We start from the raw sequence: 71,910 nt of genomic DNA, 5'->3' as shown, positions 1-71,910 counted from the left end.
TCCAAATCAAAACCTCAATGAGATACCACCTCACACCAGTCAGAATGGCTAAAATTAACAAGTCAGGAAACGACAGATGTTGGCGGGGATGCAGAGAAAGGGGAACCCTCCTACACTGTTGGTGGGAATGCAAGCTGGTGCAGCCACTCTGGAAAACAGTATGGAGGTTCCTCAAAAAGTTGAAAATGGAGCTATCCTACGACCCTGCAATTGCAATACTGGGTATTTACCCCAAAGATACAAATGTAGTGATCCGAAGGGGTACATGCACCCCAATGTTTATAGCAGCAATGTCCACAATAGCCAAACTATGGAAAGAGCCAAGATGTCCATCAACAGATGAATGGATAAAGAAGATGTGGTATATATATACAATGGAATGTTATGCAGCCATCAAAAGGAACGAAATCTTGCCATTTGCAATGACGTGGATGGAACTGGAGAGTATTATGCTGAGTGAAATAAGTCAATCAGAGAAAGACAAGTATCATATGATCTCACTGATATGAGGAATTCTTAATCTCAGGAAACAAACTGAGGGTTGCTGGAGTGGTGGGGGGTGGGAGGGATGGGGTGGCTAGGTGATAGACACTGAGGAGGGTATGTGCTATGGTGAGCGCTGTGAATTGTGTAAGCAGACCTGTACCTCTGAAACAAATAATACATTATATGTTAAACAAAAAAAAAGAAGAAGAAGAAGAAAAAGAAGATAGTAGGAAGGGAAAAATGAAGGGGGGAAATCAGAGGGGGAGACGAACCATGAGAGACTATGGACTCTGAGAAACAAACTGAGGGTTGTAGAGGGGAGGGGGGTGGGGGGATGGGTTAGCCTGGGGATGGGTATTAAGGAGGGCACGTATTGAATGGAGCACTGGGTGTTATACGCAAACAATGAATCGTGGAACACTACATCAAAAACTAATGATATAATGTTTGGTGACTAACATAACATAATAAAATAAAAATAAATAAATAAATAAAACAGTTATTTCCCAGCATAAGAAGAACTAAATCAATTCTTTGCTATGTCAGTTTATATAGATTTTTTTAGGAGAGGCCTAGTCAATACAAAATATTATGTCATGACTGGAAATAAAAAAGTCTTGATACATTTCTAAAAAAAAAAAAGTGAAAACAGGGGGCGCCTGGGTGGCTCAGTCATTAAGCATCTACCTTCGGCTCAGGTCATGGTCCCAGGGTCCTGGGATCCAGCCCCGCATCGGGCTCCCTGCTCCGCGGGAAGCCTGCTTCTCCCTCTCTCACCCGCCCTGCTTGTGTTCCCTCTCTCACTGTGTCTCTCTGTCAAGTAAATAAATAAAATCTTTAAAAAAAAAAAAAAGTGAAAACAGGAAAAATATTCGCACTACATATATCTGACAAAAAGTAAAAGCATACAATCTAATTTTTATTTTTTTAAGATTTTATTTATTTATTTGACAAGGAGAGAACACAAGCAGGGGGAGCAGCAGGCAGAGGGAGAGGGAGATGTAGGCTCCCCGCTGAGCAGAAAGCCCACGGGGTTCGATCCCAGGACCCCGGGATCATGACCTGAGCCGAAGGAAGACACTTTTTTTTTTTAAAGATTTTATTTATTTATTTGAGAGCGAGAACGAGAGAGAGAGAATGAGAGAGAGAACACGAGAGGGGGTAAGGTCAGAGGGAGAAGCAGACTCCCTGCTGAGCAGGGAGCCTGATGCGGGACTCGATCCTGGGACTCCAGGATCATGACCTGAGCCGAAGGCAGTCGCTTAACCAACTGAGCCACCCAGGCGCCCCGAAGGCAGACACTTAACTGACTGAGCCACCCAGGCATCCCCAATCTAATTTTTAAAAGTGGACAAAAATTTAAAAAAATAAAACAAGATATAATCAGAAAGGGAGACAAACCACAAGAGACTCTTAACCATAGGAAACAAACTGAGGGTTGCTAGAGGGGAGAGGGGTGGGGAATGGGGTAACTGGGTGATGGGCATTAAGGAGGGCATGTGATGTAATGATCACTGGGTATTATATACAACTGATGAATCACTGAACTCTACCTCTGAAACGAATAATATACTATATGTTAATTAATTGAATTTAAATTTTTAAAAAGTGGACAAAATTTGAGCAGACACTTTAAAAAGAAGATATTCAAATGGCCAATACCACGTGTGAAAGACGCTCAACATCATTACTTATCAGGGAAATGTAAGTTAAAGTCACAATGTGATACCACTGAACACTCAATAGATTGACTACAATTAAGAAGATATTACAAAATTTTTGTAGGATTTGGAGCAACTGAAACTCTCAAATATTGATGTGGGAATGCAAAATTATATAATCACTTTGGAAAACAGTTTGACAATTCTTAATAAAATTAAACATAAACAACCATATGTCTATAAAAAAAATCTTGTGCAAAATATTCATAGCAGCTTCATTCGTAATAGAATAAACTAAAAACAACTCCAGTGTTCATCAACAGGAATTAGACAAATCATCAGTAAAAGGCTACACACTTAGATTTGCATTATTTTTCTATACGTAAACTATACTTCAATTTTATTTTTTTCTCTTTTAATTTTATTATGTTATGTTAGTCACCATACAATACGTCATTGGTTTTTGATGTGGTGATCCACAATCCATTGTTTTCGTATAACACCCAGTGCTCCATGCAGTACGTGCCCTCCTTAATACCCATCACAGGGCTAACCAATCCCCCCTCCCCCCTCCCCTCTAAAACCCTGTTTGTTTCTCAGAGTCCATAGTCTCTCATGGTTCAACTATACTTCAATTTTAAAAGAAGTTGGATGACCTAGAGATAATGAGCAGAGACTTTGGGACTATCAGCACTGGTGCACAGTATAGATTAATACCAGGCAAATGTGTGCTTCATCTGAAATTAAGGGACAGTATAAGAAGAGTATCTTTGGAAATTTGGGGAGGTGCAGAGGTGGGAATGAGAGGGACAGGGATGATGCTACCTATCACCTCACAAAAATTATCTCCACCTTACAAAATGTCTGTGTCTTGTGAATCCAACTGACGTGAGTCCAAGACAACATCTGCATGTCCAGACAGAAGGAGACATTGCTGCTCAGAATTCTACTTACATTCGTCTAAATTTGACTGTGTGTATTCCTAAAGGAAAAATGGGCTGAATAGTGACTTCACTTAGTGGCGCTAAATTAAGACTGACATAGGTGATGACTTCCTCTTTCCTGGTAGAGATTGGCCCATCATCCTTTGCCATTCTACTCCTTCCTAGAAATGAACAAAAGCGGCAACTCCGGAGAGCCTAATCCTGCCACATGCCTCTAGAGGGCAGTATAGCTGAGCCAGTGAAGCCCAGTCTGGGGTAAAACAGGCAGTAACTGGAAAAATCGGGAGAACTGTGGCAGTTGAAAAGAGGTCATGTAATGGGAAATAATGGCAGGAAAGGGAGTTATCATTCTTTCCTTAAAAACCACCTCAGCACATGAGAGTAATAGTCTTAGCTGTTCCTCTCATATGTGGTGTTGAGTCCTCTCATATGTGGTGTTGAGTCATGGCCAATACAAGATACCCTTGGACTCATTTTCCCTTAAGAAGGACAACTGGATCAAAGCCATGCTACAACAGTTTACTGAGACCTTATATATACAATCTGAAGAGAAGACATCACTCAGAGTTCCTTGATGAAATACCTAGATCATCATAGATTGGAATTAGCATTTTAGTCACATGTTACATTTATCATTTTGATTCCTGCCTTTGAACCTCACTGGGCATATTGTGACTGTCAGCTAACAACTGCTACATTATGTTTCTGTAAACCAGGATGACACCCTGGTTAAAGCAAGTACCTGGGTGTGAGACACCAGATATGAATATGGATGGAAAACTATACCAACAGGCACTCAAGGAATTACAATGATGGCCAAGAAGGGAAGGTTTTTTTAAAAGATTTTATTTATTTATTTTTAATTTTCTTTTTTTTATTAGTTTCAGAGGTAGAATTTAGTGATTCACCAGTTGCATATAACACCCAGTTTACATAAAGTAATGCCCATCCTTAATGCCCATCACCCAATTATCCCTTCCCCCCAAACCCTCAGTTTGTTTCCTAGAGTTCAGTGTCTCTTATGGTTTGCCTCCCTCTCTATTTTCATCTTATTTTATTTTTCCTTCCTTTCCCCTATGTTCATCTGTTTTGTTTCTTAAATTCCACATATGAGTGAAATTATGTAGTATTTGTCTTTCTCTGACTGACTTATTTTGCTTAGCATAATATCCTCTAGTTCCATCCACATTGTTGCAAATGGCAAGATTTCATTCTTTTTGATGGCTGAGCAATATTCCATTATATATATATACACACACACACCACCTCTTCTTTATCCATTCATCTGTCGATGGACATCAGGCTCTTTCCATATATTGTCTCTTGTGGACATTGCTGCTATAAACATTGGGGTGCATTGTACCCCTTTGAATCACTATGTTTGTATTCTTTGGATAAATACCTAGTAGTGCAATTGCTGGGTCGTAGGGTAGCTCTATTTTTAACTTTTTGAGGACGCTCCATACTGTTTTCCAGAGTGGCAGCACCAGTTTGCATTCCCACCAACAGTGTAAGAGGGTTCCCCTTTGTCTGCATCCTTGCCAACATCTGTTGTTTCCTGGGTGGTTCATTTTAGCCATTCTGACCAGTGTGAAGTGGTATCTCATTGGTTTTGATTTGTATTTCCCTGATGCAGAGTAGTGTTGAGCATTTTTTCATGTGTCTGTTGGCCATTTATATGTCTTCTTTGGAGAAGTGTCTGTTCATGTCTTCTGCCTATTTCTCTCTCTCTTTTTTTATTTATTTACTTGAGAGAGAGAGAGAAAACACAAGTGGGCGAGGGGCAGAGGGAGAGAGAGAAGCAGGCTCAGCAACTCGGGGCTTGATCTCAGGACCCTGGGATCATGAGATGCTTAACTGACTGAGCCATCCAGGTGCCCCTCCTGCTCATTTCTTGACTGGACTTTTTGTTTTTTGGGTGTTGAGTTTGATAAGTCCTTTATAGATTTTGGATACTAGTCCTTTATCTGATAAGACATTTGGAAATATCTTCTCCCCTTCCGTAAGTTGCTTTTTAGTTTTGTTGACTGTTCCCTTTGCTGTGCAAAAGTTTTTATCTTGATAAAGGTCCCAATGTTCATTTTTGCTTTTGTTTCCCTTGCCTCTGAGATGTGTCTAGCAAGAAGTTGCTGTGGCTGAGGTCAAAGAGGTTGCTGCCTGTGTTCTCCACTAGGAATGTTGTTTAAAATATTTTAATCCCAGGGGCTCCTGGGTGACTCAGTCATTAAGCGTCTGCCTTTGGCTCAGGTCATGATCCCAGGGTCCTAGGATCGAGCCCTACACCGGGCTCCCTGCTCCATGGGAAGCCTCCTTCTCCCTCTCCCACTCCCCCTGCTTGTGTTCCCTCTCTCGCTGTGTCATTCTCTGTCAAATAAACAAATAAAATCTTTTTAAAAAATATTTTAATCCCATATTAAGGCTAAGTTTTAAGGATATGAAAAAGAATGGAAGGAAGAACAAGGAAAGAAGAGACCTAAGAACAAGAGGGGAATGTTGACATGGCAGAGTTGTCACATATCAATGATGATTTCACTCTGGAACTTCCAAAAAAATGAAAAAAGGATTGTGAAAAGGCTTTGGATATTTGAACTGAACTGCACCTGCTGCATGAATACGATCACCTGGCAATCCCTTGAGGAACACAACACTTTTTGGTGAACGTGTACTTGAATTAGTCTTGTGCCACAAATACTCATGGCCACAACACTGGCTCTGAGAACTAAGAGGGAGTTAAGGAGCCAGGAGCTCGGTTCAGTGTGTGGACTCAAGGAAATTACTGTTCTCAAGACTCACCATTACAGTCTAAATGGTCACTAGAGGGGAGTCTTCTTCTAGGAAACTGGCTGAACTTGACATTTGGCCCAGAAATATGATGAAGCAATATTTAAATGGATTATGCATTTACTAAACTGACTCAGCATCTTGCTTATTGATAACTATGGGAAAGAACACATACCCTCCTCATCCAGGAAGGAACAATTGCCATGTTGACAGTAATACCATCTGATATTAACAGCAGTGGCCAGGCTCAGACGAGAAGAGGTTCATTTGTGGGAACAGTATGGCCAGCCTAAACCATGGCAAGATTTAACTCCTTAGCATGGTGTTTACTGACCCTCCTAAAAAGGAACTTTGGCTTTCTGTGATACAGTTGGTAATGTTAAACAGGTGAAGGATCAATCTTGGATCATCCCCACGGGAGACAAATGTGTGGTGCTCCACAATGATACATAAGTCCTAAGTCAATATAAAACTTGTTTTTTGGTGAATGAAGTATATTTATGCCCAGACCAGATAGAACCTAGAGTTTGCTTAGCAATTATCTTTAGTAATTATACCAGTTACAGAACATGTATGGGATATGAGAACATGGTATTTTTTCTGGAAAGGTTAGGAAAGTGGCATTGTTACAGTAACTAATGAGGTCATATTAAGCATTATTTAATCTCTCTACCACAGCTATATAGCTTTATATAGTAAAGAACTGTTAGATCAAGTTATAAAAATAAATGGAAATGGAATACAGGTATAAAATGTTTGCCAGAATTAAAAGCTCTTTTAGGAAGCCACACCAAAATTTCCAATTGATGCAATACCCATGAAGACTTACTGGCCAGAAAAAAAAAAGTGCATTTACCTCTACAAAAGTGATTTATGTAACTGAATGCCTCTGTTGAAGCCTATAAAAAATATAAGTTATTGTTGGGGGGGGAGGGAAAGAAATAATCCAGCTGAAAAAGGTATATCAGAAATCATGTGAAAAAAAAAAAAAAAGAAATCGTGTGAAGTAATATAGTCATGGTTTGATGTGATTACTGGGAAGGAATACCACCTCTTCATTGAATAATACAAGTCCTAGTGCTGTAGAGTTTTAAAACATCTATTTTTATACATCAAATATATGGAAATTACTGTATTAAGAATTTTTTAATACCTAGGAAATATATAGCAAGAAAGTATTGATAATTGTCAGAGGTTAATTGGAAGGAAAGAATTAACAGGTAGACTATACCATTTCTTCATCCTCCGGAAAACCTGAGGATTTGGTTCTTATTTCCACATCTTACAGCAATAATTCAAAGAATGTGTAAGAATATACCAGCTCTAAGATAAATTAAGATCCTGCTATGTAGTAAACCAGTATGCTGTGCCTCTTTGTCAAGATTGCCTATTGGGTAGCCAGTAATGGACAAGAGGCAGCTACACAGAAAAATAGGAGCTAGAAACACATCCCACCTTTTGCCTCATTTCATCTGAGAGAGCAAGATGGGTCTCCAACAACTCTCCAGGAGCCATCAGAGAAAATCTGGCCAGGGTTCTTGTTCTCGCTGCATCTGCTCAAACCAACATGGACTGATCCAGATATATGGCCTCGATATGTGCCACCAGTGTTTCCATCAGTACAGGATGGATATAGGCTTCATTATGTTGGATTAAGTGAACTTCCTTGAATGGGTCATCCAAGATACCCAGCTTAACAGCAGATATCTAAGATACCTACTTTAATGCCAACTCATTGTACATAAAATAAAAATACTTCAATTAAAAAAAGACAGAAACACATCCCAGAGAGGACTACATGATCATCAAGATATAAAAGCCAAAGAGACCCCAGATCTGGTGCAATTCTTAATCTGAGGTGGTCTGGCTCATCTCTTATGACCATTCACATTCTAGTGTGAAATTATTGTGGACATAGAGAGATGCACAAAGGATAAACAGGACTTCTACGGTGCTGTTGCAGTGCATGATGTATTGCCCATCATTTATCCTATTGTAAAGCTATGTCAGTTTGATGCTGGGTGAAGCTTGTTGTGGTTCACAAATTTGATTGTCAGTCCCTACCCAAGACCCAGCCTTAGTAATCATGCAGAATAGACACTGCAATACTTAAAAGGTTGTTACAAGAAAAGAAAAATTAGAGCCCAATATCACTTCTGAACATCCTAAACAAAACATTTAGTAAAAGAAATGCAATATACTGTATAAAAATTAAAATGACATATCTGACAAAGGGTTAGTATCCAAAATCTATAAAGAACTTACCAAACTCAACAGCCAAAAAACAAACAAACAAAAAAACAGTGAAGTAATGGGCAGAAGACATGAATAGACATTTTTCCAAAGAAGACATACAGATGACTAACAGACACATGAACAGATGCTCAACATCAGTCATCATCAGGGAAATACAAATCAAAACCACAATGAGATACCACCTCACACCTATCAGAATGGCAAAAATTAACAACACAGGAAACAACAGGTGTTGGCGAGGATGTGGAGAAAGGGGAACCCTCTTGCACTACTGGTGGGAATGGAAACTGGTGAAGCCACTCTGGAAAACAGTATGGAGTTTCCTCAAAAAGTTAAAAATAGAACTGCCCTATGACCCAGCAATTGCACTACTAGGTATTTACCCAGAGGATACAAAAATACAGATTTGAAGGGGTACATGCACCTCGATGTTTATAGTAGCATTATCAACAATAGCCAAATTATGGAGAGAGCCCAAATGTCCAACAACTGATGAATGGATTAAAAAAAAGGCAAGATATATAGTTATATAGATATATAGATATATCTATATAGATATATATAATGGAATATTGCTCAGCCATCAAAAAGAATGAAATCTTGCCATTTGCACAATGTGGTTGGAGCTAGAGGGTATTATGCTAAGCGAAATAAGTCAGTCAGAGAAAGACAAATACCATATGATTTCACTCATATGTGGAATTTAAGAAACAAAACAGATGAAGATAGGGGAAGGGAAAAAAAGAGAGAGGGAAGCAACCCCTAAGAGACTCTTAACAATAGAGAACAAACTGAGGGTTGATGAAGGGAGGTGGGCAGGGGGTGAGCTAAGTGGGTGATGGGTATTAAGGAAGGCACTTGTAATAATGAGCGCTGGGTGTTATATGTAAGTGATGAATCCCTAAATTCTATACCTGAAATCAATTTTACCATATATTTAACTAACTAGAATTTCAATAAAAATTTGAAATAAAAAAATTGATTGTATTTCTATAAAGCTACAAAAATGAATGAGTTTATTTAAATAAGCATTAAAAATCAAATACACAGAGATAAATCAAATGATGATGTGGAGGACCTCCACGCCGAAAATTATAAAGCATGATTGGGTAAAATTTAATAAGACATAAGTGAATGGCAAGACATACACAAGTTCACAGATTAGAACACAGACTATTTCAATGATGCCATTCTCTCCAAATTAAACAATAGATTCAGTAAAATCCCATTCAAAACCCAAGCAGGGGGGCACCTAGGTGGCTCAGTCGGTTAAGTGTCCGACTCTTGATTTTGGCACAGGTCATGATCTCAGGGTCCTCAGATGGAGCCCCCCGCCTGGCTCCATGCTCAGAGGAGTCTGCTTCCCTATCTCTCTCTCCCTCTCTCCCTCTGCCCCTCCCCATTTGTGCTCTCTCTCTCTCTCAAGTAAAAAAAATAAATCTTAAAAAAAACCAAAAAACCCAAACAGGTATTTTTGATAGGCTGATTTGTAAACTTATATGGAAGGGCAAGAAGCCAAGATTAGCTACAAATGACCTTGAAAAAGAGTAACAAGGTGGAAAATGTATTCCACAAGATATCAAGACTTATAAAATGACAATCATTAAATTAGAGCGACATTGGCTCAAAGGTAGTCAAGTAGACCAAAAGATAAAATAGAGACACCCAAAACAGACCCTCACATTTATGGTTGGTCATGACAGAGGTGGCCCTGCAAAGCAATTGTAAGAAGCTATCTTTCCAAGAAACAGTTCCGGGTTACTTGCGTATACATGTAGTAGGGGAAACCCCTATCTCACACCATATAATATAATTAATTCACACATGTAAACTTAAGTGTGAAAGATAAAACAACAAATTTTATAGAAAATACCACAAAAGAGTGTCTTTATGACTTTGGAATAGGGAATTTTTTTCTTAAGATAGAAAATGAAATAACCACAAAGGGGGAAAAATGATAAATTACATTAAAATTGAGAATTTCAATTCATCAAAAGAAATCACTGAGAAAATGAAAAAGCAAGCCACTGGCTGGAAGAAATTATTTGCATTACCTATAACTACATGGATATATCTTATCCATAATACATTTTTTAAATGCCTTGAATTAGTAAAAATAATAATAATAATAATAATAATAATAACAGGCCACCCAGTAGGAGGGTGAACAATAGACTTGAGCAGGCGCTTTACAAGAGGATTTGCATTGGCCAGGAAACAAATGAAACAGGGCTCAATCTCATTAGTCCTCAGAAAAGTAGAAAATGAAACCACACATGTTGGTGGAGAGAGAGCACTAGAACACATACAGTACTGTTGGGAGGTAAGTTGCAACAAGCACACTGGAAAAATGATTTAGCAGTATCTATTATAATTGAATATATGCATATCCTATTATCCTGGTATATGCCCGACAGAAAGATGTGTAAATGTGTTCCAAATCTTTACAAGAATATTTATAGCAACAAATATTCTATGCTTATGGTCAGAAGAACCAAGAACCCAAAGCAACCCAAATGTCCATTAACAGCAAAATTATGAATTAAATTGAAATATAACAATACAAAAGAATAATATAAAACAATGAAAATGAGCTAGCTACAGCTACACCAAACAAAAATCTCTGGGGAAAAAAAAAAAACTCTGCTTTTAAAAATCTCTGAAACATAATCTTGAACAAAAGAGGCCAGGCACAAAAGAATACATATGATATGATTCCATTTGTATAAAAGTCAAAAATAGGAAAACCTGATCTATAGTGCTAGAAGTCAAGAGAGGGGTTATCTTTGGGAGGAGGAAAGAGGGAAGGATAGTGATAAGCAGGGGGCATGGGAAAAAGGAGCTTCTGGGGTGCTGATAAGAGTTCAGTAGCAGTTAAGTGGGTGTTTTCATTTCATGATAAATCTCTTATGACTTGCATAATTTTTGGTATGTGTATCACACTTCCATAAAATATTTTTCAATCAATTCATAAAATACTTTTAAATCAACAAGTTACTTGGAAATTATTAAAATAATTTGACAAACTATTTGCCCTTCAGCTTGCAATGATCTCTTAAGCAATGCTATAATATTTATCAGGATTCAGCGAACTTTTCTGTAAAAGGCCAGATAGTAAATACTTTGCAAGTTACACAGTCTCTGTCACAACTATTCAACACCACCACTGTAGTGTGAAAGCAGTCACAGACAATATGTGTAGCAAATGACTGTGCTGTGTTCCAATAAAACTTTATTACAAACACAGGTGGTAGACATAATCTGGCCAGTAGGCCATAATTCAGGGACCCTTGATGTATACAGTTCGGTTGAGTTAGACACTAAATGGAATATATTTTTTATATTTATAAATTAATTTATATCAGTGGTCTAGTTGTTAGATATCTTTAATATCAATGCTGTTTATAGGAACTGATAGAATATTCCATGGGGGGAAGAAGTTGCAGAACAATACAAATAGCAAGGCTTTGTGTGTATATACGTGTTTGTGTATAAAAGGAAGAGCTCGATTGGGATTGGAAGGGGAGACTCTTCACTTTCACTAACTAAACTTCTAAATTATTTGAGTATTTTACAGTGAGCGCAAACTACTTCTGAAATTTAAAAACAGAGCTACAAAAGGAAAGTTCCAGCCTAAAACTATGGTGCTCTTGGCACAAAAATGTGGTGACCGTGATCATTGTGTTAGAGCAGATTCCAGAATCCTCTTTACGGGAGGCTTGGATTTACCAGGGGAACTTGCCGGGCTCACATCCAAGCAGAGGTGAGTTAACCTCCTAAACAGATGGGGTGTACTGTCCTGCTCCGCAGGATGCCAGTCACATTTGCTAGAATGTGCAAAGGCCCCTGTCCTCATTAGGCTTCTTAACCTCAGCAAGCGCATCTCAGTCCTAGCCCAGCATGGCTGACAGTGAAAGCTGATTTCTTGGCCCTCACCAGACACTCAGAGGAGTGACCCTCTGGGTACCTGCTAATCCAGAGCTCATCACCACTAACGCAACTATCAAAACCTAATGGAGGTAAACGACGTTCATGGAGGACTTCCTAAGCACCAGTCCTCTGCATAGAAGGCTCAATCTATTTTAGGTCAAGGATCCATGTGAGAATCTAATGATAACAGTGTAAATCATCCCCAGAAAGGAAAAAAACCCCACATTTCTACATACATAGGAAACATACACACCATGTTAGATGGTGCACGGTCTCTTGTAGCCCATCTAACAACGCTCTGGGAGAGTCAGGCATGTCTCTACATTAAGAACCACCACCCTTAAGTAAAGACTAACATTGAAGCAAGCCAGACCATCAGGGAGCTGCATACCTGCCTACAGTACGGGTTCCCTGAGGATCACTTTGCCTAGATTGGATCTTGGCAGGATGCCCCCTAAGCCTCCACTGAGGCTTCTTAGAAGAATTCGCTGTTTCCTCTAACGGTGTTGTGGAGGTTTTCTTTGCAGTACACAGTAATCTCTTCATGAAAAGCCACAAGAGATACTTCTCTCAGATTAGAGCCAGAATTGGTAATGTGTCTCCTATATAACTGATCTGTTTTTATCTCTTGGATACTGAAAGTCATATAAATGACCTTCTCACCCTCTCCACTTTGGTCATCAGCAGGCTCAGAGCCAAATGAGCTTCCAGAAAGGATATCAGTGCTTGCTGCTGATTTTGTGTTGTCCCTCACACTACCATCTTCTACACCTTACTTTTTTGCTTCTTGTCCCTTGGCTATTTTTTATTTATTTTCTAATTAAATATTTAGTTATTAAATATATTTATTTTCTTTATGTTTATTGTATCTATCTTTCTAAACAACCCCATCCTTTTCAGGAGAGGATGAAGTAGGAAAATAAAAAAGAAAGTGAAGGAAAGGAGAGAGCAAGCAAGGAAGGGAGGCAAGCACTTGGCTAGTTTTTTTTTTTTTTTCATGTGACTCTCGAGTACTGCAGAGGGTAACTTTCAGGAACCCCAACATATAGATTAACGGAAAATCTAGTCTCTCTCCTGAACATGTCCCCACCTCCTCTGATCTGTACAGAAATTCTTGAGGATGTTTCTCATCATCCAAAGAGCCATGCCTGCACACTCTTCCTTAACCCAAGAGCCAGAGGTGCTCCCAGGAATACAGGTGACTCCAATCAGCTGGTATGACTCCAGCTGAAACTGGAACAAATCTAAGAGCTTTTGCAATGGACAAACCATGTCAAATGTTACTCTGACTCCATACTGGAAATCCAACACTTAGGAGCCCCTGACATCTTCAACACCCCCTGAAACCAAAGAACCTGATATTACCTTATAAACCAACATCAGACTTTAATCTATTTTCATCACTTGTCCTTTGATGAGCACAAGCACACACACACACGTGCTCACGTGCACACATACACACACCTTTCCATTGTCTGAAAACTGTTGGCCCCCCTAACTATCTATACGATGCCCCCCCAAAATAAAAATACCAAGTCACCTCCATTGATATCCCCATCTTCCAAAATACCCATCATTGCTCCTCAACCCTTAGTCACCTACAAACAGGGAAGCTGAGTCACACCTATGAGACCTGACTATGACTCTGAGTAGGCTCTGGGAATAATCTCAACACCAAGTAGGAGGCCCCAGACATTCTCCATCCCCTTGGGCTGTGCTTTGCTTTCTAAACTTGGAGAAGGCACAGAGCAGACTTGCCCGAGGGAATAGCAGGCAGAGAGAATACCCTGTTTCCTCAGAGCACCAGGGGCCCCAAGGAGGCCTGGTGAGGGGAGGCCAAACCATTACAGGCTGGGAGAGGTCTCTGGACACATGAGTCCTCAGCTCGGTGACTCTGGGTAACGGTCTTCTGAAGTGAGAAGTCAGGCTGGGGCTGGGGATAAGAGGTGGGGATGAGAAAGAAATTTGAAACCATGTTGGGGAAACCTGCTGACCATGTGTGCTGCCCCTCTTTGTTCTCCTTGGTTTCCTATAGCAGAGGTGAAGGGAGAGTGTAAGGAGGCTGGGAGCTTGAACTGAAGTGCGGATTCTAAATAAATTTGCAGACATGGCACAGAAATGTCATCTGCATCTGGAGAGGTTGCAGTGGAGAGAAAACATTTGAATGTAGCAAACAGCCAAGTTCACAGTCTACACTTACCAGGCATGCCTTCCTCGTTGCCCGCCATCTGAGAATGGTGAGTTCCAAAGTGTCTCTGTCAAAATCACTGTGAGTGCTTTGATAAGATATCAGTGAATCAGGAAAGGGTTATCCATGTGTTTTTGTCAAAATGAGCCCAACCAAATCGAGCGCTATCTGTGTGTGCACAAAGGAGCGGGTAGTCCCCATGACTAAAGCCTCTGGCTTTCGCATGTTTGGTTAACCTAAGTGCAGAATAGGCAGCCTTCCAGAATTTGACCATGCCTGGTTATTTTCTTTATCAAAATATTTACCCCTGTCTTGGAGTCTAAATTGGTAACTCTGGGGGCAGAGCTGCTGCCCTCTGCTGGGCACTGTGCTTTTACGTGTTCACTGAGCCAACAATGCTGTGAGACAGGTTTTCCTATTAGCCCCACTTCACAGATGGAGAAACTGTCACAGAGAGGTTAAGTAACTTGCCCTAGACCGCTTACCTGACAAGGACAAGACCCCGTACCTAGAAAGTGGGCCTGAGCCCACACGTGCAGCGTGACCCCTGCCACAGGCGAGGCATTTTCTCTCCTCAGGGAAAAGCCAGGGAGCCTGCATCCTACTCTTGGTTCTAGCAATTCAAATATCATGATGATAAAGGTCCTTCCTCCCAGCAGGCCTCAATTTCCCTCTTCCTTAAAATGGGGGGGTCAGACTACATGATCTCTAAGAGTTTCTCTGGCGCAGATTCCCTACGAGTCTGTTTCAAAGTTGAAGCAATAAGACACCAAGGAGCACCTTCCAGGAGAGAAGGTTCCTCTCATTCCTGTCCAGTATCGGCCCCACCGGCCATGAATTACACAGAGTGCTGTTCTCTAGACAGCCAAGTGAGGGCCACTGCATTTCTTCCTTCCATCTGTTCAGAATCCAAAATGACCTTCCAGGCATTCTTTCATTCCACAAATATTTATCAAGGGACTATTATGTTCCAGGCACCATGCCAGGTGGTGGCGGGGGGGGGGTGGGGGATGTAACAAACAACCAGACATGGGCTTCATACTTGGGCAGCTTGCAGTCTAGAGGGGGAGACAGTGTTGTAAATACTAAGATTCCGTTCCAGTCCATAGTGTGTGGGCAGGAGGGACACCAGGGTCTGAAAGAACATACTATTGGAGGCTGGAGGCTGGAGGCTGGAGGGTGAGGACCTACCACCGGGGGGTAACAGACAGGGATAATGGGAGATTCAGGCGGGTGGAAGAGTAAGTCCATAAGGCAAGAAGAAGCAAAAACTGCCTTAAAACTGGAGCGTAAAATTCGAGAGGGCAGGGAGGGAGGCAGGAGATGAGCCACAGAGCCTGCAGAAGCCACCTCACCGGAAGCTCAGTAAGCCACAGGAAGGAGTTGGCCCTCAGTCTGTGGGTAACGGGGAGGGTTATGCAACAAGAAAAGTGCCTGTTATGGGTTGGGTCCCTCAAAAAAGATACACTGGAGTCCTAATCTCCAATACCTCAGAATGTGACCTTATTTGGAGATAGGGTCTTTCCAGAGGTAATCAGGTTAAAATGAAGTCATTAGAATGGATCTTAATCCAACATGACTGATGTCCTCATGACAAGGGGAAGTTTGGACACAGAAACACACATGCATCAGGGAAGACAATGTGAAGAGACCAAGAGAGAAGACCAGCATCTACAAGCCAAGGAGAGAGGCACGGGACAGACCCCTCACAGCCCCCAGAAGGAACCAACCCTGCCAACTCCTCTAGACTTGAAAGAAAATACATTTCTATTGTTGTAAGCCACCTGGTGTGTGGTACTTTGTTACGGCAGCCTAGGACACCAACCCAGACTTTAATCTGATGAGTTAGGTGATCACGTTTTTACTGTTAAAAGAACGCTGTGGCTTCGGTGCAGAGAATGGATGGTAGAGAGGGTGTCCAGAGGGGCTACGGGAACCAAATACATCACTGGGACAATACTGCAATAATCTAGGTGGGAATGATGGCTTTCACCAGAGTGCCAGTGGGGAGATGAAAAGGTCTACAAGATTCAATAGATGTTTAGGAGGTAAAAACAGGGAGATCCCTGGAGAACCAAAGTCCATGTTGATGGGCACTAGACAGAAGAAATGGGAAAATGACTCTGATCCTGGCAACACCAGCCCCCTGCATGCTTCTAGCTGAGCCCCCTCTGCTCTCAAAGCCAGAAGCCTGGCCCCCTGCCCCTGCGTTTGGTCCAGCCTTGCCTCCCCTTCCCGGCCGCCAGCTTCTTCTTTATCAGACATTCCCCAGTTACCCCCAGAATGTATATTGTGCTTGTGGCTTACAAACTGCTTCCACATACATGTTCCTCACGTTTCTCTGGAGAGCAGGCTTTATTTCATCTTATGTATGAGGAAAGCGAAGCCCTAAGGAAGGGATTTTGCCAAAGACACATTGTGAGTAGCGGAGCCAGGATTCGAACCCACAGCTTCTGTCTCCGCAGCCCAAGTGTTTTCCTGTGCCCTGCAACAGCTCACAGCCCCCAGTCAACACAGGGCTTGAGAGAGGTCCTATCTCTAGCAATTACAGCAAAGGAGTCCATACAACATTGATTTTGAAAGCTTGTCAGTTACTGGAATAAGGATGTTAAGGTAGAAGATTTCCACAGTGAAAAGTAACACTCCTGCACATTTGTTTCTGGCACAAACTTGTTGAAGCTTTACTAAAGTGTGAGGAGGTACTGTTTTGTGTTTAAGACCATCCTAGCTGGTACCCAGGCACTGAACCTTGTGGGCTGCATGATCTTGAGAAAAGTATTCAGCATTTTTAACCTCAATTTTCTTTTTTCTTTTTTTCATTAATTTAAATTCAATTAGCCAACATACAGTACATCATCAGTTTCTGATATAATGTTCAATGATTATCAGTTGTGTATAACACCCAGTGCTCATCACATCACATGCCCTCCTTAATGCCCATTCCCTAGTTACCCCATCCCCCCCCACCTCCCCTTTTGCAACCCTCATTTTGTTTCCCAGAGTTAAATGCCTCTCATGGTTTGTCTTCCTCTCTGATTTCTTCCCATTCAGTTTTCCCTCCCTTCCCCTATGATCCTCTGCACTATTTCTTATATTCCACCTATGAATGGAGCCATATGATAATTGTCTTTCTCTGATTGACTTATTTCACTTAGCATAATACCTTCCAGTTCCATCCACATCAATATAAATGGTAGGTTTTCATCCTTTCTGCTGGTTGAGTAATATTCCACTGTATATATGAACCACATCTTCTTTATCCATTCGTCTGGTTTTTTTTTGTTTTTTGTTTTTTTTTTTAAAGATTTTATTTATTTATTTGACAGAGAGAGAGACAGCGAGAGGGGGAACACAAGCAGGGGGAGTGGGAGAGGGAGAAGCAGGCTTCCCGCCGAGCAGGGAGCCCGATGTGGGGCTCGATCCCAGGACCCTGGGATCATGACCTGAGCCGAAGGCAGACGCTTAACGACTGAGCCACCCAGGCGCCCCAATCCATTCGTCTGTTGAAGGACATCTCCGTTCCTTCCACAGTTTGGCTATTGTGGACATTGCTGCTATGAACATTGGGGTGCATGTGGCCCTTCTTTTCACTACATCTGTATCTTTGGAGTAAATACCCGGTAGTGCAATTGCTGGGTCATAGGGTAGCTCTATTTTTAACTTCTTGAGGAACCTCCATACTGTTTTCCAGAGTGGCTGCACCAGCTTGCATTCCCACCAACAGTGTAAGAGGGTTCCCCTTTCTCCACATCCTCACCAACATTTGTTGTTTCCTGTCTTGTTAATTTTAGCCATTTTAACTGGTGTAAGGTGGTATGTCAATTTTCTTATCTTTTAAAAGGGAATGCTGTTCAGAGCCAGATCAGAGTTGTTTGGAGTAATATACATTAAGTATTTAGCTCAGTGCCTGATACATAGTAAGGACTCAATATGTCTTAGGTATAACTGTTATTATCTACCTTAATTTCATACTCATTTCCAAATCCTGAAAGCACACAAAAATACTTCTTTCTCAAAGTCTCACAAATTTAGGTGCAGGGTGGTCAAACAATGAAAAATCTAAAGGCTATGAGATTTTGCAAAGAAATACAGAATAATTGCTTTCAAGAGCATCCCAGAACGACGGAGAAGAGGATTTGGGCAGGAAGGTGAGGAAGAAATAAAGCAAGTGGTAAAGAAGAAGTAGAGGTGGAGTGAGAAAGTATTTACTATTCCCATGTCATAGAGGAGAACACCATGAATCAAAGATACTAGGTAATCGGTCCAAGACCACACAGCCAGAAAATGAAAGAGTTGATTTCAAAATGTGTGCTCTTAGCAAAGACATCACACTAAGCTCTTTGCTTTCCAGGGCATCTCTCACTACACCTGTAGCATTTCATTGTGCTTATTTGTTTAAAAATTTCTTCCCCACTAGACTCTAACCACCTTAAGAACAGGAATCAAGTGCGCCTGGGTGGCTCAGTCGTTAAGCATCTGTCTTCGGCTCAGGTCATGATCCCAGGGTCCTGGGATCGAGCCCCACATCGGGCTCCCTGCTCTGCGGGAAGCCTGCTTCTCCCTCTCCCACTCCCCCTGCTTGTGTTCCTGCTCTCGCTATGTCTCTCTCTGTCAAATAAATAAATAAAATCTTTAAAAAAAAAAAAAAAAGAACAGGAATCAAGAATGACTCATCTTCCTAATCTCAGTGTTGGGTTCCCAATGAGCATTTAATTCAACAGTGTTGAATAATTGTGAAGGCACAAATCCCCGATGTCTAAGAGTGTTTGAATAAATAGGTTCATATATAATAGAGGTTTTTTGCCAGCTTTTAATGAAATGTTGGCTCTGAAAGGGTGACTATAAAAACTGTGCGCCTAGTTGGCACTCATCTTACTTACCTGATTCACTTAGGTGTTCAGTTTTTTTGTTTATTTGCTTTGTTTGCAAGGATAGTAGAGAGATGAGCCTCAACCTGACATACCTGAATAAATATTTATGGGGACCTAGAGACATATGCACTTTTGTATTGTTCAACTTCTTGTGGACTGCGGAAGGGAAGACAGAATCGTGGACGATTTATAGGAATCCTAGGAGAGATAGGAATAAATTGAAACTTGTTGAATTGAAAATTCTAGGATTTTCCATATTCATTGGCACATGCAGGATTACGGAGAGGGTCAACCAAACCAGCAGTGTCTCCGAGTTCATCCTCCTGGGACTGTCCTCCCAGCCAGAGGACCAGAAGCCACTCTTTGCCCTGTTCTTCATCATGTACATGGTCACACTGGTGGGAAACCTGCTCATCATCCTGGCCATCTGCTCTGACACTCAGCTCCAGACACCTATGTATTTTTTCCTCAGCATCTTATTCTCCATTGATGTTTGCTACACAACAACCATCGTTCCCAAGATGCTGGTGAGCTTCCTGTCAGAGAAGAAGTCCATCTCCTATGCTGAGTGTATGACCCAGATGTATTTCTTCTTGGCTTTTGCCAACACAGAAAGCTACCTCCTGGCGGCCATGGCCATTGACCATTTTGTGTCCATCTGTGACCCCTTCCACTATGTCACCATCATGAGCCACCGCCACTGTGTCTTGCTGCTGGTCTTCTCCTGCTCCATCTCTGACCTCCATTCCCTCTTACTAGTTCTCCTGATAAATCGTCTCACCTTCTGTGACTCCAATGTTATCCCCCACTTCCTCTGTGACATGAACCCTCTGCTGAAATTGTCCTGTTCCTCCACACTCATCAGTGATGTTGTAATTAACATAGAAGGATTGATAACCCTGGTGACCCCCTTTATGTGCGTTATCATCTCTTACTTCCGGATCCTCATTGCTGTTCTTAAGATCCCCTCAGCTGCTGGGAAACATAAAGCTTTCTCTACCTGTGGCTCCCACCTCACCATGGTGACCCTCTTTTATGGAAATAATATTTACGTTTATTTCCGACCCCTGTCCAGCTACACCATCAAGGACAGGGTGGCAACAGTCATCTACAAGATTCTGTCCTCCATGCTGAACCCTTTTATCTACAGCCTGAGGAACAAAGACATGAAGCAGGGCGTGAGGAAGCTGATGGGCAGGAGGAGGTCCCAGGCAGCACCTTCGTGAGCACACTCAGGAGTGAGTCTTCTCCTTTGAACCCTCATTTCTGCTGATTCCTGGTAAACATATCAAGCTACTAGGGGTTAGCATACCTAAGCCAAGCGTTCATGGGAAATTGTGTAAGTGACCAGACTAGAATATTGTGCCCATTCTTATATATTCATAATATCTTATATTTATCTTATAGTGTAATAAATATATATACATACATATAAATGTGTGTGTGTGTGTGTGTGTGTGTGTGTGTATGTATCCACCAATCAAAGCCACCTCATCAGGGCCCATTTCTTTACACCCATTTCTCATTCCCACTCCCATTTCCTTTTCCTATTCACTCCTTTCAAATGTAGCTGAAAACTTATTAATTTTTCTTGACCAAATTTCTCCCTGTTCAATAACTCTGAGTTCCCAGTATCCTTATGTAATTTAAGAAACATCTTCAATTAGATGTGGTACATATATGAAATGGAATGTTACTCAGCCATCAAAAAGAATGAAATCTTGCCATTTGCACAATGTGGATGGAGCTAGAGAGTATTATGCTAAGCAAAATAAGTCAGAGAAAGACAAATACCATATGATTTCACTCATATGTGGAATTGAAGAAACAAAATGAACAAGCAAAGAGAAATAGAGAGAGGCAAACCAAGAAACAGACTCTTAACTATGGAGAACAAACTGACGGTTACCAGAGGGGAGGTGGGGGGGGGGATGGGGGAAATAGGTGATAGGGATTAAGGAGGGCACTTGTGATGAGCACTAGGTGTCGTAGGGAAGTGTTGAATCACTACGTTGTACACCTGAAACTAATGTTACACTTGATTTTAACTGGAATTTAAATAAAAACTTTTAAAAAAGAAACATCTTCAATTAGTTATTCAATTTGCAGCAATTTCAATGTCCCTGAAATTACTTAAAGTAGTTTTGTGTGTGTGTGTGTGTGTGTGTGTGTGTGTGTGTGTAGGTACATGCACATGTTGTCTTCCCCATAAGATTAGGACCTCCCCAACAGCAGAGACCGTTTTTGCACACCAGACAGAGAATAGATGATGTCTCCTCCATTTTGGGAATCTCTCTCAGCACAATATCCTAGGTCCTGAACACAGTGTAGAATCAAGAGTTGGCCCTAAGGAGCTGGTTGACTTAGCAACTTAGGTCCAGCAGTCCAGGTGACCTGGTCTAATTCTGTGTGTCTTCCCTGGCATTTTTCCCTTTGTCTTCTGACAGCTTTTGGTCCATCCCCTCTTCCTGAGCATCTTTTTGGTGTCATTCACCCTGGAAGTGTCTGTATTTTTGACATCATCACTAACCATCGGTCTATTTTCTAAGGTGAGAAGACCATTTCTCTGTAATGAGGTTTATTGTGAGTGGCTTTTGAAGATAGAACTAGACCCAATATTTTTAAGAATTGGGAAAGTAATTCCCGACACAGTATAGGGAAGAAATTCAAAAGTCAGAGTTATTGAAAAGTGACATCCACCCTCACTGGAGAAGGGTCTTGCAAAGACAGCTCATATATCAGACTGGAGTTGAGCTAGATGATATTCAAGGTCACTTCCAATTCAGAGAAATTATTTAATATTAAAGAGTTTCAGATTCCTCATTTTCAAAACCGACAGCAGTAGTATTTTATAATAAGGTGTCTGTCCAAGTAAAACTGACTCTAGAAAATGTCCTAGCTTCAGATATTTTGTTATAATTTTATTAGGCCATAGGGCTTAAAAGAAATGTTACACTCTCGGTTATCTTGGGAAGATATTATTCCAGTGCCAACAAATGAACATTTGAATGGGTTAGAAAATTTGATATTATAAGTGACCATCTAAGAGTAGAAAGGTTAAGCATCATTGCCTGAGTCAACACTTCTTTCCTAATCTCAATCTTTTCTTCCACGTAAAGAGAGTTTAGTTAATGTACCACCTCACTTTTTTTTTCACCCTATTTCTCTTTCTGTCCCAGGGAAGTTGAGTGTCTTATCTGACTGGTAAATGTGAGAAGCTTATGTTTGGCATGTATCAAAGCAAAAATGGCACCAGGCAAAGTCAAACAGGGAAGGAAGACTTTATTCAAGGCTCTCACAGTAGGAGGAGAGAGCAGAACTCAGTCTGAAAGGAAAGGTGGCAGGTTTGTAAGCTCTGGGCTGAGGTAGAGGAAAAGTACTAGAGGCCGTTAGGGGAGTCATACACCATCTGTGTTTGCTAACTGGCTTTATCCAAAGGGAAAATAAACTTCCCGTTTCTTGGCGACAGAAGGCAGTTTTGCAACTTGGCACGAGGCACCAAGACATTGGGAGATGGGGTACTATCTTCTTTCATGATTACATTTCAGAGGGATGGCTCCAGGTCCTTGAGAGATAATCCTGGGTTGCAAAACTGGCAAGAGGCTTTTAAAAAGATTTATTACCTCATAGAGTCAGAGAAAGAATTTACAGCTACAAATTTTCTATGAAAAGGAAGGTCAGGGCCCCAGAGTCAGGAAGAAGGCTACCATTGAGTCAAGCTGAGACCATCTTGGTCACCTGCTTGGCTCAGTCCTCACCTGCAGGGGGAAGAAATTCCGTGCTTCTCTGAGCCTGTGGATGAGACAACCTCATTTTCCCTCTCTTCCCTCCTGACCTTTGTCAGTATAAAGGTGGCCTCTGCCTGCCACCTCCTCATCCTATGTCTCAGGCCTCCTCAGAGAACCCCACAATCACATCCAGTTTCGGAGAGCTTCTTGCAGATTGTTCCTTGAGACAGAAACAGTTTCCCAAGCCTGTCTGTTTGGTGCTGGTCTCAGCCAATCAATAGCAATGCTATCAACTAGAAATATCTGTGACACTCACCTGGGCCCCAGTGAGCTTCCCATAGACATCCCCCCGTTTCCAAACCAGTGTTATGACTGGACCAACCCTTGTGGTCCTTACTATGATTGCAAGACACCTTGCAGCAACAATCATCAGGAAACACTGAAAAAATAAAGGCTTATTACTTACAAGACCTGGAAATCACACAGCACGCCTGGGGCCCACAGCAAGGCAGCAGGCAGAGAGTGAAAGACAAAGAGAAACACAGGGCTGGGGTTCTGCTTTCACTGGGGCAGGGGGGGGGGCCTAGGACTTCAGTGGGCTCACTCTTGGTTGGTGAATTTAAAACATAAGAGCAGGAATTTAAAGCAAGGGAAGAGAAAAGACAAGTGGCCCAAATGGCCCGTTTATCGAAATCAACCAAGACATCTAAAACGAAGGAGCCTCTGCCGGGGGAGGTGCCCTGTCTCTTTATCTGGTCCTGTGGCTGGCAGTATGTTTATCTGAGGTGGATGTTTCTTTGAAATGGGTGCCAGGGTGATCCAATCTTAAGTCACGCACTTGCTCCAAAAACAGAAAAAAAAAAAAAAAAAAAAACCCCATCAGGGCTTACGTTACACTCCCTCAAGGGGCTTCTCAAAGCCCAGCTACCCAGGCAATGAACTTTCTCAGTTGTTTACTAGAACCCTATTTCAATTCTAGAATATGCATTTTGGCCTGAGGTTCTGATAATTTATTAAATTTCTAGTCATGTGTTCAGATACATTTTTAAAAATTCTAATGATGCCTTTTGAAACTCTTAGTTGTTCATGATCTGTGCGTTGCAGGCTCTCTGGAGAGTTACCTCTATTAGCCACTCATCCTTTCTTCTGAATTGTAAAAACTGATTATAGATGGCTGAGCACACGGGGGCTGTGGGACAAGACACACGTGAGGGGAACACCTTGTCCTTCTAGGGGTCTTCACAGCCATTTCAGCTCTGACCCCGAGGCATGACAAGGCCTCTGTCTCAGGGATGTGGGGCGTGAAATGTTTTTGTCCCAGTTGAGACAGGAAGCCCCTGTCCTGATGAGAGTTCCTAGGGGAATTTGGACCTTACTTGTAAGGTCGTCTCTGTGGTGTCATTCTCTTTCAGCTTTCTTGAACCATCAGTAAAATGTCATGCACAGGTGTAGCCTTTTCTTTACTGTGCTCTGGCCACCTAGGAAAGCTTCCATACCCATGGAGATGGAGCAGGATACAGCCGGGTTTCCTTCCTTCTGGCCAGACGGGAGGTAGCAGCAAAAGTCTCGGGTCAGATGCCTCCGTGCTGCAAACCCACAAGGGGCAGCCTCATGACTTGGAGGCCTGAGCACAAGAGCACGTCCCTATTTGATGAGGCAGTTCCTGGGGAAACTCTCAGAAAGATCTAGAAAACAGAGAAATGCAGCCTTCGGGGTCGCATCCCCGACCAGCTGACCCAGACTAGAATCTCCAGAAAGAGGCCCAGGGATTTTAACAGACTTCTCAGGTGATCTGAGGCAACAGACTCTGTACTATGTTGTGCAACAGCATTTAGGAATGACCCCTCCATGCCAGGATGTGTCCAGCTACATGCGCCAGGGGAGAGACTCTGTAAGAGACAGGAAATAGAATGTGCCAGAGTTGAGCAGCTTTAACTCCACACTAATTGCCCCAACAGGCCCCTGATTGCTGTTACCATATATCATCAGTAGACTTGGGGACAAGTATCAGCACCCTGGTGACATTTCCAGCTCCTTCTCCCACTTCCCTTCCCAAACCTACTGACCACATTGTGATTCCTTCTCCTCGGATTTGCTCTTTACCTCTACCCACTTCCCACTGGGCCTATTCGTTTGTAGCGCGAAATGCCCAAAGACCACACTCTATTATACCCCAAAGAAAGATGGGTCTTTATAAAGGCCATGACCCATCATTAAAGTCAAATTATATTTAACATCTGCTCTTTTAGAAGGAAGAAAAATGTATAAATCATTTTAGAAAGATCGTTTACAAAAAGACGGTTTATGCTCACCCTCAGGTCAGGAATAATTAGGAAAACACATATCAAAACCACAGTGAGATGATATTTCACACGCAACAGATTGGCAAGGAAAAAAAAAATATGTCTGGCAATCCTGAGTGTGGGTCAGTATAGGGAACAATGAATGACTTTGACAGTGCCCATAGGAGAATAATTTAGCTTACTTTGGGGAACAATTTGGCATGTTTCCTCCATACTAAAACTGAATGTGTACATACCAGGGAAGCACCAATTGGCTCAGGGTACAGAATAGTTTCACTGCCCTAAAAATGCTCTGTATTTCCCCTATTCATCTCCTCCCTTCACCAAACAAACAAAACCTGCAACCACTGATCTTTGTAAGTTTCTCTATAGTTTTGCTTTTTCCAGGAAAGTCATATAGTTATAATCATAGAGTATGTGGCCTTTTCAGACTGGCTTCTTTCCCTTAGCAATATGTATCTAAGGTTCCTCTTTCTCTTTTCATGACTTGATAATTCATTTCTTTTTGTTACTCAATAATAGTCCATTGTATGGATGTACCGAAGTTTGTTTATCCACTCAACTACTGGTAGTTTCCATTTGGGGCAATTATGAATAAACATTCACGTGTAAGAAGTTTTTGTTTTAAATTGTCAAAAACTGGAAACAGCTCAACTGTCCATCAGCAGACAAATGGATATAAAAATTGTGGTATATCTATTTATAGGAAATATTCAGGATCTTATCTTACTATGATTGTGAATGGGATCATTTCTTCCACTTAAATCCATACCCATTGTACAATGTGAGGCACTGTTTCAAGCCCTTACATAGCAAGTAGCCTGAAACTTACTGAAAGCAAGCTGGCCTTGCTTTATAAAGCTGGAGGTGAGCCACCTAGGGATTAGCTGAGATCTGGCCTCTGTGAATTCATGCACCAAGTTCATGTCTCAGATAATGTAGTGACTGAACGCTTACGTCCTCCCAAAATTCATATGTTGAAATCCGATAGGATTTCATTGGGGTACCCCAATGTGATGGTATTTGGAGGTGGAGCCTTGGGAGGTGATTAGGTCATGAGGGTGAAACCCTCTTTTTTTTTTTTTTTTTTAGATTTTATTTATTTATTTGAGAGAGAATGAGAGACAGAGGGAGCATGAGAGGGGGGAGGGTGAAAGGGAGAAGCAGACTCCCCACTGAGCAGGGATCCTGATGCGGGACTCGATTCTGGGACTCCAGGATCATGACCTGAGCCGAAGGCAGTTGCTTAACCAACTGAGCCACCCAGGCGCCCAAGGGTGAAACCCTCTTGAATGAGATTAGTGCCCTTATGAAAGAGCCCAGAGAGTTCCCTTGCCCCTTCTACCATGTGGGGATACAACAAAGAGACAGCCATCTGTGAACCAGGAAACCAGCCTTTGATCTTGGACTTCCCAGCCTCCAGAGCTATGAGAAATAAATGTTTGTTGTTTAAGCCATCCAGGCTATGGTACTTTTGTTATAGCAGCCCAGATGAACTAAGACAGGTAATTATCTCTACAATATATTCAAGTACAATATTTCTGTCGAGGCTGAAAAGAGACTGAAAAGCTGAGAGAGACCCCCCCACACACTGGAGAACCATGAAAGCTTCATCATGGACCAACACTGGTCTGCAAGCTAATATCTGAGAAGCACTGGTGTGGAATACACTGGAACCTGGGAGGTAGTTTAAAATTTAAGTAGTCCTGGGCACCTGGGTGGCTCAGATGGTTCAGCGTCTGCCTTCAGCTCAGGTCATGATCCCAGGGTCCTGGGATTGAGTCCCGCATCGGGCTCCCTGCCCTGCTTCTCCCTCTGCCTCTCTGTCTGTCTCTGTCTCTTATGAATAAATAAATAAAATCTTTTTTAAAAAATGAAATTTGGGGCACCTGGGTGGCTCAGTCGTTAAGCGTCTGCCTTCGGCTCAGGTCATGATCCCGGGGTCCTGGGATCGAGGCCTGCATCGGGCTCCCTGCTCCGAGGGAAGCCTGCTTCTCCCTCTCACACTCCCCCTGCTTGTGTTCCCTCTCTTGCTGTGTCTCTCTCTGTCAAATAAATAAATAAAATCTTTTAAAAAAAAATTTAAAAATTTAAAAAAAATGAAAAAATGAAATTTAAGTAGTCCAAGGTTGAGATTTACTTGGGTCCTAGATTATATCTGGTGGGTGCTACCTCAGCTCACCTGGAAGCAGAGGTCTGATAGCATTCTTTTGTAAGCACAAGTCCTTGTTATGTCCCTCAGCTAAAAAAAGGGATAATAATAATAACTATCATTTATTGAACACTTACTCTGTACTAGTTATTGTGTTAAATACTTTACATGTATTATCTTATTTAGTTTCCACAAGAACCCAAAAAGGTAGATACTACTATTATCCCCTGACACTTGGTCCACTGTTTTATAACTTGTTTATGGCCACACGGTTACTATAGTTAGGGAGTTGGGCTTTGGAACATCTGTCTGACCCCAAGCCCAGGTCTCGGTACTACAATGTGTTACTTGATCGCCAACTCTGAATAGGACTCACCAATACTCAAGTTATTATTAAACACCAGCCATAGCTCAGGCACCAACCAGGGGATACTATTGAGAGCTCACTGACACTTAGTGTCATTTTTAAATTTTAAAGGAAAAATCATTCAGGGAAGATTGCTCAGAGGATACGCAGCCCATCCAGACTTCCCTCCAAATCTAAAATTAGACTCTTGCCAGCCTGGATCACTGGAGACCTGAATATCTAGACAGTATTATTTTTGCCTCCAAATTATTGCCTATGTGAATTTTTATGCACCAATGTAACTTGCCAAAAGCCGATTCTGAGGCTGATTAAAAGAAAGCCCATGCAATGTGTCTGTTCTTAGAATACAGATGTTAGTATTTCACGTAAGCAACTGGCTTATTTTTATCTTTGGTCACTGTGAACTCGGTGACTGACCAGAAGCTTGGAGCCAAAAGTGAGGCCTTCCCCTGACAAGAGTCATTGCAATCTGTGTTTTCACAGTCATCCCTGGCCCAGTTTTATGTCCCCACCCTTGTTTATTCCTTCTTTGATTGCATCTCACATCATTTTCAGTTTATCCTGTCTTGTATTTTATATATTCTTCAAACCTGCCTTACGCTCTTCAGAAAGAAGACTTGGTATAAATAATAAATAAGTTTAAATCAGAGAAGGAAATCCACCAAAATGTAGAAACAATGGTTATCTCTGGGTAGCGGAAGTATAGATTTTTAAAATTTGCTTCTTCATAAAAGGTCCCGATTCTGACCATAAACATTATTTCTTTTATAAATACAAATATATATTTTTACATATACACTATAAATTACATGTAAATTATAGATTGTATATATACAATTTTACAAAATGTAAAATTCTATTTATTTTTTGTTTTTAATAGCGGTAACAGTATTGTCCATTAATAGAGGTTGAAGGTGAAGATGGGGACATTTGAGAGGAAGGGAACTATGATAGTTAATTTTTTGTGTTAACTTGGCTGAGCCCCGGTACCCAGATATTTGATCTAACATTGTTCTGGATGTTTCTGTGAAGGCATTTTTTGGATGAGATTAACATTTAGATCAGTGGACTTCGGGTAAAGCAGATTATCCTCCATAGTGTGGGTGGGTCTCACCCAATCAGTTGAGGATATTAATAAAACAAAGACTGACCTCCCCAGAGCAAGAAGTCTGTCTACAGACTGCCTTTGGACTTGAACTACAACTCTTCCCTCAGTCTCCAGCCTTAGCCAATTCCTTTTAAACAAACGAATAAATAAATCATACAGATGGCAAATAAGCACATGAAAAGACGTTCAGCATTATTAGTCATTCAGGAAATGCAAATTAAAACCACAAGGAGATATCAATACACATCCATTAAAGCGGCTAAAATTGAAAACACTATCAATACCAAGTTCTGGTAAGGGGATAATCTGGAAATCTTATCCATTGCAAAATGGAACAGCCACTTTCTATTTTGGCAGCTACTTAAATGGTTTCACAGTTTAAAACATTTAACATACACCTACTATACAACCTGGTAATCCCATTCCTAGGTATTTCCCCAAGAGCAATGAAACATGTTTACACAAGGAACCGGAGCAGCCTTACAGTAGCCAAAAATTGGAGACATTCTAGTGAGTGATGAATAGATAAACAAGTGGTACCTCTATTCATGGAATATTATGAATATTACTCAGCAGTACAAAGGAATGACCTACTGATACGGGCAACAACTTGGATGAATCTCAAAGCAGTATGCAAAGTGAAAAAAGCTAAACAAACAAAAAGGCTACATATTGTGTAATTTTGTTTATCTGACATTCAGGAAAAGGAAACAGAAAATGAGATCAGTGTTTGCCTAGAACCAGGAGTGGGAGAAGAGTAATCACTACAGAAGGGCAGGAGAGAAACTTACAGGGTGATGGAAATGTTCTGTGTCTTGGTTGTAATTATCACATAACTAGCATACATTTGTCAAAACTCATCCAACAGAATACTAACATGGATACATTTTATTATGCATAAATTGTATTTTATGTATCATAAAACCTGACTTTAAAAAACACAACACTTTGTAGAAAATAAAGGTAGTTATATTTTAGACCTTGGGCTAGGGGGATGTTTCTTAAATAAGATCAAAATGCGTTGACAACAAAATATTGATAAAACTGGCTCATCATTAAAACCAAAACCTTTGCAATGATCTACAAGGTCCTATGTGAACTGGCCCTCTGACTTCTCTGGCCTCATTTCCTTCCTCTCTGTGCTCGTTCAGTCCAGTCCACTGCCCTTTTATTATTCCTTAAACACATCAGGCACATTTCTGCCTCAGGGCTTTCATCAATCCCGTCTGGCAATCATACGCCTCCTTCAATGCAGACGCCTCCTTCAATGCAAAGGAAATTACAAGGGATGACTGTGGCCACGCGAGGCCCACCTTCCAACCTGATGTCTCAATTCCAAGTGTAATTCCAGACCAGACCCAGTTAGTTATGCCCTGCTTGTCTGACTGGGAGGGGGGCAGATGAGGCTGAGAAAGAGCCTCTGTTCCTGCCACTTTGAGTCAGTAATAGCCAAAGGCTATGTTTCCAGTAAAAAGACTGATCCACTGAAAGACCAAGCTTAATTCCTAATCACAGCTCACTTAGAAGCCAAACTTTTAACCACAGATGTCAATTAAACCACAAAGAACTTCTCTAAGTGGCTAATTAGTGCCAAAGCCAGGTAGCCAGCAGATTCTCAAATGGAGTTTCTCTGGGGCTTTAGTTAACAAGTTTATAGAATAGACCAGGTCCCACAGAGGCAGCTCCAAGAGCACTGAAATTTTTCTGATATTTCATTACCAAAGCCTCATGGACTCCCCAAGGGGTTACAGTCACTGATGCCATCATCAAAACAGGGTCCCAGCCCGGGTCTGGCCTAACTCCCCAGCCTCTTTTCTCTTCATGACCTATAATCACCCCATTCCCAGAATAACAGGGAGGTTTCATCTCTTATGCCACCACTATTTAATTAAGAGTAGCTGCCTGGAGTGCTAATTTGAGAATGATTCAAAACCTCTGCTCAATCCCAGTGAGAAACAATGCTCTGTGATAGATTGGCAATGTCTGCCATGGATATGGAAGGGGGAGATTGTAGCATGTAAGCTGTGTGTTCACCATGCAGGCCCTCTACTAAACTCTGAACCATGCTGCACCACCAAACACTTAATGCTTTTTCACACCTCCATGTTTCCATGATTATAATATCTTTACTTCCATTCTCCACTTAGTTAATGCCTAGTTGCCATCCTTTGAGACCTGAGTTCTCCCTGATAGCTTTCCCTAAGCACTCTTCTTCTCCTTGGGTCCAAATGGGATTAATAATTCTCTTTGCTATATTCTCAACATCAGCTTATTGTTGCAAGTATTGCACTGATGTAGGTAATTGGGGTGCTGTGCAAGAATAACTTGCAGAGAGAAGTTCTTGGTTGATGGGCTGAGAAGACTGGCCACCAAGGAAAGTGGTAGTGACTTCCTGGTGGGAAGAGGAAAACAAAAAGAGTAGAGATCTTTGTAGGGGGGGAAAGGAAGACATAAAATAGAACCTATAAGAAAAACCAAAATAAACAATTGAGAGATATTCCCAGGTAAAGATACCAGTGAGGGGCTAGTCAGAGAACAGCCAGGATATTGAAAGCAGAGTGAGTAATCAGGGAAGAGAGGAGCATGACCATATGCTTCTGGAAGTCCCGCAATAAAGGGAGAGGAAAATGATCCCAGATGGAAGTACAAAATGCCAAGAAGAAATAAAATGAGGTGGGAAGGGTAAAAATAGGAATACATTCAAATGAATTTCACCTGTTTAAATCAATAAGAAAAGTGTCTTATGAGGTTTAAAATACATGTAGAATTAAAATACTATATGGTAGTTAACTGAACATACTATAATAAATAAATAAATAACACATTACAATTATAACTCAAAAGTCAAGAAGGAGGAGCGCCTGGATGGTTCAGTCAATTAAGCGTTCAACTATTGGTTTCCACTCAGGTCATGCATTGAGCCCAGCATAGGACTCTATGCTCAGCATGGAGTCTGCTTGGGATTCTCTCTCTCCCTCTCCTTCTGCCCCTCACCCCTGCTCACTCTCTGTCTCTCAAATAAATAAATAAATAATCTAAAAAAGTCAAGCGGGAAGGACATAGAGTTCAAGTGTTTACACTTAAATGTAAACATTTACATTTACATAAAAAATGTTAATACATATTGGACTTTAAGGGACGTATATTGTAATGTTTAAGGTAAACACTAAGAGAATAGTTTAAAATCTATAACTAACAAATGGGGTACCTGGCTGGCTCAGTTGGCAGAGCATGAGACTCTTGATCTCAGGGTTGTGAGTTTGAGCCCCACATTGGGCATAGAGATACTTAAAAAAATAAAATCTATAACTAACAAGCTAATTGAAGGACAAATATTAAATAATAAAAAATAATCCAAAGAAGACAAGAAGAGAGGAGGGAAAGGAAGAAAAAACATGAAGAACAAATAGAAAATAAATAGCAAGATGGTGGAGTTCTGATTTGCCATTATTGGCAATCATTATTGGCTTGTCTCAGACTGACCCTCCCATATTAATAATTTTAAATTATTGGGAAGAAAGCTCTAGGGGAAGATATTTGTGTGAAGGCTTTAGAGTGTAAGCAAAAGCAGGTAGAAAATGGAAATTAACCTTGCAATAAAGGACCACACTGGGCGAGATTCATGTCACGTGAGCTTTTCTCCTGAGAGCACTCTCCCAATTGCACAAGGCAGGGTGGCTAAAGCTCAAACAAAAAGCCAATATGTCAATATCCAGAATGACAGAAGGAACATTACTACATGTACTACAGACATTAGAAGCATAATGAAGGAATATTATGAACAACTTTATGCTGATAAATTCAACAACCCATGGACAAATTCCTTGAAAGACACAAATTAGGAAAACAAACTCAAGGAAAAAAAAGAAAATCGAAATAATTCAAGATATCTCTTAAAAATTAAATTCATAATTTAAAACTTCCCCCAAAACAAAACTTCCAAGACCAAATGGCTTCATTGGTGACTTCTATCAAAAATTTAAAGAATAAATAATACCAACTTTATGAAAGCTCTCTCAAAAAATAGAGGTTTAACCACTTCCCAATCTACTCTATGAGACCAGCATTACCCTGAATCAAAAACCAAAGATATTAACAAGAAGAGAAATCTGCAGACCAAGAACGCTCATGAACATAGACACAAAAATCCATTTTAAATATTATCAAATTGAATCCAACACTATATAAAAAAAGATAAGGCTTCATGACCAAAGGTGGCTTCTCCCAGGAATGCAAAGTTGGTTCAGCATTTAAAAATCAACCGGGGCACCTGGGTGGCTCAGTCATTAAGCGTCTGCCTTCGGCTCAGGTCATGATCTCAGGGTCCTAGAATCGAGCCCCACATTGGGCTCCCTGCTCTGCGGGAAGCCTGCTTCTCCCTCTCCCACTCCCTCTGCTTGTGTTCCCTCCCTCGCTGTGTCTCTCTCTGTCAAATAAAATTTAATTAATTAATTAATTAATTAATTAATTTAAAAAATAAAAAATAAAAATCAATCAATGTTGGGAATGCAAACTGATGTTGCCACTCTGGAAAATAGCGTAGAGGTTCCTCAGAAAGTTAAAAATAGAATTACCATACAATACAGCAATTGCACTACTAGGTATTTACCCGAAGGATACAAAAATACAGATTCGAAGGGGTACATGCACCCCAAAGTTTCTAGCAGCATTATGAACAATAGCCAAACTATGGAGAGAGCCCAAATGTCCAACAACGGATGAATGGATAAAGATGTGGTATAGGGGTGCCTGGGTGGCTCAGTTGGTTAAGCCTCCAACTCTTGGTTTTGGCTCAGGTCATGATCTCAGGGTCATGAGACTGAGTCCCACATTAGGTTCTGCACTCAGTGAAGAATCTGCTTGAGACTCTCTGCCTCTCCTTCTGCCCCTCCCCACTGCTCACTCTCTCTCTCTCTCAAATAAGTAAATAAAATCTTTAAAAAAGAGAGATGTGGTATAAACACACACACACACACACACACACTAGAATATTACTCAGCCATCAAAAAGAATGAAACTTTGCCATTTGCAATGACATGGATGGAGCTAGAGTGTATTATGCTATGTGAAATAAGTCAGTCAGAGAAAGACAAATACCATATGGTTTCATATGCAGAATTTAAGAAACAAAACATGAACATAGGGGAAGGGAAGGAAAAATAATATAAAATGAAAATAGGGAGTCAAACCATAAGAAACTCTTAACTGTAGGAAACAAACTGAGGGTTGCTGGAGGGGCAGTGGATGGGGGGATGGGGTAATTGGGTGATGGGCATTAAGGAGGGCACTTGATGTAATGACCACTGGGTGTTTTATGCAGCTGATGAATCACTAAATTTTACCCCTGAAACTAATAATACAGTATGTGCTACCTAAATTGAATTTAAATTTTTTTTAAAAAGCGTCCAAAATCGATTGTATTTCTTTATATCTACTAGCAAAAAAAAAAAAAAAAAAATCAAGCCATGCTTTTTTATTCTCCTAATGGTATTATATGATGGCAGAAATTCTTAATTTTGGGGCGCCTGGGTGGCTCAGTTGGTTAAGCGTCTGCCTTCGGCTCAGGTCATGATCCTGGAGTCCCGAGATCAATCCCCACATTGGGCTCCCTGCTCAGTGGGGAGTCTGCTTCTCCCTCTCCCTCTGCTCCTCCCCCTGCCCCCCGCTCCTGCTCTCTCTCTTGCTCACTCTCTCAAATAAATAAATAAAATCTTAAAAAAAAAAAGAAAATCTTAATTTTAATGCAGCCCAATTCACCAATCTTTGTCTTGTGGTTAATGCTTTTGATATTCTGGTTAAGATATTCTTATTCAAAGCTGTATTGATTTACCTTTCCTTTTTATCTATTTATTTATTTATTTATTTAATTATGTTAATCACCATACATTACATCATTAGTTTTTGATGTAGTGTTCCATGATTCATTGTTTGCGTATAACACCCAGTGCTCCATTCAATATGTGCCCTCTTTAATACCCATCACCAGGCTAACCCATCCCCCCACCCCCTCCCCTCTAGAACTCTCAGTTTGTTTCTCAGAGTCCATAGTCTCTTATGGTTTGTCTCCCTCTCCGATTCCCCCCCTTCATTTTTCCCTTCCTACTATCTTCTCTTTTTTTTTTTTTTTAACATGTAATGTATTATTTATTTCAGAGTTACCTTTCCTTTTTAGATCTGCAGTCTACCTGGATTTTGTTTGGTGTGAGGGAGGGAAATTTTTTTATTTTTTCCATATGAATATTCAGTTGTATATTAGGCCCAATATCATTTATCAAAAATACTGCCTTATTACCACTACTGTATAGAACTATCTTTGTCATGAATAAAACATACATGCATGGGGGAAAAGATCCAAGCAAATTAAATTTAAAAACAATTCCATTTACAATATCATCAAAAACCTGAAATACTTCCTGGTTGAATTTAACAAAATCATAACAATGCTGAGAGAAATTAAAGAAGATCTAAATAAATGAAGAGATACATCATGCTTCTGAGTTGAAGGCTCTTAATAGATGTCAGTTCTTCTCAATTTGATCTCTAGATTCAACATGGTCCCTATCAAGAATCACAGCAGGTTTTTTAATAGAAATTGAGAAGATGATTCCAAGATTTGTATGGAAATATCAAGAACCTAGGAAAGCAAAAATAATCTTAGGAAGAAAAACAAAGGGGGAGGACTTGCACTAAACAATTTCAAGGCTTAATAAAAAGCTACATACTATAGGGGCGCCTGGGTGGCTCAGTTGGTTAAGCGACTGCCTTCGGCTCAGGTCATGATCCTGGAGTCCAGGGATCGAGTCCCACATCGGGCTCCCTGCTCAGTGGGGGGTTGGCTTCTCCCTCTGACCCTCTTCCCTCTCGTGCTCTCTCTCTCTCATTCTCTCTCTCTCAAATAAATAAATAAAATCTTTTTTTAAAAAAAAAAAAAGCTACATACTATAAAGCTACACCCGGGTATGGTAGTGTGCTAAGGATAAGTAGATCAGTGAAACATGACAGAGAGTCCAGAAATAGAGCCACATACATGCAGTCACTTAATTCTTTACAAAGATGCCAGTGCAATTCATTAGAAGAAAGAATGGTCTATTCCACAAATGATGCTAGAGCAACTAGATGTCTAAATGTATGAAGTAAACCTTGATCCTATCTCACATGTTTCCCCAAAATTAAGTTAAAATGGATTTTAGACCTAAAATGTATAAAGCTTCTAGCAAAAAATAAGTCTTAATGACTTTGCAGTAAGTAAACTTTCTTGGATCCAAAAACAACAAAACAAAACAAAGGAAACCCCACTAATCATTAGGGAAAATTAAAAAAAAAATTTTTTTAAACCACTAATCATGAGGGCTTTATCAAAATGCTTAAATTATGTTCTTCAAAATTATATTAAGAAAATGAAAGGGCAAGCCACAGAATAGGGGAAAATATTTGCAACACCTGTAACAATGGTAATAAGAAGACAAACAACACAATTAAAAGTGGCCAAAATATCTGAACAGGCACATCATAAAAGAAGATCTGCAAATGACCAGTGATCCTCAACATCATTAGGTGTCAGGGAAATGAAAATTAAAAGTACAGTAAGATACCACTTAATACCCACCAGGAGAGTGTCTGAAATTAAAAAAACAATTTGTAATAGCCAAGTATTGCAGAGGTTGCAAAACAACTGGAATCCTCATACATTGCTGATGAGAGCACGACATGGTACAACCACTTCAAAAAACTATTTAGCAGTTTCCTATAAAGCTAAATATACACTCACCATATGATCCAGAAATTCTTCTCCAGATATCTATCCAAAAAACCCAAAGATGTACATCCACAAATGACTTGTACCAAATGTTCATAGTAGTTGTATTCATAATAGCCCGAACTAGAAACAATCCAAACGTCCATCAACAAGTCAAAGGATAAACAAATTGCTGTATATTTACACAATGGAATGGTATCCAGAATTAACAAAGAACAAACTATGATAAACACAGAAACATGGTTAATCCTACAAGACATTCCACTGAGAAAAGGAAGCAAGAAACAAGAGTACATACATATGATACCATTCATATGAAGTTCAAGAATAATAGTTCAGGGCGCCTGGGTGGCTCAGTTGGTTAAGCGACTGCCTTCGGCTCAGGTCATGATCCTGGAGTCCCGGGATCGAGTCCCACATCGGGCTCCCTGCTCAGCGGGGGGGTCTGCTTCTCCCTCTGACCCTCTTCCCTCTCATGCTCTCTGTGTCTCATTCTCTCTCTCTCAAATAAATAAATAAAATCTTAAAAAAAAAAAAAAAAGAATAATAGTTCATAAGAAAAGTTACCTCAAGATTAAAAAAAGAGTTCAAGCTATACACTTAAGATTTGTGGATTTAAATGTAGGTATACACAACTAATGAATTGTCGAACACTACATCAAAAACTAATCATGTACTACATGCTGGCTAACTGAACATAATAAAAAAAGAAAAAAATAAGCAGAAAAAATAAATGTGCCTCAATTATGTACTATAAAATAATTTTTAAACCACCGTGCTGTTATGTCTTTGATGATTTATCTGTCCCCATTCCATTAACAAGGTTATGCCCTTAGGTACCCCTATAATTTTCCAAGTTTTACACTTTTTGAAGTCCATTCAGTGGTGAGATTCCCTATATTCTCCCTCACTTGACAGAAATTAGAAATGCCCAGACCAAGGAAATATTTGCAAATGTCTTATCAGATAAAGAGCTAGTACCCAAAATCAATAAAGAATTTATCAAACTCAACACCCAAAAAACAAAAAAATCCAGTCAAGAAATGGGCAGAAGACATGAACAGATATTTCTCCAAAGAAGACATACAGATGGCCAACGGACATGAAAAAAGGCTCAACAGCACTTGGCATCAGGGAAATACAAATCAAAACCACAATGAGATACCACCTTACACCTGTCAGAATGGCTAAAATGAACAACTCAGGAAATGACAGATGTTGGCAAGGATGCGGAGAAAGGGGAACCCTCTTACACTGTTGGTGGGAATGCAAACTGGTGCAGCCACTCTGGAAAACAGTATGTAGGTTCCTCAAAAAGTTAAAAATAGCACTACCCTATGACCCAGCAATTGCACTACTAGGTATTTATCCAAAGGATACAAACACAGTGATTCAAAAGGGCATATGCACCCCAATGTCCATAGCAGCAATGTCCACAATAGCCAAAATATGGAAAGAGCCCAGATGTCCATCAACTGATGAATGGTTAAAGAAGAGGTGGTATGTATATACAATGGAATATTACTCAGCCATCAAAAAGAATGAAATCTTGCCATTTGCAACGACACGGGTGGAACTAGAGGGTATTATGCTAAGCGAAATAAGTCAGAGAAAGACAAATACCATATGATTTCACTCATATGTGGAATTTAAGAAACAAAACAGCTGAACAGAGGGGAAGGGAAGGAAAAATAAGATGAAAATAGAAAGGGAGGCAAATCATAAGAGACTCTTAACTCTAGAAAACAAACTGAGGGTTGCTGGAGGGGAGGGTGTGGGGAATGGGGTACCTGGGTGACAATCATTAAGGAGGGCATGTGATGTGATGAGCACTGGGTGTCGTATGCAACTGATGAATCACTAAATTCTACCTCTGAGGGGCCCCTGGATAGTTCAGTTGATTAAGCGGCTGCCTTCAACTCGGGTCATGATCTCAGGCTCCTGGGATCGAGCCCTGCATGGGGCTCCCTGCTCAGCAGGAAGTCAGCTTCTCACTCTTCCTCTGCCCCTCCTCCTTGCTTGTGCGCGCTCTCTCTCTCAAATAAATAAATAAAATATTTTTTAAAAAATGCTACCTCTGAAACTAATAATGCAGCATGTGTTAATTAAATTGAATTTCAATAAAAAAATATTGAATTAAGAAAAAAAAGTGCCCAGACCAGCTAATGTGTAAGACACAGCTGCTGTTTTGAATGCCAATTCAGCTGTATTTATAAAGCAAGATATGTAAAAATATCTCATTGGAGACACTTAGTTGGGGGAACTTGTGTTTATATCTTTCCAGATCAGCAGAGAACTCACCTCTGATTTTTGTCTGGCTACATGATAAGGATGTTCAAACTCAGACCATGAGGAGAATGCCATCCAACAGTGACGATGCAGGGTTCCGGAGGGATGTGCAGAGCCAGGCCCTTAAATAAACGCGTGGGTGATGTGCCTGATGGTCACGGAGCTTCTCAAGGGCTTATGGAATTATTTAAGATTTGGAAGAAAGAATGTATTGTCCAAAATGTTAGAATAAAACGATAAAATTATAAAGGTGTAATTAAATGTTTACACAATGTAATATGTTAACTAGTCAAGCAAAACCCACTTCAACATATATGTAAATTATATTAAATGTGGTATATGGATGCACTTTAATATGTTTGGTATGATGTAGGATGAATTAGCCAAAATAGATTTGCCTTAATAGCACAAAGGCCAGGAAAATATTGCCTTGATTATGTGACATATTGTAACTTTTCTGTTAAGTCTGATAACCCCCACTTCATTTTTGTGCACAAGCAGAAGACTGTGACTGCTTCTTTCATTTCTGGAACCACAAAAGAAGTCAGTCTACATGGTTCTGGGCACCAGGAGCCCAAGGTCTTGAAGACAAATCCCTAAATGACCAATGGACAAGAACCAGACATCTGGCATTTGTTGGAACCACTTCATGAGACCCCTCAGCCTCGTATTCTGCTGCCCTTAATGCCATCTCAAGATCTGTGCGGGCGGGGCGCCTGGGTGGCTCAGTCGGTTAAGCATCTGCCTTTGGCTCAGGTCATGATCCCAGGGTCCTGGGACCGAGCCCCACATCGGGCTCCCTGCTCAGCGCTTCTCAGAGCTTCTCCCTCTGCCCCTCCCCTCGGCTGGTGCTCCCTCTCTGGCTCTCTCTCCTTCCCTCTCAAATAAATAAATAAAATCTTAAAAAAAAAAAGATCTGTGAGGGCAACTGATCCGGTGCCTTGGGCCACATTATCTGGGATAAAAGCAGCTATCCTCCAGCTACTTCCCTCAACCCAGCATCCCGGATCCTGGAAAATCCCCAAAGCCTAAGTCATTTGAATGTGGGCTGACCACATTTTTTGTTACCTCTGACCTTCAGAATGGAAAGAATATGGGCTTAGGAGTCACCCAGGCCTATGCCTTAGTCATCAATTGTCAGGTTGGACACAGCCCTTGGCTGGAGGTTCTGGTCCAGGCTCTGCCATTTATAGGCTCTATGACTTCAGAGTAATCGCCTCTCTGAACCCCATCATCTCATCTGGAAATGCAAGAAAGAACCCCAGTTTCCAGAGCTGCTTTCATGATAGTTAATGTCTAAAGTGGGGGCGCCTGGGTGGCTCAGTCGGTTAAGCATCTGACTCTTGATCTCAGCTCAGGTCTTGCTCTCAGCTCAGGTTTTGATCTCAGCTCAGGTCTTGATCTCAGGGTCGTGAGTTCAAGCCCCATGTTGGGCTCCACACTGGGTGTGAAGCCTACTTAAAAAAATAAAATAAAACTTCTGAAGTGGTCAACCTTATGTTATGTAGACCCCCTTCCTCACCCCATAGGGTGAGTGAGAAGGAAGAAGAAACTAGGATCTGTCTTGAGTCCCTCCCATGGAGGCAAGAACTGAGAACAAGACCAGAGCAGGCACTTGAGTATCCCGTGGTGGGGGAAGGGCAGAGCTCAGGATTGGAGCTGCACAACTGTGGCTGGAAGGGAGGGGTGGGGGCAGTCAGCAGTGATGGGGAGATTAATGGGCACAGCTCTTCAGACTTCAGGGAACCGGTTTTCAGTGATCATCATCGTGCTGTACAAAGTGCAAGTCATAGATCCAAAAAGAGAAAACAAGCCTGGAAAAAGTGAGTCATGGGGAAAAGAAAGGAAACGTTGCCCATCTAAAGAGGAAAAGAATGACCAAGAGCCCACATGATGTGGTGCAGAGGTCTCCATCTGAGGCTTATTAACAGAATCATCTGGAAATGTATTATCATCACCAGTGCCCACCACATCACTGCACCCTACACCCTCTATTCCCTCATCTCCACTGTGATTCTGGTTCTAGAAGTCTTGATGGGTCACATGGTGGAAATCAGGCCACACATCAGAACTTCACTGCTGCCTCCCACCCCTTTGCAGCTGTAGGAGTGTGGACAAGTCACCTTATTTCTCTGCGTCTCGGTGTCCTCCTTCGTGAAACAGGAAAACGTACTCGTGGGGCTAATAGTTAATGAAGTGGACAGGGAAAGTACATGCCACAGAGCAGGCTCTTAATTAATTTATATTTCCTTTCCCCTTCTCTATTGGGGCATATCACACTAGTGAATCTATTTTCTCTTTCCATCAAGCTGTAAAGCAGAAGACACAGCAGGGGATTTTGAGTAGAGAACAAGAACCATTTCCCGTAATAAATGTGATAAAAGATGACATTTTAAATAGACATTTCGTTATAAGTTAAAATCTGCCACCGAGGCAGCTTTATTCATACTAGTCAAAAAATGCAAACAACCCCAGTGTCCATCAACAGTAGACTAGATAAATCCTTTGTGGTACACATTACTTCAAAGCAATTTAAAAAATATCAAACTGCTTATAGACACAACAACATGGATGTCAACAGAAATTTTGAGCAAAAGAAGCCAGACACACACAAAAATACATACTTGTATGACTCTATTCAAATGAAATTTAGAAGCATACGAAACTAACCAGTGGGGATGGAAGTCAGAAGAGTGGTTACATTTTGTAGGTTTTTGACCAGGAAAGGGCACAAAAGAGGCTATAGTGCTGGAAATGTTCTGTGTCTTGGATTTTTGGTGGTTGCTTGAGTTTATGTAAAAATTCACTGAGGTATGCACTTAAGATTAGCGCACTTTGTTGTATGTATGTTATACTCCCAGGTGACAGGGGCGGGGGGGTGGGGCAGGAGAGAACCCACCACAGAAGTCCACAAGAATGTATTGCCACGTTGTCCTAAAACCCAAAATACCAAGCCCGAAGTTGTGCTTCAGAGGTTCAAAAGTGGGTTCAAAAGTCCTTTTGACTAAAAGTAGAAAGATAGAGAGAGGAAAAAAAAAATTTTTTTTTAGACCCAACCTGGGAGGAAACCAACTCTGAATGAATGAAACACGAATAACAACTAAAATCAAGATCATGAGGCAAGCGTTTTATTGGAGTTCCCTCAAGAGTGCTCTATAAAAGTGTCACTGAAGTTTTAATATTCTTTACTGTCATTCACACAAAGCTATTTTAAAGTCCATTTTTTTTAAAGATTTTATTTATTTATTTGAGAGAGAGAATGAGATAGAGAGAGAGAGCATGAGATGGGGGAGGGTCAGAGGGAGAAGCAGACTCCCTGCTGAGCAGGGAGCCCGATGCGGGACTCGATCCTGGGACTCCAGGATCATGACCTGAGCTGAAGGCAGTCGCTTAACCAGCTGAGCCACCCAGGAGCCCCTTAAAGTCCATTTTTATAGGAAAAGCATGCTTAAGCAGGAAAGTCGGTCATAGGCATGTCTGACATTTTTGACACTTTCTACTCAAACGTTATTAGAAAAAGTGGGCTATGTGTACTCGACTGTCTTTGCACCTCTACTGTTCTGTACTTCTGAAATTTCACTTCTTACGTTCTTTGCTTGCAATTACTTTGAGCTGCTGCAGGATCAACAATGGTGCCATTGCGATGCTCTTTGCGGTGTTCCAAGGCTAGGGCCCACAGAGGCAAAACGGACCCAGGAATACTCTGATCCACTGAGGTGACCTTCCCTGTCCCTCAGTCCCTTTGAACATCCTTCTTATGTATGAATTTCCCGCATTATGGGTCCCTCTCCCAAAGGGTGCAAGCCAGAAAACTCTGTCCCTCCCCCCTCTCTTGGAGCTAGAGCGCAGGCATGGGGCTAGGCTCCACTAATCGGACATGAACTAAAAATGACTTTAATTCTAAGTAGAGAAAAGCGGGGAAGCAGGCACCATGCAGAATGAACCCACTTTCTGGCAGGGGTGGCCGGAGAAGCCGCCAGGTCTCATTTTGGCAGCAGGGGTGCCGTCTGATACGTGGCAGGAGCGGAGGCCTCTTTACTGGACCAGGGGCTGCTGTTTCTGGCCACAAAGCCTCCGAGCCTAATTCTCTGGTCCTGGCAATGGTTCCATGAGCTGCGCAGTGTCCCTAATAAATTCCTTCCTGCTTAAACGGGCTGGAGGGAGTTCTGTTGTTTGCACTGAGAGCCCTGAGCGTCACCCACTGTGTCAGTCAGGGTTCTCTAGAGAAACAGAACCAATAGGAGGTGATAGAGAGATAGATAGATGATGATAGATAGATAGATAGATGATAGATCGATAGATCGATAGATAGATGGTAGATCGATAGATCGATAGATGATAGATCAATAGATGATAGATGATAGATTGATAGATGATCGATAGATGATTGATAGATCAATAGATGATAGATAGATGCTAGATGCTAGATGATAGATCGATAGATATAGATAGATGATAGATTGATAGATGATAAATAGATGATAGATAGATGAACGGCTCCATTTTTAGGAACTGGCTCATACTTCATCAGGGCTGACAAATCTAAAATCCATATGGCAGGCTGGAAACTCAAGCAGGAGTTGAGGCTGTAGTCTCGAGGCAGAATTTCCTCTTCTCTTGGAGAATCTCAGTTTTTACTCTTAAGTCCTCTCCACTAATTAGATGAGGCCCAGCCATGTTATCAGGGTAATCTTTGCTTAAAGTCAACAGATTATAGATGTTCACCATGTCTGCCAAATACCTTCACAGCCATACCTAGATTTGTGTTTGATTAAATTACCAAGTACTGTAGCCCAGCCAAGTTGACACATAAAACTAACTGTCATACCTGCCAGATCAAGATTCCAGGAATGAGCAATCATTTTATGAGCAGTCAGAGCCTTTACTCTGAAGAAGCCTTCTTGGTGCATTGGACATAAGTTTCTATGTGAAAAAAAAAATTTCATATACAGTTGTCCATACAAAACAAAATCCGCCTCAGCTAGGCACAGCATTCAAGAGAAGATGATCCTTGGAATCCATCCCATCGTCCCATCCCCACAGCCGTCCACCTGGCTCCAATTGCTGTTGCCTCTCAGCTGGACCACGGCCACAGCCTCCTCACCATTCTGCCAACCTTCAGTCCTTCTTGCTCTATCCTGTTGTCCACCAGCCCCCCCCCCCCAGTGCTCTTTCTTAAAACACTAGCCTAATTGTGTCTCCCTTGATTAAAATTCCTTCCAGATCATCATAGTTCTCTGTCATCTCAGGCCAACAGCCATTAAGGCACCAACTCTGACCAACTTAAGTGAAAGAGGAATTCATGGAGCAGTCCCAAGGAAGGAAGGAAAAGCTGAGGTCTTGAGAAGGGCAGGAACCCAGGCTTCCCCAGTGACCTTAGAAACGGGAACTAAGGGACAACCTTTTCAGAGATCAGCTGTGGGGATGAATCAGTCGGTCATTTCAATCTCCATGCAACTCCACTCAGCGGCCAGTTTAAAAGGAGAGGGTGTCTGATTGGCCAGGATTGATTCAGAGACCCACCCCTTGGCCATGATAGGTCCCCTGATGGAACCACCAAGAGTGGAATTAATGACAAGAGGAGGATTCTCAGGCCAAGTCGGAGTACTAGCAAAGAGGGGAAATCGATACCAGGTAAGCAAGGACAAGACAGGCGCTCTGTGCCCACTCTCAGCAGCCGAAGGATCCCTGATCAGCAGAGCAATTGGGGAGCTGAGAAAGATTGCATTCTCTGCATTCAACAGGGCCAGGAAGGAATGGCAGAAGCAGTCCCCAGCCAACTAAGGAGAAACAAGGGCTTTCTGGACTGTAAGACAGGAACCCCAGCCCCAGGGACCCTCAGCCTGGACCCCATTTTCCCTCATTGTTTCTGGGCCATTATTCTTCTTAAGGAAATCTAAGCCCAAAGTAGGGAGCATGAAGGAACTTTCCCAACCTCTTACCTTTCCCCTCTGACCTCCTTGGCTGGCTATGGGGGGCAGGGATGGGCTGGGGGTGGCCTATGTGGCTGAGATAGGGTCTCAGGTCTCAGGAGCCAAACAGGAGGAGGGCAGAGTAGTATGGGTTAGAAGGGAAAGCACACTCACCCTGCCTTTGTCTTATTTCATTGTTGTCTTGTTTCCCGTCTGCTCTACCCACACTGGAACGTGAGCTCCGCACAGACAAAAAAAAAGCCTTATCTGTCTTGATCACTCACTGCTATAGCCCCAAGCCTGTAACAGTGACTGGTGTATAGTAAGCACTTAGCAAAATAAATATTTGTGACTGAAAGAATAGCATGTAAGAGTCACACCCCATCTTCTGCCTCTGACCCTGAGCCAGAGAGGCAAGATCAGGCCTGGAACTGAGTCAAATCAGGAAGCAAGAGGAAGCCGGAGCGGGGAAGAGCAGAGCCCCAGATTCAGCCATACCCAGGTCCTGGCCTGGCTTTGGCACCTTGTGGGGCCTGGCACTGGACCATCTTGGATCTCAGTTCCCTTGTTTTTGAAACAAGGATTATACCACATACTTCATGCTCTTGGGTGAGAATAAATGAGAATTAAATGTGGAAAATTGGCACACAGTAAGGCCCTCCTTCCCAGATACCCTTCATCTCTGCCCGCGTATGCTTTGTAAGGGAAGAAATTGCTTTAACCAGATGGTGGGAACTGAGTGCTCTGTCCCCTGGGGCTGGGCAGTTGTATATTTTAGGAGAGCAGCCTGTGAAGGGCAATGCCTGACCCACAGCCGAAAATGGGGCATCATTGGTAGAAGAGCTAGGCAATAACAGGCTCCAAGGGCAGTGGAAGGTCTCATGCTGCTACCTCTAGCACATCAAGCTTGCAGCTAGGAGAGAGGCCACTCCAGTGTCGCCTCTGCTTCTGGAATGGGATGAAAAGCAATACATAGCAGGCAGTTTGGAAAAAGAATTTTATTAGCTTCATGTGAAACAGCTGCCATGAGTCAAGACAAAGATGGCGACAGAGCTCTGGTGTCGTCCAACCAATGGCCTGGGAAAAGCCCACCTGTTCTCTCTACCTCCTTGGACCAGGGTCTAAGTCAGGGTCCCAAGAACACCCGGCATCTTGCCCCCTCAGTGCAGGTACAGAAGTGGGCAATGCATTCTTGTTAGACCATAGGTTCTCCTGCTTTGTAGATATCTCACTGAACAGGAAAATGAATCAAATTACCATTTTAGGCATTCAGATCAAGACTGAGCTGACATACCAGCCACCGTCCTGGATCAGGTACCAGGAGTACAACATTCTGAGCTGCCAGTCAGAAAATCAACATTCTGGAGGGCCGCCCAGAATTCTAGAATGCAAAATAAGAATCCCCTCCCTTTCTAGATGGTTTCCTCAGGAGCTCCACATTTTAGAATGCCTGTGTTCCAAGTCAACCAGAAATCTGATATTCTAGGTTGTCAGCCAGGAACCCAGTATTCTGGCATGCCAAAGAAGAATCCCTCCTAACATTCTAGATGGTCAAGCAGGAATTCAGCATTCTAGAATAACAAACAAGACCACGATATTCCAGGTAATGCGTGAGAGACACAAAGTTCTAAATGTCGACCTTGATGCTCTTGATGCCAAACCCAAGACCCAACATTTGAGGCTATCAACCCTGGACTCAGCTTTCTGGGATGACAAACACAAAACCCACCCTCCAGCTGCTGCTCCACCCGCTCAGAGCTCTGTGGATGGCCGCTCCATACCACGCCCGCCATCCTGGTGAGGGTTGGGCACGTGGAAGGAGACGTATGGACAAGTCTTGGTGTTGAGGCAGACCAGCTTCTTCAGCGTGGCTGTCTTGACCATATTGAAGCCCATCTCACCACCGAATGTGCTCGGCTTCCAGTACTCTGGAGAGCAGATGGGATTCCCTAGGAGGCCCTTGAGGGAAAAGGGAGCCCCAATTTCTATCATACTCTCCCCAAAGATGGAGTTTGGATGGCACTTCTCCAGAAGCAGCCCCGGGTAGAACTCCAAGGCATCGATGTGTCCATACAGCTCCTCCAACTCGGCTGCGATCTCCTTCTCCCCTGAAAGGGGGGGAAGCTAGAGTCAGAGACGTGGTGCCATTAAGGTCAATGAGGGGAGGGAAGCTTCTAAGCCTACTTTTTCTGGGGAGAATATGGGACTTCAGAAGAGCAATTGAACAATTGAGCACATGCCCTAACATCTGGCCTGGCTGACCAGCCCTTCTCCAGGGCTGCATCTAGGGAAGAAATTTGCTGCTAAAGAAGGAATCTAGAGCCTGGATCGGCCACCAGACAGCATGTGGCCTTGAGCAACTCATCTCTCTTCTCGGTGCCCTAACTGCCTGATGGTGACTACAGGGAGATGCCATCCATCTTGCTTCACAGGCTCATTGCAAGGACGTATGCTGGTGCAAGTCCCTTCATTCTGCTGGAGCTCAGAGATGTAATATAACCTGTCCCAGCTCACAGAGAGATTTAGTTACAGTGTTCTTTTCCCCCTCTGGACTGTCACAGGAGATTAGAGTGACAGAATTATGGGGAACTCACTCCCCACTCAGTGAGGCCCACACATTCATAGATAGTGACCAAAGGGGACAGATGCAGAGCTTCCCTAGCCACTTCCTCAAACCCACACTCTATAAGGCACTAGGGTCATGTCACACACTGGTCAAACCCTCCCACTGTTTGTGACAAGGGTTCCCAAACTCTTGGCTGCCCAACAGCTGGAATCTTAAAAAAAGAAGAAGAAGAAGAAAGTACATATATTATACACACACACAGACAGACTCTTGCGCACCATGCAGGCCTACTGAATCAGAATCTCGGGGAGAGAGATCTGGATTTGGTATTTTTAATCAGTTTTCTAAGTGATTCTTAGGCAGCTGGTCCATAAGTATGTATTTAGGAACCACTAGGTAGAGTAAAACCCAAATTCTTTCACATAGAATCCACAATTTGGCCCCAAGCTCCCATCCCTAACCCCCGCCCTCCCCACACATAAGCACCTTGCTCCAGCCGCACCCCTCACTGTCCTCCCCAACAGGCTCATTCTTTATGACCTCTGTGCCTTTGTACTTTCTGTTCCTCCATGTAGAATGCTTTTCCCCCCATTCTCCATCCAGAAAATCCCTATTTATCTCCTTCAAACCCAGCTGAGAAGCCACTTTCTTTCCCTTCACTCCCTTCACCGCCCCCCAGCACCGTGCTCACACACCTCTCATGACCCCAACAGTCAGAGCGTTGGGGGCTAACACCCCATTCTGTTTCCACAATGTCCTCCTCACTTTACTGAAAATCCCTGAGGGCAGGGCCCGGGTCCAGGAAACAGCTGCTCACCTGTGAGCTCCTGGAAGGACGTGTAGGGCCTCATGCCAAACCTCTTGCGGTACTCATTGAAGGGCTGCAGCCGCAGCTCTCGGGATTCCTTGATGGCCTCCACAGCCACGTGCAGGACGTGGTGGTCTATGTTTCTACCCCCGCCAATCTGCCAAGACATAAACATAGCTGCAGTCTGAGAGCCAGGCCACGCTGTCCTGGAGGAGGAGTTCAGGTCAGGAGCTCTTCCCAAGCGCGGAGAGAGCACGGCTGCGCCCAGCAGCCACCATGCTGGGGACCCGGCCCCACTCTGCTGCTGTCATGCTCTCTCGGAGACACCTTTGAGTCTTTGCTTCCTCATCATTAAAGTGGCAGTGGGCCAAGAGGACCTCTCCAGTGGCTCACCAGCCACACCACTCCCCAACCCTTTGCATCTAGGTGAGATCCCAATATTCCATTACAGAAGGTTCTGCAACTATTAGTTTTAGCAACTAGGACTCCATAAAGATGGCCAGTATGGCACCAGCCAGGAGCTCAAGCAGAGGGGAAGGGCATTCTGGCTCTGGAAATGAAATTTGGAGGGGCAGAGGGGTTTCTGAGACAGCAAATGAGAAACAAAAGGATGGACGGATATTAGTTTTGGGGGCTGAAACTTTTATGGCATTCTTCAAACCCATTCTTATCAAAGAATACAGATACTTCATCTTTCAAGGGGGTCCTGCTAAGGAGTGTTTTTCTATTGGTTTTCATTCCCTGTGTCATAGCATTGAGAGTCAACAAAAATTTAATAATTAAAAAGTGAACCACTATTAACCAACCACCATTAGGAAAGAGAAACTCAGAGCCGGATGGTAGGATCACACAGTATCATGTCACTCCATTCATTCCAGATAAAGCCACTCATGGGAACATAGGTGACTAAGTCTGTTGGTTCTCCTTCCTTCTGCCAAGTCTCTAGGGTGGGGAGCGGTCATAAGCTAGCAGGGAGGGAGCTAAAATCTTGCCATGAAAACTACAGTGTATACACACAAAGCTTAAATAAACAGCTCTGCCAGTTACAAGCTGTGGGACCATTGTGGGTTGATTTGTGTCCCCCAAAGAGATATGGTGAAGTCTTAACCCCCAGCACCTGTGAATGTGACCTTATTTGGAAATAGATGTCATCAAGTGAAGAGGAGGTCATAGTCCATTACGGGGATCCTGATCCAATGACTGGTATCCTAATAAAGAAAACAGAGCCTCAGGGAGACTCCATGTTGGAGTGATGTGTCTAAGAGGATTGCCAGTAGCCAGCAGGAGCTAAGACAATGGCATGGAACAGATTCTTGCCGGGAGCCTTCAGAGAGAGCGTGGCCCTGCCCACACCTTCTAACCTCCAGGAATGTGAAATAATAAAATAAACTCAGTTTGTGGTCCTTTGTTATGGCAGCCCTGGGAAAGTCAGCCAGGGACCTTAGGCAAATTACTTGTTTCAGTTTCATCATATGCAAAAATGGGGAAGGTAAGAGCACCCATCTGATATGGTTGTGGGGAATGAGCAAGATAAAGTATGCAAAGCAGTTACCACAGCGTTGGTCCCATCGTAACCCCCAAGATGGCAGCCATGTGTGGCAATGATCAGGAGAAGCCCTGTTTTACTACTTCTCACGCTCTCTCGAATATCCTGAGAGCCGACACACTTCTGTCACCCTTCCGCCTTGGGCCTAGTACAACACCAGGGCTTTTCACACAGAGTGATGGCCGTTCCTTGAAAATGCTTTGCAGTCCATATAGCCCAACATAAATCTACTGTCTCTGTTCATGTCTGTGTCCCCACAGAGAACAGAGGCCATAAACCAGCCAGCAGCTGCCCATTGGTGGCAGCGCATGCTAATTCCAGTCCAATTACCAGTGGTAACCTAAATGCACATGGTGTCACGATGTCACGATAGGGCTTGGGAACAAGGATCAGAGAGAAGCAGGGCTGAGGGGAGCTGAGACAGAGGAGACAGGGGCTTCCAAGCATGGGGGGAGGGGAGATTTAGGAGGGAGCTGGTTAGAAATTCCAGGGAAAGGGCCATATTAGTTTGCCAGGGCGGCCATAACAAAGTATCACAGCCTGGGTAGCTTAAACAACGGAAATTTATTTCATCACAGTCTGGAGGCCAGAAGTCCAAGATCAAGATGTCAGCAAGGTGGGTTTCATTCTGAGGTCTCTGTCCTTGGCTCATCTTCTCCCTAAGTCTTCCCACTCTGCACATCTGCAGCCTAATCTCTTCTTCTCATAAGGACACCAGTCACAGTAGGGGCCCACCCTTGGACCTCATTTAACCTTAATTACCTCTGTAAAGGCCCTGTCTCCAAACACAGTCACATTCTGACGCACTGCTTGTTAGGACTTCAACATATGAGTAGGGGGGTGGGGACAATTCAGCCCATCACGGAGGCCTGTAATTCAATAAAGACCTGCTATGTGAAGACACTTTCACATATATTACCATACCCTGAATGTTCTCATGGTCCTCAAATTGCCATGCCCTCTGACCTCCAGGCCCTTGCCTTGCTGTCCGCTCCCCCAGAGCACGATCATCCCCTGCCATTAACACTACCTCTTTCCCTGGGAGAGCTCTATCCACCCTCTGGATCTCTGCTCAGACAACATCTCCTTATCTACAGCTCTCAACTCTGGGTCCCAAGCCCCTTTCCAAGTGCCCAGGGCACCAAGGTCTTTCTGGATTGTGGCTCTTAACATGCCCTTATAGTTCTGCTAACATCAGAAAGCACCTGGCCCAGTGCCTGACACAAAGCAAGTGCTCACATGATGTTAGCTGTTATATGACAATGGTTCCTCACTAGGGTGTCAGTGCCAAGGGGACAAGGACCCAAGAACCACGTCTGATCTTGCTCGCCACTCTATCCCCAGCACCTGGTACTGTGGAATGAACAAAAGAGCAAGAGGAGGAATGAAGGAATGGTGGAAGGAATGTCAGAGGGACACTCGCCCCATGGAACAGAAAACAACACTGGGATTTGGGTCCAGGTCTGTCACCTCCCAGAGCCCACCTGCCCTCCCTGCGCTCTCCGCAGAGGCTTACCCGGCCAGCGCTCTGGCGAGAGAAGGCGTCCACCAGGGCCTCGACCCCATAGTCCACGAGCATGGAGGTGTTGAACAGGAACTGCTTGTAGCTGTACTCCTGGGAGCCCAGCTTGAAGGAGTCGGGCATGAGCGGGTGCCAGTGGTAGAGCTGGTTGAACTCCATGGCGATGCGGTTGCGGTACTGGAACTGGGCGCCGAACAGCAGTTCCGGGTCAAACTTCAGCCGCAGGAAGTAGCCGCTCAACTGCTGCACGTACTCCTCAATCACAATCTTGATGGTCTCCCCTGGGAGGGAGGATTGGGACAAGTGTCAGGGAAACACAGGGACCCAGCCACCGGGCTCGGGAAGCAGGCCGGTTCGTGGAAAGTGCTTGCTTGCTCTTGGCTTCTTTGATGTTACTGTTGCTGTTGAATTGGGGGGGGGGGGGGGGCTTTCCCTTTGTCTTTTTGTTGGGGGGGTTGGTGAAAATGGAGCCTTCTGTCTCAGGCTGGACCGGTGTCCCAAGACAAGCCACCGGGCTACTCCCACGTTCCACAGGGAGGCTGTCGGCCCAGCTAAGCAGGACATGGAAAAGAAGAACCCGAAAGCGGGAAAGTGGAGATTGGCTTCGTGGGAGCCTTCAGCCTGCTGACACCCTCCGGGGGTGAGGGAGGCTTCAGAGAGAGCTCTCAGAGCTGCCACAGCAGCAAAAGAGGGAGGCTGAGGATATAAGATGACTCTAGTCCCACGTGCAGTTCTCGTATGTTCTTACATATCAGAATTCTCATAAATACCTTTTCTCTGCCCTCTCAGTAACCAGAGCAAAGAGCCAGGGAAGAAACACACTGAACATTCCATAACAGAATCAAAACTGGTTATCTAGATAGGAAAAGAAACTGATGATTTTGGCCAATTAGCTCCAAGACAAACTGGCTTCTAGCAAATTGATCTGGAGCCGTGAGACTTGCCATCAGCAAGCTCCAGAGCCTGGCGTCACCATTTCTAGTCACCCCCGAGCTTGGGCTGTGTCACTTCAGCTCTCTGAACCTCACCTTCCTGATCTGTAAAATGTGTGTGACGATGCTACGGATGGGGCTATTGGGAAGTGGACAGCAGCTGCGTGGCCCAGGGCCCGGCATAATTGGGACTATGACCACATGCAAGCAGGAAGGAGGAGTGCTAAGTGTAGGCGTGCGGGGAACCCCTCGCCACTCAGGAAAGAGCTCCCTTTGGGACGTGGCAGCCGGGCCCAGCTCAAATCTCCCTCTGCTGAGAGGCCTTGGAGATTTCACTTAACCTCTCTGAATCTTAATTTTTACAACAAGGGCAATCATATCTGGTTAGTAAAGTTGTTGGGGAGGATTAACCAAAGCACTGGATTTATAGCTTCATCACCTTTGGTCACAGCTTCGATACCAGGCAATATGTTGGGCAGCCTTCAGCCACAGCCTTGCCCTCTTTGGTCAAAGTGTCCAAAATGCTGGGACTTCAGAACCAGCCCCCTCTCCTTCTTTAGGCTGTTCCTATCCTTGATGCCTGGCTCTTCCAGGCTCTAGTGAATCAGGCAATATAATTGCAACCAGTCATGCCCAGTGATGCCCAGAGGCAGGGGAAAGGGATCACTGGTGACTCAGAGTGAACACGGTCTGGACAGTGGTGTCAGGGACCAAGCTCCCAGGCAGGAAACCATCTGACATTTTAGGCTGCTGACTCGCCCCCGTAGGGGACACAAAAATATCCTATCCCTGAGGCACCCAGAAGCTACCAAACTCCAGGAAGGCAGATACACGCAGGGCAGAAACATGAGGATTCCGGAAGGCTGAACAGGCTGGAGTCTGACCTGCACAAGCTGGGGATGTCACTATGTGCCTCTGGGGCAGTAGATAGGGAAACAGATCGGGGTAGCTAATCAAATCTGCCGCAAGTTACCCAGCTAATGATCGACCATCACGGCCATCCATTTTCCGAAGGCCTACTATGTGCTAAGTGCTTGTCATCATCTCAACAAATCCTTACAACCATCATTATCCCCACTACCCAGATTTGGAAACTGAAGCTCACATAGTGGAAGGGACCTGCTCAAGGTCTTATCTAGCAAGCAGAGGAGCTAGGGTCCTAATCCCAGCTCTCTCTCTCTCCCCCAGCCCCCCAACACCTGCTTTTCAGGACAGAGGACATGACCTTCCAGGACAGGGCTGGTCTGGAGTCCTCACCGATGAGGATGAGGCGGGCCGTCTGGAAGAGTTGCTCATCACCCCACGTGGGGTGCTCAGCCTTCAGCAGGTCACACACGCGGTTGTGCTCGCGAAGCCAGAGCGTGGCATAGAGCATGAGCCCGGGAAGCAGCCCAAACACCTCCTGGCCCACGGCCATCTGGCTCTGGGGCAGAATGCCCGGCGGGTAGTGCATCAACACGGGCGCCTCCTCCACCGAAGGGGGGTACATCTCTCCGTCCAGCACCTGCGGGATGGGACCGCCTGGCAACCTGGGGCCAGGGTGGGTGCCTGCACCTGCCACAGCCGACGCCCTCCCTACTTACAGCTGCCGCATCCCCCAGAGTGACTGCCCATCCTCCCTAACCAAGGCCTGCTGGTTCTAACTGATCTAAGTCTTTCTTAGAACGGGTCCCTTCCTCTCGATCCCCACTGCCACCACCTGCTTCTCGCCCACCCTCATCTTCCACGCTGACCCCTCTCGTCAGTGGCTCCCTATGTCGACCCGTGCCCCCAGACGGTCCATTCTCAGCACCGCGCAGCCAGAGTAACCCTTTAAAAAACCCAAATTTAGTATCGTGCCCTGGCTTCAAACCCTTCCAAGTTCTCTCTCGGCTCTTGGTAGAAACTGGAAATCCTAAACACGCCCCAGAGGTGTTCTCCACCCTCGCCGGCAGTCATTCAGGGGCCAGCCAGCCCTGCTTCCCTGAATTCCTTCACTCCCTCTGAGCCTTCTCCTCTCCAAGTCCAGGCACTAGCCGCCTGCAAAGCCCATCCCCCGCTCTGGGCCTCCTGAACTCCGCCTCATCCTCCCTGCAGCTCTTACTTTCTCTGACCTTCCTAGGGAAGCCTGCCCCATCCTGGGAGCTGTCTCATGGCTTCTCCCTAGTGGGTGAGAAGTCTCCAAATATGGCAGCTTTTTCATTCAGTCAATCAATACGCTACTACCTGCCAAGTACTGGTCTTCGCCTTAAAGCTTCAGCAGAGCACGTTTTGCTTGGGTTTTGGTTTGTTTAGATTTGTGAGGTCCGATATGGCAGCCGCTAGTCACCTACAGCTGCTGAGCACTAGAAACGTGGCTGGTGTGAATGAAGAACTGAATCTGTAACGTTATTTACTGTAGATTTCAATTTGAAAACTGATCCTTCAGCAACTGGAAAATCTTTAAGTATGCTCAGAACAACCTGGGCACGTGAGTCTACTTTTCAGCTGTAACTTTATGAAATCTGAACACAGATCGGATATCCCCAGTGAAAAGTTGGCATCCAAAGTGAAATGTGCTGTGAATATAAAATATAGATCAGATTTCAAAGATCTAGCATGAAAAAAAAAGAATGTGAGATATTTTATTCATAATTTCTGTATTGATTCCACATTGAAATGATAATCTGGCTAAACATGGGGTTAAATAAAATAAATTATTAAAATCCATTGCACCTGTTTCTTTTTACCTTTCTTAATGTGGCCACCAGAGAAATTTTAATGACGTATGTGGTTCACGTTATATTTCTAGTGCTAGTGCAGACAGAAGCTGGCACCCTAGTGTTTGGGTGTGGCCCCTGATGGGCTGTGAGTTCCCGTGAGGTCAGGGCCCATTAACTATCATGGTCACTGCTCAGTCACCTGCGCCAGGCACATCATAGTGTCCAAATGATATGGAGGGAAATTCAGTGTATATATGCAGACTGGAACTGTCCATCTCCTATCAAGCCCCAAAGTCCACCTCCCAGGAGAACATGAGAGGCCATGTCTGCTCCTGGCCTGGCACCTTCTCCCAGGGTTCATTGTCTCTCCTCCTCTGCCAGGGAAGACCACGGGAGGCCTCCCCCACTGCCCCATCCGCAAGCCCAGCGCTACCTGGTACTTGAGTTTCCCATCCTTAAAGAGCCGCAGCTGATACTGACGTTCCAGGTTGTCCCCATAAATGTGGCCGAGATCTACCTGAGGACAGAAAGAGGGTCCACTCAGATCACCAGGTGTTGCCTCAGCGGCGATGACCTGCACGTGCTAAGTTAGGTCCAGAGAAGTCCTGAGCCCCTCCTAGGTACTCACCCCATGGCCCAAGGCCTTGGTGAAGCCAGGACCCATCTTGCCAGAAGTTTTGAAGAACTGATGGGTGAAGTGTTGTGCAAAGAAGGCGAACATGAGGTTGGAGCCTTGGGGGTCAGGTATGAACTTCCTCCTGAGCAGGAAGCGACGGCCCAGGAGCTGGGCATCTGGCAACTGCTTCTTCCCTGGTTGGGGAGGTGGGAAGGGGCAGTAGCTGCCTCCTGCCTCAGTCTCCCTGCCCCAGGGCCTTCTGGGCTCACCAGACCAAACAGGTCCACACAGGAAGCCCAGAACAGCCTTCCCTCCTACCGGATGGCCCCTTGCACTTTCTCTACCAAAAGACCCTATAACTATTTACGGGTGAAATGGCATGATATTTGGAATTTGCTTTAAAATACTCCATAAAAAATAAGAGGGGTAGATGAAATGAGATTGGCAAATTATGGGTAGTGTTGAAGAGATGGATACATCTCAACTTCTGTGTGTGTTTGCAACTTTGAAAAGGTTAACCCAAAAGAAAGAAGAAAGAAAAGTAAATAAACCAAGACGAAAGAAAGAAAGAAAAAAAAAGAAAGAACTTGGACTCCCTGGCCCTGGAGCAAGGTACCCTGTGTTTGAAACTGGGTGCGCCCCCTGCTGACTGTGTGAACATAGAGAATTTGTTTCATCTCTCTGAGCTTCAGTGTCTTCATCTGTAAAATGGGCACATGATACCTATTTGATGCAGCATTTTGAGGAGTGCATGAGATAATGTGAGCATGACTGAGAACTGGTGAGATGGGGTCTTGTAAATCAAAGATCAGCAAACTTCAAACTTCTTCTCTAAGAAGCCAGATTGTCAATATTTTAGGCTTTGCCAACATACGAGCTCTGTCACCATCTACTCTGCTTTGCTGTTGTAACAGGAAAACAGTCATAGATGAGACCTAAACAAATGAGTGTGACTAAGTTCTAATAAAACTTTATTCACAAAACAGGGAGTGGACTGGATTTGGGCTGTGGGCTGGAGTTTGTCAACCTATTTTAAATGATGCCAGTCTTTCTGTCTGGGGTAAAGACAATAGGTCATCTTGAAGCAGGTGTCTGTCATCATGAGAATAAGTATTAAGAGACTTCCCTGGGACACCTGGGTGGCTCAGGTCAGTTAAGCGTCTGCCTTTGGCTCAGGTCATGATCATGAGGTCCTGGGAGTGAGCCCCCATGTTGGGCTCCCTGCTCAATGGGGAGTCTGCTTCTCTCTCTCCTTCTGCCCCTCCCCCACCACTTGTGCTCAGTCTCACTCACACACTCTCTCTCTCTCTCAAATAAGTAAATAAAATCTTAAAAAAAAAAAAAAGAGCCTTCCTTAATTATGTTCATGTCAGATGAGTCAGTATCCAATGCTCACACAGAAAGGAATAACTGAATTTTTGTGTTTTGGTAAAGACATCCTTTCATAATACCTCAAGTGAGGCCCCGTGTTGAAGGTTCAAGATCAACAGAACCTCCCTGGATTGAGATGGCCAACTGGTTTCCTCTGGCAGGCAAGGAGATCAAGCACCCCAAAGGAAACTCACCAAAAGGGAAGTTGGAGGGAGTGGTCTGCACCCTATAACCTGGAATCATCCCTCAGGTTGACATTGAGCAAGGACTGGTTCCCGCAAAGTGCTGGCAGAGTCCAGAAACTCTGCAAGACCCAGCTATCTGGTGGAATAGTCATGCTTTAGGTATAGTCTCTAAACATGGGAGTGCAAACCATCAGAGTAGTTAGTGCCTTCGAGACCCAAGGAAGGACATCAATACAAATGCAAGGTTCTGAGCGGGCAAAAACTCAACAACCACAGGGCTGCACCCGACAGCTGTTCAACAGTGACATCACGTGGCAGGAACAGAAGTGATGGCAGTGGTGGACCAGTGTCTCTCTTGTCCCCTCTATACTTGAAGCGGATTTCGTGGCTCTGAACTGAGTAAACCCCTGGGTTTTGGGGCAATCGAGGGTGGAGCAGGAAGAGGGACTAGGGAGGAAAGACTCCTGCCAATGAAACCAAGTGAGGTCTTAGGCAACTAAAGAAAAAAACTCTGACTTTATGTGTAAGCTACGCTGAGGAAGCGGGGTAAACTATTTACATCAGTAAAGAACCAAACACGGAGTTAGCACCCAACAAATAGCATACTACTTCTTCTTTCCTACATTTCAACTTTGAGGTCACCCCCATTCCGGCAGGATCCCACCAGTTCAGGAGACAAGGTTCAAGCAAAGAGGCACCCTGGAAATACAGAAGCACCAGTCTGACTCTGCTCTGACTTTCTAGGTGATGTCAGCAAGAGTCTCTACCACCCTTTCCTGTCCTCCTTCCCCAACCCTGTCCTTGTCTGTGATTCTGGATAAGTCATATGTCTTGCCTTGGCCCACCCGTCTGGGAAATGGGTCAATAATTGCTCTTCCGCCTGCTTTTTTCCCAAAGAGAACAGAGCATCTCCTGTGACCCCCAGGCCCAGCCCTCTAACCCCATCTCCATTACCTTTGGTCCCCATGGGCGTGGGGCAGTCTTGGGGCACAGAGGGCAGAACACGAGTGTAATAGCTCACATTGGAGAAGGACTCCCAGCTGATGTAGTCATGCGCTATGTTGTAGGTGGGGGGGCTGGGGATAAGGTTGGAACGCACTGCAGGGAAGGGGTGAAAATAGTGGTGACAAGGGGGCTCCCATCCCCAGTCCCACCTCCTTCCCGGCCTCCTCTTGGGTTGGGCTTGTTGAATCTGGCATCATAGTCTCCCCACCCACTGTCCTTATCAGATGCCAAGAATTCCAAGAGCTGGCAAGATGTCTTGCTCCCCAGATTTGGGGGGGCCCTGCCCTCCACCCACCTGTGAGTACCAGGCGCATGAGCATGTCACGGATGAAGGAGGCATTGATGAACTCCCAGAACCAGCGCCCATGCGTCAGCAGGAAGTGGAGGAAAGAGGGGCTGGGTCGCAGCGAATTCCGGAGCCAGGTCCACAGCTCGGCTGCGGGGGCAGTGGGAGCCAATCAGTCAGGGCCTCCTGGAAGGACCAGAAGTAGCCGGAGTGGAAGATGGGGACTGGAGACAAGGCCAAGATGGAACCAGGTGGAACATAGAGAGCAGGGTAAAGATGGAAGCTCGGGGGAGATGACACATGACAGAGCCAGAAGCAGATGTGAGGGCAGGGGACAGGGCCAGGCTGTGAGGTGGGCCAGGAGGAGAGGGTCAGAGCTCAAAGCCAGGTGAGGAAGGAGGAGCGAGCAATGGCCAGGGGCGAGGGCAGGAAGTCGGGGGGGGGGGGGCGGGTCTCGGGACAAGCCCAGGGGAGCAAGGGGGCCAGGACAGGAGTGGGGGCAGGAGGCCCGGCTCACGGATGGTGCAGTTGGGGCCAGAATAGCCCGTGCGGGTGCAGTCACACTGGTAGCGGTCAAGGCCGAAGCGGACACAGACCCCCTGGTGCTGGCATGGGTAGTAACAGCAGGGGTTCACTGCAGGGGAGAAGCAGAGATCAGAGACCACTCTAGAACCACCCCCAAGCCCCGTCCTGCCCCTGATGGGGAAGTGTGGGGCCACAAGTCACAGCTTTGTCCTAACTCACTCAGGGGCCCTCTCTGGACTTCAGTGTTCACCTTAGGGTCCTCTCTGTTCCCCGAGTTATGCACGGAAGCCCCCGCGGCCCTGCCCTGTTCAGGCCCTGCTCTGGTCTCCAGCCCGTCCCCCCTCCTCCCTGCTGCCATCAGAGTCAGGCAGGGGAAGAGTCCAGACCTCAACTGTGACACCAAAGGTTCAGAAACAGCTGATAAGATGCTGCAAGCACAGGCTTCTAGAGCGCTCACTTCCTGTCAGGTCAGAGCCTAGCACCAAGGGCAGGGTTTGTGGAGTTCAGAAAAGGGATAAGGAAGACAGGGTTCTCTCAAACCAGCTACCTGGACACTAGGAAGACAGGATCGCCCACCTTCCCTCTATTTTTGCAGAAGTGGGGTAGAGCGGGAATCATAATGCCCACTTGCAGAAGGGGAAATTGAGGCCAGACAAGGAGAACGCCACACAGGTCACCCAGCAAGTCACACCAGACCAACTGCCCTTCACTTCCACCCCACGGCCCCCAGACTTGACAGTCAAGACCAAGGAAAGAAGTTTCCCAGATCCTTGCAGACAGATGGTGGGTTTGAGGGGAGTCCCAGCTGCCTCAGCCCCTGTTCTTGATAGGCCCAGCCTGGGCCCATGTCAGAGTGGATTCTGGGCTCTAGGATCTTGAGGAAGGTCAGGGAAAAGGAAACAGGAGAGCTAGGGCTGGAAAAATCTCCTAAGGAGGTGCATGGAGCTCTGGCATCAGCCCTCCTGCCTCCTGGAGAAATCCCACCAGTAAAGTCCCTCCTGGTGTCTACTCCAGGTCTTGCTGACCACAGCCCCTTTGCTCAAATCCACACTGCTTTAGTGATTCTTCAACAGCAGAGTTAGAGACTTCTCAGAGCTCATTCGGTGTTCATTACAGCTCAGCAAGGGAAACTGAGGCTCAGGGAGAGGTGGAGGCTTGGCCAAGGACAGAGAACAGAGCTGGGCCTCCTGCAGACCCAGGTCTCCTGGATCCTGGCAGGGACTGCTTCCCTGGCCTCACACAGAAAACACCAGACTCCCTTGAGCAAACACATTTCCTCATCTAAGCTCAGAGCCAACATTACAGGGAACTCCTATCCTTTGTACAACTGATTATTGGGGGCCGAGAGGGTAACAACAGACAGCAGAAGGGTGTTGTGACCAGAGGGCATGACCCCGGGCAAGGACTAACAGCAGCACCACATGCCCAACACACACACACACACACACACACACACAGAGGCATGCCAGCAAGCAAGAAGAGAACCACAGAAATCATGCAAATAGTTTTGCTTAAGCCCTGGCAACTCCCCACGGCCTCACAATGGCATCTATGTGGAACCTTGTAGGGATGCAGGAGGAAAGGGCCGACGGGAAGAGGCCTGGACAAAAGGGTCTTATCAAGCTGACACAGGCAGCCCCGGCAGGCAGGACTCAGCCTCCCCTCCCACAGCCACAGGTCCAGAAATGCCAAGGAGCGTGAGTGGATAATCCCCCCCAGCTGGCTCAGGGCTCTGGAACTCTCCTCATTGATTCCTCCTGCTCAGGACACGCTGCCCATCTGCCTACCTCACCTGCCCAGGAGCCCCCGGAGCCCCCGCTGCCTGGCTCCCAACCCTGGTGCACAAGGCTAAAAGCCCAGCCCTTCTCTGGGCTGTTTTCCCATCCCTACCACAGCAGGGCTCTCCAAAGGACCTCAAGGGGTGTGGCAGCCCCAAGCCTTAGCCCCGAAGCCAAAAGCTCTTCTTCCTTTGCCCAGACTGCTGCTCTTCCTTAACAAACCCCTCAAGGACCACCTGACCCTCCCAGTGGGCTCACGCCTTGCTCACGCCTTGCCTCCTCCAGAAAACCTCCCCTGAATGTCCTTTGCCCTGCTCCATGTTCCCACCCTGATTGTCCATCACCCCGCTCCACGTTCCCACTCAACCTGCTCTTCTCCACCATGAGCTCCCAGGAGAGGGGGCCATACCTCCCCCAGTTTCTCCTCCCTAACACAGGCCACGCATACACGGGGGCTCAACCCAAGTCCTGGAGAGATCCAGCTGCCCAGGGGATGCAGATGTGCTGGCCACAGCTCGACACATGTTTGTGGAGTCAATAAAATGAAGCCAAGAGAATGGTGACCCCAAGCTTGGCCAAAGACACCTCTCATCTTCCCAGCCCTGGAAGCTGGCTCCGAGGACTAGCCTGGAAGCTTCCCACTTCCTGCCCTAGAGTTCTGCCCGGGCTCCTGCCCACGTCCCTCTCCTGCCAAGAGAGGCTGTGTCCAGCGGAGGCTCCTCCCTCCCGGACCTGCTGTCCAACTTTCCCTCCCTCCTCCTCCAATATCTTTCTATAAACACCAGCTGCCCTAGGCAGGAAAAACTCTCCCCAGTGAGGACAATGGCTTCCACTGGGGCCCCAGGGGGTCCGGGTGGGCAGAGAGGAGCCTGAGTGCCTCTTCCCCGGCATGAGCCTGATCACACTGGACCGTCACGGTGGCCAGGAAATCCGGGGCTCTAGCAACCACTCCACAGCTTGCACCCCCCCACACTCTTTATCTGCCCAGCACTCCCCAGGAGGGTGGATGAGACTCCCTGTGGCACAAAGGAGGGATGTGAGGCTCACTCACAGGAGACTGGCCGCAAGCCCCACAGCTTTGAAGTTGCAAAGCCAAGACTTGGACTCCTTTCTCTTTCCCCCGCTTCTTCCCCCTGGAGGTTCTTAGGCCTGGATTTGGGAAGAGGATGGGGTTGGATCCACGAACTGGGAGTGACCTCAGAGGGATCACCATCCCCTGCCGCAACTAGAGCTCTGGAACTACTCACAAAGAAAGGCTTTCCTTCAGTCTAACTTAAATCTGGCATGCTTTCATGCCAGCTCAGTGATGGGCTCAGTGGAGGACACCCTGTATAATAAACCATCCAGAAGGAAAACTGGGGAGATGCAGGCTCCGGATCAACCAAGTTCCCGGCACGGGGCCAGGTACCAAGTAGGTGCTGGGGAAATGTATGGAGAGAGTGGCTGCCCTTTACTGGGTGTATGTCTCTGGGCAAAGTGCCTTCCACCCTCTGGGCCTCATTTTTCCTATGTTTCCCAAAAAGGGGATGGAGCAGGCGGGCTCTAAGATGCCTCCTTTTCTGCCTCCCCTTCTTCTCTACTCTGGGTCAAGCATATTGGATCTCCAAATATCTCCATTATTTGCATCACTCTGAATCCCCCACCCCATCAGCAGAGAACCTTGCAACTTGCTCTCACTGAATCCTCAAGGCACCCCAGAGGTGGAGTTAGCTGATCAGCCCACTCATCCTGCACACATTCCCACAGATGAGGGCTATCCAGTACTGCCCGGTTCCAGAACTTTCTGAGGATTCAGGCAAGGAAATGTTCCCCAGCCCAGGAGTTAGGGCTCTGGGCACAGTAGGGGAACACGATGTCCTTCAGGATGCAGACCCACCGGGTAGCAAGAGGTTGAGCTGAAATTTCCTAAGAAGAATATTTAGAGAAGCTGCAGGGGCTTGGCAGCCAAAGAGAAAAAAAAAGGGGGGGGGGGTGCCCTGACTAGCCAGACCTGGACCCCAGCCCCTACACCCAGCCGAGTCAGCAGCCAGAGGCCAGCCGCCACCACCCCAGGCCCCGACAGCTGGGCCCACAGCTGGAAGAGGCGGCTGGAGAGGAAGCCCCCTCCTGGCCCACAAGCCCAGCTGGTGCTGCAGATACGAGGTGGCAGGCAGTGGGCAGCGGGGAGGCCTGGAACAGCCTGGGGTCCCCCGCCATGTGCCAGGGCTAACTGCCTCAGGACCCTCTTCCTGGCACAGAGCTCTGATTGCCAGGGCATGCCGTATCCCTAGCCCAGGAGAGAACACTAAGCCAAGACCAGGGGCTGGATGAACTTGAGCATTAAGACTCCCCTGGCATGGCCTTGCCCTCCAAGCCAGACTCAATCTCCTTCCGCACACGAGAAGCCAGCTGCCCCCAGAGGAGTCTGCAGCCCTCATCCCCCCGGGGGCCGGCTCTGCTGTACCTCTGAGGGCACGAACAGGCTCTGGCTTCCTGGGGCAGATGCCCGGGCATCGTGCACCTCAGTTCCTTCACAGACTTGAAGGACAAAGTACAGGCCCTGCACCCAGTTCGTCATCGCTCTTCCCTTTGACCCTGCAGCAGCCCTCCTTAAAGGCTTCCTGGCCTCCAGTCTCAGCCCCAAGTCACCTGTCCGACCCACTGAGTCCTGGCTCCTCACCCACATTCCGAGGCCATTGCCAGCCAGCACCTGCCTCTTGCCCTACTGCTCCCCATGCTCCCCTCTGCCTCCTGAGGTCCAGAGCTTTAGGCTTCAGCTCTGCCGTTGCTTCCATCAGAAAGCCCTTACAGAGTCTCATACTAAAGCCTCACTTCCCGCCACTCACCACCTCCTTCAGGGTCCAAGCAAACATCAGCACATCCGGGAAGCCCCCCTGGGTTCCTCACACTGGAGAGGGACCTGCTCCCTCCCCGGAGCCTCACATACCCCCCGTGTGTCCCTCAGTCATGGCCCTGACCCCCTCGGAGAACAGTCTCTTAGCATTTCTGACTCCCTGAGAGATGGTGGGCCCCTCCCAGTGCCGTGCCTCCAAGTCCAGCCAAAAACTTAAGTCAAGCCCTTGGGAATGTTTGTGGAGTGAAAAGAATAATTCCACTTAAACACTTATGATATAAAGATAAGTCCAAAAGACAAAAACAAAAGGGCACAGACCAGGGCTCACTGGGCGTTCATGAACACACAGGAAGACAGGCGGGCCAGCCCTTCGTACCCTGGGGGGAGGGGGTCATGGATGGGGCCCCAGAGGAAGTGCTGTGCCGATCCAGGGGCTGACAAGTCCAGTCACTGGGGCAACCTGATCAGCCCCGGGCTCTGCTGCTGGGGTCTCAGATACATGGCCCCCCCTCTGGGCCTCAGCTCTCCTTCTCTAGAATGGGGGTGACACATCTCCCTGGCAGGGCTGCTATGAGCACCAAGAAGTGGAGGCCCATAGCGGGGCTTTGCAAACTGTAAAGTGCTGGCCACACGAGCCCTCTTTCTCTTCTTCCCACCCACTGGTCCTTTCCTCCTGCCCAAACTCTGGAGCACCTTCCACCTTCTTCCTGGCTTCACCAAATGCCACCCATTCAAACCCTTTCCTCTAGGAAACCTGGTCTGATTCACATCTTTCTTCTCTCCTCTGAGCACCAAATCCCTACCGCAACACGACAGAAAGCTCAGACCCCTCTCCCCACCCCACCCCAGTCCTCTCTTGCCACCATTTTACAGATAGGAAGTGGAGACCCAGAGAGGGATGGATCATACAGCCAGGTGGCGGAGGAAGCTATGTCCAGGCCTTGCACACCTGCACGCGTGCGCACACACACGCACACACACACACACACACACACACATGCCGGCGGTAAGCTGGGGGAGGGAGGCTGGCTGAGAGGGTGGAGCTGAGTTCCTTCACCTGGAACCTGGTACATGCATGGTGGGGGGCAGGAGTGGTGGAATTTTGCAGGATCTGACTTTCCCCATCATCTTCTGGGTGATGAAACCAGGGTCCACGGAGGGGAGTGACACGGGGTGGGGGGGGGTGCTCTCTATGGAAAGACCTTGCAAAGCCTAGAGTAAGACAGATCAAGTTCAAACCCTTAGCCCACCATGTGCTGTGCAAGCTAGAGAGAATTATGGCGCCTACCCGAGCCTAAATAACCTGCCCGGGGGAGGGGGGGACCTCAGAGCTGAGGATTTAAACCTCAGGGGAAGCAACCCAGCTCTGTAAATATATTTCCACCTCCATTCTTTGCCAGAATGGCTGGTGTCCCCAGGACCCTCATCAAGGGAGATCTTCTCCCCTGGGGCTGAGAATCCCTACGGGGCCCCAGAAAGTTAGAGGCTGGAGAGACAGAACTTGCCAGAGGGTTTTCCCCCTGGTGCCTGCAGCTTCCCGGGAAAGAGTCCCCCCCTCCGCCCTCCGCCCCGCAGAAAACAGCGGGGTTGTTGGTGGCGGGGGGAGGAAGGGGCTTGTACAACTTGGGGCCCAGAACAGGTGAGGGAGCTGGAGAGGGGCTGTCCCTTCTCACAAGAGCCCAGTCTGCCCTCTCCCCAGAAAACACCCTGTAGCGCCCTAGGCAAGGCCACACACACCCGGGGCGGGGGTGGTCTTCAGAGAGCCCCTCTCCCACCAGCAGCCTCAGCGCCCTCCCCCAGCCCGGGCACGGAGTGCAGAAGGGGGAAGCTGGGTCGGCCCCAGGGCAGAGCAGGGGGAGGCGCCAGGCGAGGGCGCAGGGCTGGGGGCTGCCCGGGGGCAAGGAGGGGGCCGCCTACCCGGCGCGGGCGTCCGGGGGTCCGCGGGCAGGACGTGGGGCGGCGGCAGCAGCAGCAGCAGGAGCAGCGGGAACCGGAGCGAGCGACTCCCCCCTGCCGAGTGAGAGAGATTAGCGCGGAGCCTGGCCGTCGAGGCTCCACCCGGAGGCAAAGAGGTTTCCCCGGGGGCATCAGGGTCGGACTCACGGCTCATAGTTCGAGGAGGCTGGTGCGTGTGGGATGCAGGCGGCCGGCTCCTGGGGTGTGTCTCTGCCGGGGAGCTCCGGCCCGTCCCCCCCCCGCCCCGACCCCATTCCCTGGCTCCACCTCTCCAGGCCGCTGTCACCTCGGCAGCGCCGCCGCCCACTTCCTCCGCTCCCGCCCTAGCCAAAACAGTTTATTAATTATTCTGATTGCAGCGAAAGCGGGTTTTCACCCGAGATCCTTGAGGCACTTGTGTGTCCATTTTGGTAGATAGGAAACTGAGGCCCAGAGATGATGTGCAACGCTGAGGTCACCCAAGGCTGCAAGGCAGATCCGAGAGTATCTCCGGCTTGAAGCGGGGGCCTGAACCACACACCTCGGCCCCCAGAGAGGAAAGGGGGCTCGACAAGGAGCAGTCCAGGCTGGCCTGCGCATTGTTTCTGGGTGGGAAACCCACTACCCGCGACAGATCTAGGGGCTCTGCCCTCTGAGGCCACATGTCTGCCTAAACCTCTGCTGCCAGAAATGAACAGGATAGGCTCCCAGTGCAGGAGACTTGAGCTCAAATCCAGACTCACAGCTTACTAGCTGTGTCACCTTGGACCGGGTGTTTACCCTTTCTGGTCTTCAGTATTCTCATCTGCGGAGCAGGGATAATCATAAGCAGCATCCTCGAGGATTGATCTAAGATGCAGTGAGATCATGCACACAAGTCTACTGACGCAATGATGGGTTATTAGGAGGCATTGTTTTCAGAGATCTCCCAACTCCGATTTCATGGCTGGCCAGAGTTGGCACTCTAGCCGGACTCACATCTACCTGCGGAGTTTCCAGAACACCAATATCCGGTACCTCGATTTTATAGCTGGGGCAACAGATCCTAGCAGGGGGGCGGGATGGGGCGCTAGGACACACAGAGTCTCCTGGTCCCCATACCCACAAATTTTCTCCCTCAGTCTCCCCAGCACACTGAACCGTCCTGTGGGCTCCACTTCTGAGTCCTTGTGCCGGTTCCCAGGGTGGGAGGCTGAGAGCCACAGGTGCAGGGTGGGAACCATGCCAGGTGGGAGAGGTGAGATGTGCTGGGAAACCCCTCCTATGTCCCCACCCGAGCTGTTCCCATGCTCCGCTGGGACAAAAGCCAGCTGCCCCAGGGGGACAGAGCAAGCCAGGGCAGACCTGGGGAGGGAGTGGGGCAGAGAGAGGGCCTAGGGCCCTGGGGTGCTGGGACAGGCTTCAGCTTCCCCCCACCCACACCCCCATCCCCAACCACAGATCCAGGGCCCCCTGGCGAGGAGCCGTTAAGTCATGGATAATCAGCAAAAGGGATGGGGTCTGGGGAGAGATTCGGGGGTCCAAGTACCAAAGAAAAGGGGGCTTTCTGGTGCTAAAGAAAGGAGAGAAGAGCTTGAATGAGACCCATTTCTGCTACCAGGTCCTCCCTCCCTTAAGGCTCTGGGCCCAGCAAGTTCCCTGCCTGGCCTTTCTGCTGACTCCTTATTCCCAAACCAGCTACTAGACTCAAAGGGACAAACGCTTGGGTGGTCCTAGCCTTGGGAAAAAAGCCTGAGGCTGGGAGTCAGGAGACCTGAATTCAAAGCTCAGTTCTTCCAGGGCCTGACTTTAGACACGTCTCTGCCCCACTCCAGGCGGCCACTTCCCTGTCCGAACAATATAAAGGTCAAATCAGATGGTCTCTGAGAACGGTCTGGCATGGAGTGACTGGGCCCTCACTGTGGCCAGACTCTATGACTGGTGCTGGAGATACCCAGATGGATGCGATGAAGGAGAGGACAGAGGTGAGACAGTGGGCAGTCCTCCAGGGACAGGGTCATACTGACATATGGGGGAGGGGAAAGCGAGAGTAATGATGGCAGAAGAGGCGTCAGGGCTTGGTGACCGATTGGCACCTGAAGGAAAGAGAGGTGCTGAGGAGGGCACCTAGGTTTCTGGCTTCATGCTGGCAATCATACCCAGGGACGGAATCAGGGAGGGGAGCAGGCTGGGGGACATGGCATTTGAATTTGGACTCATTCTGTTGGGTCCATCTGGGCAGCAAGGTCCAGCATGCAACCGGAAACACAAAGGAGAGGTCCGGGCCGGCCTTTGCCCCAGGCCCCGGGAAAGGCCACCACACAGTGTCACTTTTCCTTGTCCCTCTAGTCCAAAGCCTGTGGCCTCAACATCTGGGGAGTTTTCCCAGTACTCGGGTTGGTGAGCTTCCACTGGCTGGGCAAGGCCCAACTCCAGTGTCCCCTGGCACACCGCCTCCTCCTCTCTGTGTCCTCCCAGGAAATTCCTGTGACTTCTCTGCCCACAGCAGCCTTCACGGCACGCTGGATCGTGCTGAGCGGCGGGAGACTTGGTCACCCTTGTATCCCCAGGACCAAACACAAGCTCTGGCCTACAGAAAATGCCTGCAAAGTTTGTTTGATTGAATAAAATACGAGTGATTGAATGAATGAAAAGATATAGACCTTCTACAAGTGGGTGAGGGTCCAAGGCCAGCTTCATCAGGTGACCGCCAACCCATCCATCTGCGGTGACCACCCCCAGAAAAGGAAGTGCCCGGCCTCAAGGTTCCCTGTCTTCCCCGGCGGGGCCCATTGGCCAGCACCCCCAACACTCACAGGGCCAGCTCCACCTGGGCCCTGATCCCCTCCCAGCTGCAGCAGCACCCTCTTCCCTCTTTCCTGTACCCCGCTGGCAATGTGGGTCAGGGTTTCTCCCTCTCTGCCTACCCCTACCTCGGGCTTCTGGCAACCCTCCCAGAGGCTCCAGCTAGGGCCTAGATTTCAATGCCCCTGGAGAAGTCTCGCCCCTGCTGGGTCCCACCCACTGTTTGGAAATCCAGAGCTGACTCCTACCTGAATCACACAGGGACCCAGCCCCACCCAGCCCCACCTCTGGAGGCAGCTTCTCAGACAGGCAGGAAAGCTCTGGAATCAACCCAACAGCTCTCCAAATCCCACCTCCCCTGCCCCCACCCAAACTCCTGATCAGCTCTAAGCCCTCAACCGTAGGCAGCCGACTGCCCCTCTTGGGCCTCAGTTTCCCCATCTGTAAAATGGGGTTAATAATTCTCCTCTTGCAAGAGTTACTGTGAGAACAAAATAAGATGGTCTATGTGAGCATCCCCAACCTCCCATAGGAGCTCAATGGAAATGCTTTACCTGCTTCCCCTTTTGTTCCTCATGCGAGCTGGAGGGTTTCATGCAAACTTCTCCTTCTCCTTCGTACCTAATTTACCAGTGCCAGGCCATGGCTGGGCATTGGCGGTAATAATAAAAATTGCTGGTGCTTCTCGAGTACCTACTCGGTGGCAGGCGGAGTGCCAGGTACCTTGCCTCCACCATCAGCTGTCATTTCTTCAACAGCCTTATAGAGTCTGATCACCTCCCGTTTTACACAGACAAGAAACTGGGGCCCAGAGAGCTGAAATGACTTGTCCAAGGTTGCATAACTGGTAAAGGCTAGGTGTCAAGGTCCAGTTCCTGTGTTCTGGAAGAGCAGGTATGGGACACCTCAGCCCCAGCAGAGCCAGCCAGCGTGTGGAGTTAGTGAAGAAGAAGCAGAAATGGGGTGGGGATGGTGGGGGGCTCTTTACCTCTCTTTCTCACTGAAGTCCTCACAACAGCTCCAAGAGAAAGGTATCATTAGCTCCATTGCAAAAGAGGAAACTGAGGCTCAAGGACTTCCCTAGTTCTTACAGCGAGGAGGAGGAGAAAGAGGACGAGGAAGAATTATAACCGAGGCCGGAACACATGCTGTGGAGCACACATTATGCTGAGGGGTCCTGGCACACACATCTCCTCTCTAACTCACAACAGCTCCATGAGATAAGTTTTGTTCTTGTCCCCACTTTTGTAAACGGGAAAAATAACTTGCTAAAGGCCACAGGCCAGGAGGTGGTGGAGGGAGGCTCTGAGCTCTGGTCGGCCTGATGTTGACATCCGCAAGCTTCATTCCCTGCTACACTCCATCCCTGGCTTTCTTGGATCCTAAACCCTGAATCTTTAAAACAAACACCCAAATCCTGGCGGAGGCAGGCCAAAAAGACAGATAAACAAGCAGGAGGTGGGTGAGTGGAGTGTCCCCAAGCTCCTCTGGGGAGTTTCCACTGCAGGGTCCCCTGTCCTAGGGACCTCAGCAGTAAGCAGCTGGTGCCATCTGATCTCTGATCCGCACAGGATGACTGAGCGGTCACGCCACGGGCATCCAAGCCAGCCCACCCCCACCAACAGCGTAATCTGCAGAGCGTCAGACACTAGCTCCTGAGATCTGGGGGCCCAGCTGCCTGTGACTAAAGAGGAAGGGCGGGAGGACCCAGGCTGTCTTGCTAAGAGAGCAGCAGCTCCTGCTGGGGCTGGAAAGTGTCAGTCTCCGCATCCCTCCCCTCCTCCACCACAGTTGAAGGAAGAGAAGCCCCTGGCAGAGCCTTCCTTTGGTGTGTGAAATATCGTCCTAACTCTGCCCAGAAAATTCAGTAGCTCCCATGGCCCCCAGACCTTAGCCCGGCCTTCAAATCTCACCGTTCCCTGAGCAGCAGGTGCCATAGAAAGAGCCCCAATATGGAGACCCAGAAGATTCAGTTATAGTAACACAACCTCCTGAACTCGCTGTGTGACCTTGGGCACGTCACTCACCCTCTTGGATCTCAGTTTCCCTACTTGTTAAATGAGTCTGTTGAATTAGATGTGTGAGGGTGGGGAGCAGAGCTTTTGGAGCCGGGCAGAACCGGATTTGGAGCCCAGCTTCATTATTCTTGCTGTGTGACTGGGAGCCTGTCCCACTGTTTCCTCATCTGAAAATAAGAACAAGAATAATATCTATTTCCTGGGACCACTGTGAGGATAAGACCCCTTAGCAAAATTCCCGGCACTCAGGAAGCGCTTGGTCAAGGATCACTATCGGTGGAATTCTTATACTTAATAATTGTATAACTAATCCAGTTCTGTCAGCGTGGTCCCAGATGTGAAAAAAAAACCTTGTTCTGGACACAAAAAAGAATATAAGGGGGAACGGTCGCAGTCAAGGGCTAGCCTCGTGCACCAGCAATGCATTTGGCCACATATAACAATGTCCCGAACATGGAAGCTGGAGAGAAGGAGGAGATTCTTCTCGCAGGCTCGGCTCCATCAACCCTCAGAACGGGTTGTATCCTCAGGCCGCACGTTCCAGGCTGGAACAGGGTAGAAAGGAGTGACACAGCCTTCCAGCCCTCTTGCCAGAACTCTGTCACATGACCTCGCTTGGCTGCAAAGGGGAATGGGAAATGGAGTTTTGGGATTAGGCAGGAAGGACGGGTGTTGGAAATGGAGATTGGTCCAGTCAACCTCCGATGTCTGCCAGACGCCGAAGGGTCTCTTTCTGGTGTGCACTGTGGTTTCTGATGTATGGCTTCTCTGGGAGAATCCAGGAAGAAGTACGTGCTGCAGAATCCAGAGATGAGCAGACTTGTTTGTCCCCAGGATAGGGTCTGGGAATTGCAGGTCTGCAGCAGGTCAGAGGTGGGAGCCGCCAGGAGAGAAGGTCCAACCCACCCACCCCTCTCCAGTGACAGGCTCAGAGACTCAGAGCAAAGCAGGGACTTGCCCAGACAGGCCAGGTATCTCTCCTCTTGTAAAATGACCAGCTTTAGAACAAGTCACACTAGAAACAGTTGTGCCCGATTGCAAGGACATCTCATCCTTTGAAAACTCGTACCCAATAGCCTGAAAATTTAGTGGGCTTCCAAACAAGCCTTCCAAACAAGCGCTTCCAAACAAGCCTTCAGTTCTCAGGCAAGAGCCTTCAAAGTGCATTTTCTTGAGGCTTTCAGATAGAACTGGACTGACTCATCACTGGCATGGAATGTGTGCTCCTACTTTAGCACCTCGTTAATAATTTACCATCACTGAGCTGTACACAGTTTAGGAAAATATTTTCACTTACATCATCATCTCTTTTGATTCACACAGTAGTCTTTGGACGTTGGTGTTTTCAGCCCTGAGTAAGTCAGGGCTATTTCCATTACAAATGACAGAAATCCAATTTCAACTGATTTTGGCAAAAGAAGGGGAAGAGTTGGCTCCCAAGCTGAAAATCTGGGGGCAGGTATGGCTACATCCAGGTGTCAGGTTCTCTCTGCCTCTCTCTCTCATCGTTTTTTCCCCTCTTGTAGGCTTCAGCCTCAGACAGGTGCTCCCCAAGCCCTCAGGCTGCTCCAGAGGACAATGCCTCCTTCTCGGACACTTCTGATCATTCTGCTCAGCTCAGGTGCCCATCCCTAAACCACATGCTGTAACCAGGAGATGGAATATCCTGATTCGGACTGGCCAGTCCTCAACCAGGTACCCATGTGAACTGAGAATGGGAGAGACATGTTCCCCAAAAGAAAGCTGGGTGCTGCTATCAAAAGAAGAGGGAAGGCATGCAGGGCAGC

General features: G+C 45.9%; 2 protein-coding genes across 2 annotated transcripts; one reads left to right on the top strand and one right to left on the bottom strand.

The window, feature by feature from the left end:
* Nucleotides 1–11,769: 11,769 nt before the first annotated feature.
* LOC116641331 (olfactory receptor 1L8-like) lies at nt 11,770–20,343 on the top strand. The gene is made up of 2 exons (XM_032418993.1): nt 11,770–11,891; nt 19,392–20,343. Exons 1-2 carry the CDS (start codon nt 11,770–11,772, stop codon nt 20,341–20,343), a joined length of 1,074 nt encoding a protein of 357 aa, XP_032274884.1.
* Nucleotides 20,344–45,715: 25,372 nt separating this feature from the next.
* Nucleotides 45,716–65,573, bottom strand: PTGS1 (prostaglandin-endoperoxide synthase 1). Its single transcript, XM_032418818.1, has 11 exons — nt 65,490–65,573; nt 65,304–65,396; nt 58,768–58,884; nt 58,260–58,400; nt 57,914–58,057; nt 55,416–55,597; nt 55,221–55,304; nt 53,364–53,610; nt 51,169–51,455; nt 48,116–48,263; nt 45,716–46,840 (listed from the first exon to the last, which is right to left on the bottom strand). Exons 1-11 carry the CDS (start codon nt 65,494–65,496, stop codon nt 46,485–46,487), a joined length of 1,806 nt encoding a protein of 601 aa, XP_032274709.1. The 5' UTR covers nt 65,497–65,573; the 3' UTR covers nt 45,716–46,484.
* Nucleotides 65,574–71,910: the final 6,337 nt, after the last annotated feature.

Source organism: Phoca vitulina, unplaced genomic scaffold (assembly GCF_004348235.1).
Source record: "Phoca vitulina isolate PV1807 unplaced genomic scaffold, GSC_HSeal_1.0 scaffold21, whole genome shotgun sequence".
NCBI lineage: Eukaryota > Metazoa > Chordata > Mammalia > Carnivora > Phocidae > Phoca > Phoca vitulina.
This window is presented reverse-complemented; position numbering and strand designations above follow the sequence as displayed.

Excerpts from the sequence above, each read along its gene's own strand:
- PTGS1 (XM_032418818.1), bottom strand. Across the intron at positions 55,305-55,415 it reads CCAAGGCCTTGGGCCATGGG|GTAGATCTCGGCCACATTTA; the intron begins GTGAGTACCTAG and ends TTCTGTCCTCAG. Across the intron at positions 51,456-53,363 it reads GGCCCGCCTCATCCTCATCG|GGGAGACCATCAAGATTGTG; the intron begins GTGAGGACTCCA and ends CCTCCCTCCCAG.
- LOC116641331 (XM_032418993.1), top strand. The coding sequence starts at position 11,770 with ATGGTGCTCTTGGCACAAAAATGTGGTGACCGTGATCATTGTGTTAGA. Across the intron at positions 11,892-19,391 it reads GGGCTCACATCCAAGCAGAG|GATTACGGAGAGGGTCAACC; the intron begins GTGAGTTAACCT and ends TGGCACATGCAG.